The sequence below is a fragment of the Erythrolamprus reginae genome, chromosome 7, assembly GCF_031021105.1.
Source record: "Erythrolamprus reginae isolate rEryReg1 chromosome 7, rEryReg1.hap1, whole genome shotgun sequence".
Taxonomy (NCBI): domain Eukaryota; kingdom Metazoa; phylum Chordata; class Lepidosauria; order Squamata; family Dipsadidae; genus Erythrolamprus; species Erythrolamprus reginae.
The window spans coordinates 76,664,803-76,736,891 of record NC_091956.1 but is presented as its reverse complement, the minus strand read 5'-3'; the positions used below and the strand labels follow the sequence as shown (position 1 = coordinate 76,736,891).

At 37.4% G+C, this 72,089-nt stretch overlaps 1 protein-coding gene across 1 annotated transcript; it reads right to left on the bottom strand.

Moving 5' to 3' along the window:
- Positions 1-27,062: 27,062 nt before the first annotated feature.
- COL25A1 (collagen type XXV alpha 1 chain) lies at positions 27,063-58,964 on the bottom strand. Its single transcript, XM_070758157.1, has 13 exons — positions 58,914-58,964; positions 54,238-54,282; positions 52,498-52,575; positions 45,737-45,781; positions 44,939-44,983; positions 44,582-44,662; positions 39,649-39,711; positions 38,591-38,641; positions 37,240-37,266; positions 33,568-33,603; positions 31,498-31,551; positions 27,613-27,666; positions 27,063-27,083 (listed from the first exon to the last, which is right to left on the bottom strand). The coding sequence occupies exons 1-13, from the start codon at positions 58,962-58,964 to the stop codon at positions 27,063-27,065; spliced, it is 651 nt and encodes a 216-aa protein (XP_070614258.1).
- Between the last annotated feature and the right edge of the window lie 13,125 nt (positions 58,965-72,089).

Here is a 72,089-nt window from a genome sequence, read left to right as displayed (position 1 = left end):
GAATACTTTGTTCTGTAAAAAGTTGAATGTGCTGACAACAGCATGTGAAATTGATTGTCAATCAGTGTTGCTTCTTAAATGGATAGTTTGATTTCACAAAGTTTGATTTACTTGGAGTTATATTGTGTTATTTAAGTGTTCCCTTTATTTTTTTTTTTAACAGTGTATATTGTTTCAGGATATAAAAATAAAAATAGGGAAAAAAATTTGCAAGTTTAAAAATGAAAGAAAAAAATGCAATTTAAACTCTAATATATTAGCACAAATGACTAATTTGAAGGAGCTTTGCAAGAATAGAAAACATTTTAGCACCAAACTAATTCTTAAATATCAACATAAAGGCACTACAAAGTCTTCAGAAAACAACTACACAACCAGACTAAGCACATTTTTGTTTTTAACAGGCATTTTTGTGGAACCAGGCACCATTGTGTTATCTTCTACTTCTCTTCAAAATCTAACTAGTCAAATTATCATGTAGCTTTATCACAATTATATCAATATAATGGGACTGATTTTAACAATAGAAATAAGAATTAGTCCATGAATAGCCTGAAACAGCAAGTGTTTTTTTAAAAAAATATCAGCAAACATTTTTAATGATTGCTATAGGCTGGAAAATTATATCTGTTATAAGACAAATTGCTGCTTCTGTTAATTTATCGCTACATGCTCATCTTTTCAGTTCATATATTGTTAATTTCCGTACAGAATAGATTCTTTTCCGTCAACCTGCACACACAGATTAATAAACCTTTGAAAATGTACAAATTCATTCTAAATGTAGTGATTGATATCCTATCATAAACTCAACTGAAAAATAAACTAACAAACCACAACAGAAACCAAGATCATAGGCCATAGGGTAAAGCCACATGTTTGATATTTCCATGTAACCCAACTATTTTTCTTCCTCATATTGTATTCATAGAGCTAGCATTACTAACTTTACAAACAAAAAGAAAGGTAATGCTTAATAAGAATATAAGGAATACTCATAGTCCCAGGTATTTTATTTTATATGTAAACTCCTATGAATAGGAGGAAAAGAACTTTAAAAATACTTTGTAAATAACACACTTGAACACTTAAGTTTATTTTTACTGGGGTCACTCGATCTTCAATGACCCTCATAAACAATCTGTTGGGAATGTACAACCCAATGTTTGGGTGTTATGCTTACATATGAGTAATATCTGATCACATCTAAGATTAAATGATTTATGGTTTGAGAAGATAGATTAATAAATAGCTTACATTATAGAGAAATACATAAAATATTGTAGGAAAAGGAGTAGCAGAGTCAAAAGAGGAATTAGCTTATAGTTTCTATATATCCACAAATAGATTTAGTCCAATCCCTCTTGAATTCAGTTGACTCTGATCTAATGACAAACTAATGCTAACCATTAGGTGAAAAGATTTCTGTGCAATAGGAATGAGTAGTAATAAATCAGTTTAATTGGACCTTAATGCATGGTCCTGATCTTACACATCTGACAAAGATTTAAGGAAGCCTATGGATGGAATTCAAACATTATCCATCAACCAGAAAAAATTGAGAGAATTGTTTCTCTCACTAGTATAGCTGTACAGATAGAATTATTTTTCCTGGATAATTGGAGGAGTCCTCAGAGTAGATCTAGGAAAATGTTTGAGGAGGAGATATTATATGCAAAAAAGAGAAAAGGATTGCTATCTTACAGAAGGAATATCTGCATTACATGAAGAAAATATATGTTAATATATCCTGAAATACATGTATTTGTGTATGTGTACACAATTATACATGCATACACAGACTAATTTTTCCTATTTTTGCACTTCAAACATTTTAATTCTACCTTTCCATGCAGACGGGACAAGTATTGATAAAAATATAATAAAACTACAAGAAAATATTCATTAAAAGCAGGCATTCATTCCTCTGAATTTCCTGAGCACTAAAACTTTTTTTAAATCTCTGCTATTGAAAGGTTATCACTGACACAGTGAAAAACTTGCTCAAATGCTCAAATGAAAGCTTCAATATTGAGAAAACAATCCCAAAAAGCAACAGAAAATTATATATATATATATATAGTATCATTATATCATATGTGGCCACCCATCTCCTCCAGTGGATTATGGGCAGTGCACAAAAGGTCTGTAAACAAAAAAATTAAATTAAAAAAGAAAATAAGGAATATACTAAGAGTATAAAATAGTAGGGAGATTTAACTAATATTTGGTACGGTGATAAATATAATTCCATTTTCAAGCTGATAAAAATGACAGCAATGGATGTTTATTTGTTAATCTAATTTTAAAATATTCCATTGACTTTTTAAAAAACTATGTGGAATTTCTTATTTGGTCAGACCTTTAAAAAGTTACAGAACATTTGTTAAATGTAATGACCATATGTACAATAACGGTATTTTCCCATCCCCAGGCAAAATAATTAGCCATGTTAATTAGCTTCTTAGAATGCCTACAAACATACATTTGAATATAACCTTAAATATAAACATATTAATAGAACAGTTCAAAACAAAGACATGAAACATATTTAAAAATAATAATAAGATGAAAGTAGCAATATATTTGAGATACGAAGTAGCCTATACTGTAGCTCCTACCAATTCCATATTATTTGGGTCCTGGAACCCCAACAGTGATGTACAATATTTTTTTTAAAAAATGAATAGGTGAACAAGTTAAAAAAGAATCTTTACTTTGGAGAAGTCCTTATATATACCTTAAAAAAATGCTGGAAAAAAATTTAAACACAAATATGTTCTTCAAAACCTGAATGTCTCTAAGCCCAAACAGCAAAGAAGGCTATTTGCTTTAACCATTGATCAATATAATTAAATATATTCTCCAAGCCCGTACACCATATGCCATTGCACAGGAATTTCTAAAATCCATGAAAACCATGAACCATGAAAAGAACCATGAAAAGAGGAAAGCATTTTATAGTGACTTTTGTCAAAGCACTTCCTCTATCACCTTTGAAAATGCAACATGTGAAGCACACGTTGTAGCAGTCTTTGAAGAGTACATTGTCCAACAGTTGATGCTAAGACCTATCATTGAATGTTCCATTTGATGTCTCTGCAACTCTTACTCATCTTACTCATAAAGCATGATCTTCATCTTCTTTCATTCTCTCGGTAAAACTATCCGACATATGCGGAAATCCATGCTTCTTGACTGTGAGCAATGCAAGCAAACAGAGGCTGATGAACAGGTATCATCCTTCTTTTTTCGCAAAGATGGTTTCATAACCCAGAAGACCGAAGGCCATCCATCGTCAGAAGGAACTGAAGTTCCTTCCAAATTCAAGAGCTTTGTGTTAATCTCCTCGCATCATTTTTTTGCAATAAGCCATGGCGTGACTCCCTTGAGATGACAGAAAGAACAATTCAATGTGTCAAGTGACGTTGGCAGCAAGCAGCCATTGTTAGCATATGACAGCAAGCAACCACTGCAGCACAACAAGCTGTTTTAGCACACAAATCATGCTTTTGCTCAAGCAAGTTTGGGGGGATCGAGCAGCGATAGAGTTTATGAGGGCGAACGTGGCAACAGAATCATTATATTCCAACGGCAATCTATTATCAAGTTCATTTGGTGGTCACAAATTAATGTAACCTAATTTATGGCACTTCTTCTCCACGCTTGTCCACAAGCCAAATAAAACAAGACTGCAACCAAAAAAGAAAAATTTAAAGTAATAAAAATATCTCAAAATGTAAAAAAAGGAAAACTACAGAAAAAAATTCAAATGTCTATGAACGATCACTCTATTGGGATTAGCTCTGTAGACAGAATATTTGGATTCTGTACATTTATTGCACCGTTTATATTTGCCAGGTTGCAGCCATATATATATACATGACTACTACAAACAAATAGAAGCAGTGCTATGTAAACATATTTCAAACTTGTAAAACCAATGCTTCCATTTTCAATTATAAATACTGGAGGTGATGTATTATATACACAACTTCATGCTTGCAAAGTTAGATTCATCACTGCAAAGAAACAAAGAAAAACATTTTAGCAATATTAGTAGTATTGTTCAAAGATATGTTTCAGCTGTATAAATAATACTAAGCTAGGTAAAGAAATATATAAGTGGAGTTCTTCCCAAAGAGAAAAGTACTCTCAGTTTATAGCAGTTATAGGAGGGAGAGTGTTGTTTTTTCCTCTCCCTTCTTCCTGTGGCAGTATTGAAAACAGGTTAGTAGTATTCCTGTCCTTGTTCTAGGGCGAACACAGCGAGACCTGAGCTGCCTTCCTTCTATAAATACTGGTGGCTGGGTGTGGTTTGATGGCTCAGCAATTGCCTGCTGTGTAGAAACTTCCTGGTGAGTCAGTGGGGTAACACCTGGGGTCGTTGATGTAACTGAGGTATGCTGATTAGTTAATGGTTGTAGATTAAGCGTGATATCCTGAGTAGTTGGAGCTTGCAGGCTACTTGATTGTTTTGCAATGTGTGTTCTGAGTCTGGTTTCAGTTTCTATAGCTGGGATACGTTTGAGGGCTGGTTTCCAGATGTCTGGTAGGCAGGAGGTATCATCCCGCTTGTTCATATTTTGGGGATGTTTTTCTATCTCGATGGCTTCCATGATTATTCTTTTGCTGTAGTGTTCTGTTTTGGAAATTAATTTGGTATTGTCAACTACTACTCAGGATATCACGCCTAATCTACAACCATTAACTAATCAGCATACCTTAGTTACATCAACGACCCCAGGTGTTACCCCACTGACTCACCAGGAAGTTTCTACACAGCAGGCAATTGCTGAGCCATCAAACCACACCCAGCCACCAGTATTTATGGAAGGAAGGCAGCTCCGCTCTCGCTGTGTTCGCCCTAGAACAAGGACAGAAACACCAGCCTGAAGATGACGAGTGGGACCTCATCGAAACGTCGCAGAAATTTCCAAATCCTACACAGGAAGAAACCCGAATATACCAAGACCATCATATATATATATATATGATTGAGAGATTAAAATGATAAGCATAAAAGTATTTGAATGATCTCACCTTTTGCCAGCAACCAGGCATTGGTAACCCATCTGGCCCCTGTTTGAATAAGAAAAATCAAAGTATACTGTTAAGTTTGATAATACACTGCACCGATGCTAACATCATTTCATGCCTCAATTGTACTTAGGAAAATGAGCAAAATCCAAACAATATAACAGATGTAGTACATGGCAATTTTTGAAATTCTTATGTATATAATCATATATTCCCCATGCTTGCAGAAGAACAATTAACTGCAACCATACGACTGTACAAATAGCTGAAGTCAATTCAGAGGAACACCATACATTAACGAATGCCTTATTCCATGCAAACATATTTATGGCTTTGATCCATATGTAATAGTGATAATGGATAACAGTTTATAATCCCAAGCATGTTATAGATCTTTTGGTTTTGAGCAGGATTAGTTGGTCCTTCTCAAGAAAATTAAATAGACTAGGAAAAATATAAAATAACCAAAACAACCTTCTATAAGCAAGCATCGTTTCTGTCTGGAATTAATTTCCCAAAATAATATAATTTAGTTATACTCAATCAGGCTGGCACATTTTTAATATGCAATGTTTGAAATTAAAAGTATATGAAGGAAAACCAAATAAATATAACTTCTCAGAAATTTGAAACGGTGGTGTCCATAACTGATGCTAATATTATTAAGCTAATAAAGAAGCACTAGACTATTGCATCTGGTTAACTTGATTGTACTTACAATTATAAAGTAAATGTTTAGGTTCTTATAAATCATCCAAAATCATCCACTTACTACTTGGGATACAAATTCTACTTCAGCTAGTTGGAAAGAATTATTTTGTCTCTTTGTTATTTGAACAATACTGGATATTGCTAATAAGGCAGAGTAACTTAATTTTAAGTTGCTATCGGTTAAATCTATGGTATCTATCTTTGACTAAATTCAGAAATTTTGTTCAAATAAGTTTTGTTCTATTGTCTTAACTTTATTCTGACTGAAAATAGAAATAATTTATTCCTATTAACCTCAGATCAATTATATCACGTTGAGTCAACATAGTCTATTTGTGCAATATTGCAAACAATGGCATATCTTTGTTCTGAAGGATAACAGACAAAATATTATTCCAATTATAAGATACTGAAATATGTTAACAGGGACTATTAAATCTCAGAATCTGAATTCTGATAATTGTGTATTTCTCATTGGGAAGGTTGTAGGATTGGTAGGATCACTACTTGGATATATGGAGAGGCTTTATGTTACAGTATTTGCTTGAAAATTATAAGAAAATGAAACATATTTGCAATGTCTAGTAAAACTTGAATGTTAGGATAAATTTTTCCTCCTTAATTTATAATTTGAATAAAGAGAGACAGTTTGGAGTAGTGGTTATGGCATCAGGTTAGAAACTAGGAGAGCTGTGAATTCTAGTGCTGCCTTAGACACAAAGTCAAATGTATGACCTTAAACTAGTTATACTACTGTGTTTCCCCGAAAATAAGACACTGTCTTATATTAATTTTTGCTCCAAAAGTTGTGCTATGTCTTATTTTCAGGGGGTGCCTTATATTTCTCAAATAAGACAAATTCACAGGCAGAAAAGCTGACAACATAGAAACATAGAAACATAGAAGACTGACGGCAGAAAAAGACCCCATGGTCCATCTAGTCTGCCCAAAGAAAGTGTAGTACAGTATACTCCTGCTATTGCAGCTTCCGGCCACCAGAGGAACTACAGTCTATGCAGTGTAGTGGAGACTGTAATGGCGGTGGGACAGCAGCAGACTGTGTCTGCTGTATTGGATGGTACAAAGCGATGGAAGGGGCCAACAGGGGACGCCACATTATTACGGTACCACTATGAACAGCTTTGAATGGTACCGTATGTTTTTCCACCGTCCCGTATGTAAACTTGACTACGCCTTATTTTCGGGGGGTGCCTTATATTAGCAAATTCTGCAAAACCTCTGACATGCCTTACTTTCGGGGTACGTCTTATTTTCGGGGAAACAGGGTAGTTTACATACATAAGATGTGCACCAAGACAAATTACTTGTGGGTCCAATCACACTTGGCCAATAAAGTATTCTATTCTATTCTATTCTATTCTATTCTTACTTTTTCTTAGCCCTAAGAAGGAGGCAATCACTTCTAAAAAAACTTTTGCAACAATCCTGCAGGGGCCTCTCCAGGCAATCTCAAAAAGTTGTACATGACTGAGTAGAAGTGTTAAAAAAAAACCTTGAATAAACACCCAAAAAAACCCAGCTAAGCAAAAAGTTGTTAACAGGTGTCTTACAGAATAGTTTTCATTGATTTCCAGACAGAACCAATACTGTTCATTCAAATATTCTTTAAAGAATTATGAAGGCATGCTTTATTTATTTGCAATCAAATATAAAACAATAGGTTATCGTTAAACAATGACAAACAAAATAAAACATGGACTTTATACTTAAAGACTTTCCTGACAATTTAGATTATAGATATGCTTTTTTTAAAAAATCCACTAAACCTTTCCATTCATTTTTAGAGAATCGTGCTTAGACTATACACACAGTATTAAAACATGCAGATCAAATATATCTACCCTTTAAAATGTTTTTGGCATTTTCTAGAAATGTGTAGATGATGATTTTTTTAAAAAAAGAAACATATTTTCATAACATTGAAAGGTTTGCCAGATTGGTACAAGGGAAAGGGATCAACAAGTAGAATTTTAGTATAGGTAGGTGCTTGAATTCATGCTAACGAAGAGTAGGGGACTGTTGTATGTATTGTGGGAAATTAAGATCCAAAGGAAAGACTGTTATGCTGGAAACATTTAAGAAACAGACAATAAGTGCTTTGGGCTGCAGGCCATTAATTCCTTATGAAGGTTTTATAAAGCTTATTTTGAAGTGAACATAACATTGCAGTATGTAGTAGGCGTGACCATGGGAATAGCAGACAGGGAAATCTATTCAAGGACATTTCCCTATCAAAATAACCTACATACCGTGTTTCCCCGAAAATAAGACACTGTCTTATATTAATTTTTGCTCCAAAAGTTGTGCTACGTCTTATTTTCGGGGGGTGCCTCATATTTCTCAAATAAGACAAATTCACAGGCAGAAAAGCTGACACCCCCAAAGAAAGTGTACCGTACGGTACACTGATTACGGTACGGTACCTGTAAGTATGGCACACACACACAAAAACGACGGCACTTATATGGTACAACAGTATACTCCTGCTATTGCAGCTTCCGGCCACCAGAGGAACTACAGTCTACGCACTGTAGTGGAGACTGTAATGGCGGTGAGGCAGCAGCAGACTGTGTCTGCTGTACTGGACGTTACAAAGCGATGGAAGGGGCCAGCAGGGGATGCCACATTATTACGGTACCGCTATGAACAGCTTTGAATGGTACCGTATGTTTTTCCACCGTACCGTATGTAAACTTGACTACGCCTTATTTTTTGGGGGTGCCTTATATTAACAAATTCTGCAAAACCTCTGACATGCCTTACTTTCGGGGTATGTCTTATTTTCGGGGAAACAGGATAGCTATATAATTCTATGTAATAATATTTATAACCTAATCTTAACTACCCCATAACTAATCCAGAAATCGCAGAACAAAAAGCTAAACTGGGCATTCCAGTTAAACTGCTTAATGTAATGCATTAAATAATTCCCCTCCATTACTGTAGGTAAATTCTGCACTCTTTGGAACTGTTTGCATTGATCATTAAGCACACAGTGAGTTCGACTCCCTGTCATCTATCTACTGGATAAGGAGAAGGTCAAGCATGGAGATTTGCTAACTGCAGATAGTACCTGCCACTTGTTCACTCACTCCTCTTTAGTTTCCTTGCCCAAAAGCAAACGGCAAACCAAATTCTCAATGTCCTCATTTGCTTAATGAGAACAAACGATAGTCAAAGCAAATAAATAGAATATCAGAAATAGGAAGCCCAGAGGTTGTCAAAGGATTAGTGTGTGGACATTTAGGGTTCTTTGACAAGGTTGGCTGTTCATGCCCACCTTGCAAAAAGTTAATAGGAATAGATATGTAAGCGGTATTATTTTGCTTGAGTCATATACATTGCTCAAAAAAACACAAAGGGAACACTTAAACAACAGACTATAACTCCAAGTAAATCAAACTTCTGTGAAATCAAACTGTCCACTTAGGAAGCAACACTGTTCGACAATCAATTTCACATGCTGTTGTGCAAATGGAATAGTTGTGCAAATGAAATATTCAATGAGAATATTTCATTCATTCAGATCTAGGATGTGTTATTTGAGTGTTCCCTTTATTTATTTATTTTGAGCAGTATATATTCCCAGTGAAGCCATACCCAGAAAAGTATCACTGGTTATACACTTATGTGCTTTGAATGAAAATTATCTCTTCTTTTCTTAGGCAAATAAACTATGGAGACTTTGTTGGTTCCTGGCGTTGGTTATTGGTTTGCAGAAATTTCATTACATAATCAGTGCTAGTAACTTTATGGTTTGCTCCCTGTTTATATACAATAGCTTATCCTATCACCGATGGTGGGAGTTAAGAATAAACCCCACATTCACGGGCATGGTGATGTTACCTAGTTGGATAATGAAATGTCTGCAAGCAAGGAGCCCAAAGAGCTCCATAGTTTAACCCTTAGTAGTGTTTCCCCACCTTGGCATCTTGACGAGATCTGGACTTCAACTCCCAGAATTCCCCAGCCAGCATCCGCTGGCTGGGAATTCTGGGAGTTGAAGTCCAGACCTCTTCAAGTTGCCAAGGTTGGGAAACACTGCCTTAGTAAGTTCTCTTCTATTGGAAGCATATACTTTATTATTGCAGTGAAAGAACATGCAAATATACTTATGCTTCAAAATCATAAAACCCATTGATGAGTGAGATCAGATGAAATTCATACACTTATGGCAAGTGTTAAGTCATGGGATACTATGAATCTACTCTGTATCAGCAAAGAGGGCATTTTCATTAATATTAAGTATGGCAGAACATGTTTTATTGGTGATGGGAAGGATGGGAAGATCTTACATAAAATAGCATTTCACTGCAGATGTTGGAGTAAAGTAACTTCAGAACCACTGTGGAATGTAAATATGACTCGCCAGTATTATTGTTGTGTTCGCGCCTGGGCCAGCTGTTGCCCCCACATATGTGAGAGATGCGTCACAGAGTGATTGTGAAAGCCTGGCTGACAGCCAGGAAAACGTGGCAGACAGTCCACTGGAACTGGCAGACAGCCCAGGGGATTTAGCAGGCAGCCCGTCGGATAGCCTCTCTTCTTTGGATTCAGATGCTGACCAGATAATCAATATGCGTAGCCGTAGAGCAATGCAACGTAGGGCTCAATTAAGGGATTATCAACCGTGATTATGATGTCACCTGTGTTTGGATGTGGTCCACAGAATGAGGGCTGGGTGTGGTTCCCATAATGAGGGCTACAGTTACAAAAGGGAACAGAGGCAGAGGCAAACTGTGGATGTTTATCTGTGTGGTTTGTGGTTCCTGCTTTGAAGCCTCTGCTCCGTGCCTTTGGAGTTCAACTCAGCATTGTCAGGCAAGTGGGAGTTGAAAACTCTGCTGCTCTCGTGCCTCGAGAATTCAGAGAACTCCTGGAATGTTTCTGCTACGTGAATTTTGTATTTGTTTGCTTTTTCATGAACTTTGTACCTAGCTGAATTTTCACCTCGAACTGTGTTTTACTCCTGAAAATAAGGACAGTTCTCTTTAGCCTTTTCTTTTCTGTTTAATACAACTTTTTGCTGATTAGCAATGCACGTGTGTGTCTGACCTTCTTTCCTGGACCATTAATTATCGCCTGAGCCCGGTCAGGCAGAACAATTATACTGCTGAGGTTGAGAGGTGGAGTGATTTCTGGATACTGTTATCATCATCAAGGCAGGCCACTTTTGATCATGCACATGCATGTATGGGCACATATAATGCAAAGTCTGGTTACTGTGATCTTTACATTGGAAACAGCGGATTAGAAATATAGGAATCACATGCAGGGTTGGAAGGAAAGAGCAATACTGTACCAATTGGCAAGGGGCATCCAGCCCATCCAGCCCAGGTTGGCCTGGCTCCCCTTTTTCCCCCTTAATTCCACGGAATCCCTGTTTGTAAAGATTAACTTGCAACGTTACTAAGAAATGTCTTTTTACATCAACTTTGCTGGAACAAGGAAATAGGAAAAAAAAAAAGAGGAGCAAGCTGACCAGAAGAGGAGCACAGAAAAATGTGGGTCCTTCCCTTCTTAGATTTGTAGATGAACACATGATCTGTACGGCAAACGTGAAATCGCACAGGGGCCATTGCATCACAAATTATGGGAGACTCTTCCCATTGGTTACAATTTGAAAAATTTCAAATGATATATTTTACACATGGAAACGGGCCAGATCGTGATTATGTTTATAATCTTATGATCTTTAAAGACTTAAGTGCATTAAGTCTTTAAATGAATAACAACTTTGCTCAAACCGTAGCTTGCTCCTCTCTGCATTATGACATCTTGCTATATTATCTACTGTAAGAGGAGACATTTCCAAGAGAGTGAGTGAGACATACCAATGGACAAGGTGCATCTAATCCAGGGGCACCCTGTTCTCCTTTCTCCCCTTTGGGACCCTTTTTGCCTTTCTTTCCCTTTTCCCCCTGTGGACACAATGGTTTGGATAAAACACATGTTTTATTCTTTTTTCAGGGAAGCAAAACGATCTGTTTTTTAAAAAAGTTTTTTTTAAATTAGCCAATGGAGGGTTGAAAGGACACTTACCCCTGCGTTCTAATTTGCAGGATGCATTAGGTAGAAAAATAAGTTATTTTTCATGATCAGCAGCATTAACTGCATCAGTTTGGTTATACAGTAGTACCTCGTGATATGAACCCCTCATCATATGAACTTTTCGAGATACAAACCTGGGGTTCGAAAAAATTTTGCCTCTTCTTACGAACTTTTTTCGCCTTACGAACCCGCTGCCTGAACGCCGAACCCGGAAGTTCGGCAAAAGTTTGGGATCGGCGTTCGGGTTTGGGAGGCCGCCGAGAAGTGCCGCCGCCTGGTTGTCTCCTTTGCAGAAGAGCCATGGAGCTGTCGGCTGGTGGGGAATCCCAATAGGGAATTCCATGGGCGGAGCTTTGACGTCACGGAGACGTCCTTCCTGGCCGGCCGAAATGTGGACTCCAGGAAGGATGTCTTCGTGACATCAAAGCTCCGCTCATGGAATTCCCTATTGGAATTCCCCACCTCCGTTTGAGCCTCCTGACCGGCCGACAGCTCCGCGGCTCTTCTGCAAAGGTGACAGCCGACGGCGCTTCTTGGCGGCCTCCCGAACCTGAACGCTGAACCCGAACTTTTACCGAACTTCTGGGTTCAGCGTTTGGGAGAACGCCGAGAAGCCCCCCGGCTGTTTCGGAAGGTAACAGCCGGGCGGCGGTGCTTCTCAGCGGCCTCCCGAACCCGAGCTTTTGCTGAACGTCCGGGTTCGGCATTTGGGAGAACACTGAGAAGCGCCCGGCTGTTTCAAAAGGTGACAGCCGAGTGGCGGCACCCAGCGGAGCACCGTTTTTGTGATTTTTTTTTGCTTGCATACATTAATTGATTTTACATTGTTTCCTATGGGAAACATTGTTTTGTCTTCCGAACTTTTCGCCTTACGAACCTCCTCCCGGAACCAATTAAGTTCGTAAGACGAGGTATCACTGTATTGCTCTTCTGCGTTAATGCAATAACGATAGGCACTTTGAATCCTCCCAGGAGATTCCTAGAGAGGCCTCACAGAGGCTTCTCCCTGCCTTTTCTGGTTACAGTTTTGGAGGCTCAGGTTTGTAAGTGGAAAATGGTTCTTGAGAAGAGGCAAAAAAAAATCTTGAATATCCGGTTCTTATCTAGAAAAGTTCGTTAAGTAGAGGCATTTGTAGGTAGAGGTACCACTGTATTCTGATGCACTTCCACATTAGAGCTCTATATTCTGATGTACATTTATTGGCATCCTTCCTGGATTAAAATGTCCCTAAATTAGAAGCTTTTTTTGTGTCTGAAAATAGGCATTATTTCAAAGAAAGTATGCAATGTTTAGTTTGTGACTTAACTTGAGATATTTCTGTAGATAGATTTCATTACACAAATGCAATACTTGGAGACAAGAACAGCTACCAGAGAAAAAATGATTTTATCAGAAGGCAATGGAAGACACCTTTGACAACTAATTTAGAACTGTTTTCACACCTGATCAGTTACAATGGTAAATGAGTTTCAGACTCACAGTCCTTAACAAAACCAAAAGTGACTCTATTTAAACACACAGGCAGACATAAATTAAGAATATTAATATAATGGAGATGCAACAGAATGACAGTTAGTATCACAGAACTAAGGAATGATTGTCAAGGTCTAAGCTGAAGGAAGGATTTAATTTGCAAGGAAAAGGGTAAAAAAGACCAGATGAATTTTAAGGAAACAAGGTAAGAGGAGAAGGGAGAAATGTGCCTCTAAAAAGGGAGAGAGGATTAGGATGGTGTATAAGGAATAGACAGTCACTCATTTTCATATAAAAAATATGCATCCATTTACAGCAGAAAATAAATATTTAGAACAATTGCATTGTAAATATGTAATATTTAACACTTCAATGCCTAAAGCAGTGCATTCTTAAAGTCACTCAATGAACCCCCCCCCCTCCAAAATTACTTACTTTAACCTCACTTTAAAAGTAACATATCCAATTATTGTGATAACATATATTTAAAAAGTGAAATTGCACAAAACACACATTGTACTATGGCATAAGACAAAACATCGAATGAGTGTCAAACACAGTTTCATGGAGAGATATACTGTATTATATCCTACAGCTAATATTTATTTATCAGTTTCAGCCAAAATATGATGAACTTTAAAATGGTGAGGGGAGTTCTTAGTAGTAACTTAAAATTAATTTAATATTGGATTTGTCTTGTATTGCTGTGAGCCGCCCCGAGTCTGCGGAGAGGGGCGGCATACAAATCTGATTAAACTTAAACTTAAACTTAACTGAACAGTTGAAGATTTAACTCAGAAACCAATAATTAACTATGAAACACTGCATTTCCATTTAGGTTAGATCTACTTGACAGACTTTATCTTTAATATCGATAATTTGTTCTATTTTTTTTTAATATATAATTTTATTGATTTTTTTTTTAGAAATTTTTACAAAAAACATAAAACATAAAAGTGAATACCATCACCAAACAGAAAATTAAGAAAACCCTTCACCAAGGAAGATTCAATTCTATATCCTTCATTTACTTCTTTTCTGGGTTACATTATTTATTCTTTATAGAGTGATTTAATTTTATTTTTAACGTTTGCATCGCTTACTGATATTGTTAATATATAATTTTTAACCTTTTCCCACCGCCTCATTGTTTCTGCTAATTTATCTTCATTGTAGTTGTGTAATCTAATTTCCATAACTTCATAGTGAATGTGGTCCACCATGTACTTACTCCAATTTTTCATCGTCCATTTGTTAGCATCTTTCCACCCAAGCACTATATTTGCTTGGGCGCTTTCTATTGCTGCAGTTTTAATTTCTTCGTATTCTTTTACCTCACTATTTTTTATTAATAATGCTGCTTCCTTAGTTATTTCCCAGTTACTTCCCGTAATTTTATTCACTTCCACTTGTATTTGCTTCCAAAATTTTTGGACTTTGCTGCATTCCCAAAACATATGCATAAATACTCCTTTTTCCTTACATCCATGCCAACAGTTTCCTTTTATCATCGCTTGAAAGCGTGCTAATTGTACTGGTGTATAATACCATTTGTGTAAAATTTTTCTTCTCATCTCTCTTATTCTTGTATTTTTAATTCTTTTTATATTTTCAATTATGCCTTCCATATCCCATTCATCAATTTCTAGCTCGTCCTGCCAATATCTCGTCAATTCCTTTATTACTTGCTCCTCTGCTTGTAATAATTCCCTATATATATTACTTGTTCTACATTAAAATCATTTCTCCAAATATGAGTTAGGAATAGGACTAACTCTGAGCCCAGGGAAAAATCAGACAAAATAGTGCTTTGTTAGCCACTTTAAGCTGGAAGGTAAATAAAGATCCATTTTACAGTACATAGAAACAAAAGTTTTCATAAAAGGAAAATAAACAAACCCTGACTATAGATTCTGATCAAACCATGAATCAGAAGAGTCAACAAAAATGGATTAAAATGACTTGAGAGAACCATAGATGGAAAATAAATTGGGCCTTTGAATGTTGCTTAATGCAAAAATATGGCTTCCCTTGCTTTTCGAATTTGACAGGGAATAATTATGTGGAACATATTTAGGGAATATTTGTGTGGAACATATCCGGGTCTTTGGAGAAGAGTGGTATGTATACAAGCCTAATTACGTAATTAATAATAATAATTATAATGGTGCTTGGCACGCTGGGCGCAGTGCCAAAGGATCTCAGTGGACGTTTGAAAACCATCGGAATTGACAAAATCTCCATCTCTCAATTGCAAAAAGCCGCTATACTGGGATCTGCACACATAATTCGCCGCTACATCACGCAGTCCTAGGTGCTTGGGAAGCGCCCGACTGATGATGAAATACGAAATCCAGCATAGTGATCTTGTTTGCTGTGTGGAACTGACATAATAATAATAATAATAATAATAATAATAATAATAATAATAATAATAATAATAATTTATTGATAAAAGATTTTGAATTAATGTTTAGAAGTTTTAAATAGTATACTAAATTACCATATTAATAAATTTTAAGAGAATTTAAACATTCATTCCCTATTTGCATCTAGAACATCTAGGAGAATTTATTTCATTTCAAAGAAATTTCAATTTTGCACTGACTCCAGAAGACAAATTTTGCCCGGACTGAGCCAGTCCAGCCTTCTTTTACAATGAACTCACTCAGCAAATAAGCGATGCCTGAGAAAAACAAACACCAGGCAATGATACAATATTATTCTTTCAGGTTTAATATCCTAGTTCTCTAAACTCTGCTAGCTGTTCTTTGAACATGTAAGAATATACCGTATTTTTCAGAGTATAAGACGCACCTTAGTTTTTTATTTTTGCAGGGGAGGAATCTGCCTATTAGGTATTCATCTGGCTAGCGTCCTTAGTCTGGTCAGCTTCAGCCCATTATTTTATGCCCTGGTTAGAGCTTTAAAAAATGTTATTTGGAGAGAGTAAAATGAAAGAGCCTGCAAGCCAGTAAGAGCTGGGAACATTGTTAGCACCTGGAAGGAAACTGATTTGGAACAAGTAGAGCAATGAAAAAAGCCTGCAATGACTTAGGGCTGGAAAAACATTCTCCAGAGAGAGTAACAATGAAAAAGCCTGCAAGATAAGAGTTGGGATGATCGTTAGCACCTAGCTCCGAGTCCTCGGAGAGGGACGGCATAGAAATCTAATAAATAATAATAATAATAATAATAATAATAATAATAATAATAATAATAGTTAGGGCTGGGAAAAAAGCTTCAAAGAGTATAAGACACACCCAAATTTCCAGCCTTTTTTAGGGACGAACAAGATGTGTCTTATACTTGGAAAAATATGGTAGTTTTGCTTTCAAAACAATATTTTGCTATTCTATGGACTCCATCTTATTTTTCTCATGCTGATTTCGGAGCTCTATCGCTGAATCAAGTGACTCTGCGGTTATGATCACATAATATGCTTACTGACATTTAAGTTAAAATTCTGGCTGTCTAAATTGCCTTAATATTCGCACATTATATAGAATTGATAATTAACCCCACAGGTAGGAAGCAGACCATAGACTGGGGTTTAGTGTCTAATTTAGCGCTTTCCAAAACTGGGTAAATTACCCCAAATTGGATAAAAGTGCTTTCCTTTCCTTGGGTAATGACTGATGAGGCCATTACCCAATCATGACAGAGATATTTAAATAAGGGCTTTCAGATAAGCAGTAACAAGGACATTTTTAATAAGCGGTTTTGGGTAATGAATGAAAAAGTTTGAAAAGCACTGGTCGAATCTGTGACACAGCACAAGTAAAGTGTGAATAGCCTATTAGTTATTATTAAAAAAGTATCTTCTTTTCATTCACTTCTTGTTCAGCTCTAAATGTAGTACGTTTGATAGAGTTATAGAGTCTGCAACTATGTTTACGATCTCCCATGGAATCATACATTTGCATAGCAAAGTAAATTGGAAGAAACTCACAAAATAGCTTGGGGGGGGAATGGAACTTACCATTACAGTGTTCCCTCGATTTTCGCGGGTTCGAACTTCGCGAAAAGTCTATACCACGGTTTTTCAAAAATATTAATTAAAAAATACTTTGCGGGTTTTTTCCCTATACAGTACCACGGTTTTTCCCGCCCGATAACGTCATATGTCATCACCAAACTTTCATCCGACTTTAATAAATATTTTTTTAATAAACTTTAATAAATAAATATGGTGAGTAATGATCTAAATGGTTGCTAAGGGAATGGGAAATTGCACTTTAGGGGTTTAAAGTGTTAAGGGAAGGCTTGTGATACTGTTCATAGCCAAAAATAGTGTATTTACTTCCGCATCTCTACTTCGCGGAAATTCGACTTACGCGGATGGTCTTGGAACGCATCCCCCGCAAAAATCGTGGGAACACTGTATTATTAAAATTTACCACACTTAATTTGTTTCTCCTTTATTCCTTTTTATTCCTAAACAATGCTACACTTTGGAAACATTACTGCTTTGTCCTAAACCAGTTTGGCAAGCACAATTGAAAAAGATTGAACAGGTACATTTCCAAGCTAAGTTTAGACCAAATAGAGTTTCTAGAACAGAGTTACTCAAGCTTGGCAACTTTAAGACTTGTGGACTTCAACTCCTATATGGGAGTTGAAGTCCACAAGTCTTAAAGTTGCCAAGTTTTGGGGAACCTGGTCTAGCAAGTGACAGTTTAGTTTTTACACTCAGACGTAGTTTAATCACTGATAATCACCAAGTGTGCCTTCCATCCCCTGTCCAATTGTCTCTCCTTTATCTTTTCTTCCTTTCAAATATGTTCACCCATAGTTTTATATCTTTTCTTCTATTCTTTTCTTTACTTATATTATTACATATCTTTCTCTTCAATGTGTATTATGTATTGGACAAAATAAATAAATAAATAAAATAAATAAATAAATATGCTATACTTCACTGTTACAGAAGGTGGTGCTACAGCCCTGTTATATTCCATCCATTCTGTTAATTATAAATAGGTCCAGGGAAATGATTTCACCAACATGTTCAACAGGGAAAACATGAAAACTTTGGAAAATGAATTAAAGGAGGGAATAAGCCTAAATAGTTTATTCAATACGAAGCTCATCAGGCTATTTCAAAACAGTGATCTCCCAATTTTTGTTTCATTTTCTGTCCAACCCCAATGAAATAGAGTGTTCCCTCGATTTTCGCGGGTTCGAACTTCGCGAATAACCTATACCACGGTTTTTCAAAAAATATTAATTAAAAAATACTTCGTGGTTTTTTTCCCTATACCACGGTTTTTCCCACCCGATGACGTCATATGTCATTGCCAAACTAATAATTTTTGCAAATAAATAACAAAAAAAATAATTATTGTTAATAAATAATTATGCATCAGGATCACTAAGTGTCTTATTCAATGGTGAGTACCGGTAATAATGGTAAGTAAATGGTTGTTAACGGAATGGGAAATGGTAATTTAGGTGTTTAAAGTGTTAAGGGATGGCTTGTGATACTGTCCATAGCCAAAAATGGTATATTTACTTCCGCATCTCTACTTCGCGGAAATCCGACTTTAGAACTGCCCCCACCCTCCCTGTCTTTCGTAAACTACTCAAGACTCACTTATGCCGCCAGGCATGGGGGAGTTAAGATATTCCTTCCCCCTAGGCCCTTACAAGTTATGCATTGTATGTTTGTGTGTATGTTTGGTTTTATAATAAGGGTTTTTAGTTGTTTTATTAATTGGATTGTTACATGCTGTTTTTATCATTGTTGTTAGCCGCCCCGAGTCTACGGAGAGGGGCAGTATACAAATCCAATAAATAAATAAATAAATAAAATAAATGCATGGGTTGGATATGTGCATGTATTTCAGAACTTGCAGACTGCATATCCTAGTAAAAATTCAGTGATTCTATGTGAGGAGAATCCAATGACAAGTGTATTGAAGCTGTCTCACCAGGACTAAGTGCTTTAATTAAATGTTTAGCTATCACTTGCAGTAGGCATCCGATGCAATTATCTTTCTCGGAATTAGTCCAAAGTGCTCCTAGCTTAGTTTCCATCTTCTCAGCAATAAAGCCAGGTGCTTACAAAGTATAAATACAGAGCCCGTTTAATTGAAGTTTGTAGCCCTACCAGTATATCGATTTACAAAAGCGGTTACTCTGGCCCGGAGTCTCCTGTCCTATTGCTACTCCAATGTCTCTTGCCAGTAACTAGAGTATAAACAAACACAGACTGCAGGGAGTCTTGGAGGGGAAAAAAACCCCCCTTTCTCCCATTATGGAATATGCTGATCTTTTTAGATGTGGGTGGAAGCTTGGTTTCACATTCTGACAAATGACTTTGTCTAGCAAAGCAGTGATATGCCTTTCGGCACGGAAGGCAGAAAGTCAAGTTTAACAGGACAAATTGTAAGTCTCCGGGACCGAGCCACTGACTAAGCTAAGTAACCAAACAAGTTAATAGCGTTGAGGTCACCTTTTCTCCCCTTTCTCCCACATCACCCTTTTCTCCACGTGGACCGGGGAATCCCTATAAAAAATGAACAAAAATATCTCTATTGGCTTCTGTATATTGATACGTGGGTTTATTATTATTATTTTTACTGTAGAGCTGTATGAGATACAGTAGTCCCTCGCTCTATCGCGCTTCACCTGCCGCGGCTTCACTTCATCGCGGGTTTTGAAGTCAGCTTCATTTGAATGATTTTACCACACAAACAAGCGCTAGAATCCCCCAGCGGGACTCCCAAATGATAAGCGGGGCGGGGACTGAGCTCCGGCGGAGGCCCGTCCCCTCGTTCAATCCCCCTCGCCAGTGCCGAAAGGAAAAAAAAGAAAGGAACGCGACGCGGCGGGGATTTCCAGACTGGGCTCGAGGGCGGAAGAGGAAGTGCTCGAGGGCGGAAGAGAGAGAGAGAGAAAAAAAGAAACAGCCGGGGCAGCTCACCAGGAACTTTACAGCCGGGGCAAGGCAAAAAACACAACATTTGGCTGAACTTCTGCAAAGAACAGAGTAAGTAGTAGTGGGGGGGGAAGGTTAGCCGGCCGTTGCTCGCCTCCAGGCATCCGGAGCTGGTGGGAAGGAGGATAAATTCCCCATCGCGGATTTCACCTGTCGCGGCAAGGTCTGGAACGTAACTCCCGCGATAGGTGAGGGACTACTGTACTCCCCATCCCACCCCCCAGCAGCCCAACTCCCAAGAATACTGCATCGAGGAGTTTGAAACTAAAAAAGAATTGATAGAAAATTACCATCGTTTTCCCTTCATGCAAATTAGTGCTGGCAATGTTCAAGGACAAATGCTTCATAGAGGTTTAGTGGCACTGAACAAATGGGCAACAGCATTCTAATTAGCTTTTCTCCGTTCCAAAGAATTTGCACAAACTGGAACATCTAACCACAGCTTCTGATTTAATTCTGATAAGATGTAGCTCAATTGCAGTCAGCAAGTGCAATCCAGGATTCTGTAGCAACCTTGAAACACTAGTTCCTTGTAGAAATAACTTCCCATGATGTTTTCGCTGTTTTTAGAATGCAGTGGCATGCTTTTTTTAATTTTTAATGTGTGGTTTAGGATAACGTGATTGAAACAACCCAAATTTTGGAAGAACTGTTGCTTCAAACAGGAGTTGTCTTGTCGGGTTGTTTTGATATAGCTGCATTTTCAAGCACTACTGACTGCATTTGTAAGGTTTGGTGCACTTAGTATTATGCTTATAACAATGCATAATTGTATGAACATTTGTCATTCTGTGGTCATTTATCCGTGCTCTAGTTAGCATCAATTGCTGCAAAACCATTAGGGGTATTATTTATGGTGGTATTATTATTATTATTCTCTCTAGTGTTATTATAAGACAAACGGCAGTACAGTGTTGAGTATAATCTCTGCATGATTGTCGTGCATGGGAAATGGGATAATTTTTAACATGCTGTAAGCATGCGACTATTAACTAGAAACAAATGTTTACCTACCACACAGACAAATAGGTGATCAATAATTACTTACATCAAGGCCAGGTTCACCATCTTTGCCCTATTAAATAACCATAATACTTTTGTTAAGCTTTCAGGCTCTTATAAAACTTGAGCGGGGTTAAATATTTGCCTGGATTATTCAGATATGTGCTGTGTACAAAACACAATTTTAAATCCAAAGCTGATTTAAGAACAAGCTCTTTGAATGAAAAAGAATCACATATAGTGCATTTGCTCTTTTTATATTGAATACTCTCTTAAACATGAGAAAATATTTAGGTATTACTTAGGATCATTATTGTTATTGTTAACTATTCTTTTGTCAAAGCAAAATAGCCTGAAATAATTACTTATGATATACTTCGGCAAACAATTTGTTAGTTTAGACAACACGTTAAGCAAAACATGAAAATAAAATCTTCCAAAGTCTTATTCCAAGTTCTGATGGAGCACAAATAAGGAAGATAATGGAAATACCTCCGGAACCGCCTTCTACCGCACGAATCCCAGCGGCTGATAAGGTCCCACAGAGTTGGCCTTCTCCTGGTCCCGTAGACCAAACAATGTCATTTGACGGGCCCCAGGGGAAGAGCCTTCGCTGTGGTGGCCCCAGCCCTCTGGAATCAACTCCCCCTGGAGATTAAAACGGCCCCCACCCTCCTTGTCTTTCGCAAATTATTCAAGACCCACCTATATTGCCAGGCATGGGGAAACTGAGACACCTCCCCCAGGCTTTTATATTTCAGGTTTGGTATGTATGTGTTGTATGGTCTTAATTGCTGGGGTTTTATATATCTTTTTCTTTTAATATTAGATTTGTTCACTGTTATATTGTTTTTATTATTGTTGTGAGCCGCCTCGAGTCTTCGGAGAGGGGCGGCATACAAATCTAATAAATTATTATTATTATTATTATTATTATTATTATTATTATTAAATCCATGGCATTGATTATATTCAATGACCAATTAATATCAAGCAATTTAAATGTCAGGGAATGCAATATATGCATGTTGATTATTACATTAGAACTCCTACTCAAGTTACTTTGCAAGAATTGAAGGCAAGCAGGCTTACCCGCTGCCAAATTTGCTGATGGAGCCGTAAGCATGGGCTCTGTCACATGGTCTTAAACCAGGAAGAGAGGCGATCTCGCGTGAAAGCACGAGATCGGCCTCTGAACAGCTGATAGACCCATAGCAAACTGCGCAGGCGTAACCATGGAGGTGGGGCAAGGCGAGGCGGTGTTGGGGATTTAAAGGCCGCCCCGTCTGAGGATCGCTCTCTTCACTGGATTGTTGATGGCAATGGGTTTGGATGAGACAAAATGTCATTTCAGTAGAATCTGTCTTATTGCTCCTTAGGATACTGGTGCTCTTTAGAATTGAAGGCATCTGCTAATAATCATACCACATGGGAAATGTGAACACTGTGAAATCTCTGAACATGTCTACTATTGGGTCAAGTCATTTTAGTAGCAATAGAACCACTGCAAGAAAGCTCAGAAGTATCTAAAACAATGTTAATTATGTACAAATCAAGGCCCTCTAATTTTGTATAAATTGGGAATCTGCTAGAACCTTTTCTCAATAGCAAATGTACAAAAGCTTATATCTTTTAATAACATTTATTAATCAGAAAAGGTGCTATCTGATTCTGATTTTTTTTCCCCACCAGAGACTAACACAACACTCTTCCTGTAATGTCTAGTTTTCTGGAGAATATGAACTGAGGAAGCTGATTATGAATCTGATCACTCCACCCCATGTCCAGTCAACATCTCCACCCCGTGTCCAGTCAACAAAGCAGTGGAAGTGATGTGCGGGTGCCTGGAGGCTGTTGGGGCCTGGATGGGTGTCAACAAACTCAAACTCAATCCAGACAAGACGGAGTGGCTGTGGGTCTTGTCTCCCAAGAACAATTCTATCTGTCCATCCATTACCCTGGGGGGGGGGAGAATTACTGACCCCCTCAGAGAGGGTCTGCAACTTGGGCGTCCTCCTCAATCCACAGCTCACATTAGAGAAACATCTTTCAGCTGTGGCGAGGGGGGCATTTGCCCAGGTTCGCCTGGTGCGCCAGTTGCGGCCCTATTTGGACCGGGAGTCACTGCTCACAGTCACTCATGCCATCATCACCTCGAGGCTCGACTACTGTAATGCTCTCTACATGGGGCTACCTTTGAAAAGTGTTTGGAAACTTCAGATCGTGCAGAATGCAGCTGCGAGAGCAATTAAGGGCTTCTTTAAGTATGCCCATATCACTCCAACACTCCGCAGTCTGCATCGGCAGATCAGTTTCCGGTCACAATTCACAGTGTTGGTTATGACCTATAAAGCCCTTCATGGCACCGGACCAGAATATCTCCGGGACCGCCTTCTGCCACACGAATCCCAGCGACCGGTTTGGTCCCACAGAGTTGGCCTTCTCTGGGTCCCATCGACTAAACAATGTCGTCTGGCGGGACCCAGGGGAAGAGCCTTCTCTGTGGCGGCTCCGACCCTCTGGAACCAGCTCCCCCCCGAGATTAGGATTGCCCCCACCCTCCTTGCCTTTCTCAAACTCCTTAAAACCCACCTTTGCCGTCAGGCATGGGGGAACTGAAACATCTCCCCCTTTATTTATTTATTTATTTATTTATTATTTGGATTTGTATGCCGCCACTCTCCGAAGACTCGGGGCGGCCCTTGCCCATGTTGTTCTGGTGTTAGATTGATTGTGTGCTTGTTTTTTAATATTCTGGGGTTGTTTTTTATGAATTTTTTTAGCTTAACATTGTAATTGGATTGGTGGGTATTGGATTTGTTATTATGTATTGTTTTTACCTTGTTGTGAGCCGCCCCGAGTTTGCGGAGAGGGGCGGCATATATATCCAATAAATCTAATCTAATCTAATCACTTTTATTCAGTTGTATCTTCCCATCTTGTAGGATCTGTTAGGGTGGACGTTTTCTGAGTATCCCGAATTAAACAATAGTTAGCAGGAACGAATATTTATCTATATGACACAGTCATACAGAGATAGAGAATGCTCAAAAATTGGGAATTATCCTTCATGACTATTTTCAATAAATATTTTTGCTGAAATGTTTCTACTGAAGTAGTCACCTGAATTGCTGAAAAATACTATGAAGTCACAAAGCAAGCTGGCGGAAGAACAGATGTTTCCATTGTCATTGCAATGGAGTGTGATTTGAAATCTGAGACAGATGTTTCCAGAGCACTGCCAGCAGTCTGAATCTTAATCTGAGTGGCTAAAATGCTTGGCAGCAGGTTTTCAGACAAATCTATTTGCCTCAATTGGCTGCGTGCTTTACCAAGGAATTACGGTCATTCTTCAGCTTAGTCAATTCTTCCGTAACACATAGTGATTCTCAGTAACTGATGCACAAGACACCACTTCTGTATGCCATGTTTGGGGTCCTTTTGAATGAACACAGAACTTAGTTGACAGATGCTGTCAATGGATATGGACTTATTTCACGCTCTTCCATTTGCAAAACATTTTCTGATATTAAATAAAGCTCTTTAATATGATGGATGGATGGAAGAATGGATGGATGGATGGATGGATGGATAGATAGATAGATAGATAGATTAGATAGATAGATAGATAGATAGATAGGATAGATAGATAGATAGATAGATTAGATAGATAGATAGATAGATAGATAGATAGATAGATAGATAGATAGGATAGATAGATAGGATAGATACCTAGATAGGATAGATAGAGAGAGAGAGAGAGAGAGGGATGGATAGATAGATAGATAGATAGATAGATAGATAGATAGATAGATAGATAGATAGATAAATAGATAGATAGTGTTGTGGCCCATTCGCATCCTGCGCAACTACCAATGGATCCAGAGGACCCCAAAGCAGTGGTGGCGTGGTACAAGTGGCCTGTGTTCCTGGTAACTGAGCCTGAGAGTGAAGAGGACGTGGTATCAGGAGATGAGAAACCAGGGTCTTCTGCACCTCCTGAGATAAGTGACTCAGGAGAACAGGAGGAGCCTCTTCTTGACGCTAGGACTCGCAGGGCCTACAGGAGGCAGGAATGGCTATTCTTGAGGCTTACGTGTGAGTAGCACTTCTGGCTACGCTCTCAGACTATTTAAGGCAGAGTCATACAATGCTTTGGTGCAAGGACAACACCATTTCATTCCAGACTCTTGCTGCATCTTTTGGCTCTAGCTTGTGATTTTAAAAGAACCATATTCTTGTCTGCATTAATTAGCTCTGAGCTTCCAGCCAACCTCTGTAAGTCTATGATAAGGAACTCTGTTATAATCTAGTAATTACTGTTGTAATTACCTGTTCTTGGAACTCTGGCCAGCTGTTAAGACATTATTAGCAGTGTGGTGAAGACTTTATTCAATTTTACTTACTTTTAGAAGAGACTCAAAACTGCTAAGACTTTTATTAATATTAAACATTTAATACTTCAGATCGTGCAGAATGCAGCTGCGAGAGCAATCATGGGCTTCCCAAGATATGCCCATGTCACACCAACACTCTGCAGTCTGCATTGGTTGCCGATCAATTTCCGGGCACAATTCAAAGTGTTGGTTATGACCTATAAAGCCCTTCATGGCATCGGACCAGAATACCTCCGGGACCGCCTTCTGCCGCACGAATCCCAGCGACCGGTTGGGTCCCACAGAGTTGGCCTTCTCTGGGTCCCGTCGACTAAACAATGTTGTTGGGCGGGACCCAGGAGAAGAGCCTTATCTGTGGCGGACCCAACCCTCTGGAACCAGCTCCCCCCGGAGATTAGAACTGCCCCTACCCTTCTTGCCTTTCGTAAAGTTCTTAAGACCCATCTCTGCCGCCAGGCATGGGGAAACTGACACATCTCCCCCGGAGCCTATACAGTTTATACATGGAATGTTTGTGTGTTTGTTTGCTTTTAATAATGGGTTTTTTAGTGTTTTTTAAATTATTAGATTTGTTCTTACATTGTTCTTGTTATTGTTGTGAGCCGCCCCGAGTCTACGGAGAGGGGCGGCATACAAAAGTAATAAATAAAAATAAATAAATAAAATACGAAATCCAGTGGTATGCATCTTATTTGAACAGACAGGCAGACAGGCAGATAGGTAAATAGAAAGAGAGAGAGAGAGAGAGAGAGAGAGAGAGAGAGAGAGAGAGAGAGAGAGAATAAAGAAATAAAGAAATAAATAAAGAAAGAAAGAAAGAAAGAAAGAAACCTGATAGAGGAATGTGTTATTTATTCTAATCTGATACTGTCTACCCATATATATATTTAAAAATAATATGTGTTAAATAAATTTATACAATTATTTTTTATATATCACAGTTTTCACATCTAAATTTTTTATAATTTTTGGCTTAGGTGTTCTTTGTGTAGTTTTTGTCTGTCCATCACTCCCTTTCAGGTGTGTTTATACATAAATAGTTTCATTTGCAGTTTGAATAAGTGATATCGTGCATGACAAAAAAGAATTAAGTACATTTCAATCTTTAAAACCTCCCACAAACATAATCAGTTTCAAATATTCTAATGTTTTCAAATAAACAACATCAAATTCAGATTATATGTATAAATATGATTCTTTAGTATTCAACTTATAGAAAAATATTTCTAAGTCAAAACATTTATCCTAAAATTACACTGATATGGAGATGTCTCCTCATTTTATACCTATCTACATATAAATATACCTCTTATAAAATATACATCAAACAAAATTTAATATCTGCACATTATTAATACCTGCAATGCTAGCAAAGCTTAACAATTGTTTCCAATATATTGCAATAGTCAAGGCAGTCAATCTTTTATGACCAAAGATAATTTGCCTAAGACATTTAATGAAACAATAACATAAAAGACAATAACATAATTGCGTAACATTTTTAAAAAACTACAAAAACAACTCTTATCAAATTTGCTGCAAATGCAAATTAAAACATAACAACATAAAATGGTTTGCATAATTAAGACCTGATTGCTCTTTCCTCCAGAGAGATGTGTAAGGTTTTTTTAAAAAAAAAAAATCTAATATTTTATTGACACAAATTCATACCAGTATAATTTGGTGCCTAAGGACACCTTCACAAAAGTATAAACATGGCAGAAGCAATACAAAAGAGTTGATATTCAACATTGCCTTTTCTCATTTTGTTTATGTCAAACCTACTTTATTATTTTTTCAAAGTGCACTAAGAGGATGAATATGTGTAAACCTGAAATAAGAAGATAGTCTCACGAGCCATGACATGCTATTTAAACTAATTGCATTTCTTTCTGATGAACAGTTATTAAATGTACCAAGATTTAATGAAAGGTTTTACAAATATTGCACGTCTGAAAAATCATATAACTTACAGGCAAACCATATGGTCCTCTGGGCCCAGGATCTCCTGCAATTCCTTTTTCACCCTAAAATATAATTATATAAAGCATAAAACGTATCAGGAAAGACTTAATGAACTCAATCTGTATAGTCTGGAGGACAGAAGGAAAAGGGGGGACATGATCGAAACATTTAAATATGTTAAAGGGTTAAATAAGGTCCAGGAGGGAAGTGTTTTTAATAGGAAAGTGAACACAAGAACAAGGGGACACAATCTGAAGTTAATTGGGAGAAAACAACATAGAAACATAGAAGTCTGACGGCAGAAAAAGACCTCATGGTCCATCTAGTCTGCCCTTATACTATTTTCTGTATTTTATCTTAGGATGGATATATGTTTATCCCAGGCATGTTTAAATTCAGTTACTGTGGATTTATCTACCACGTCTGCTGGAAGTTTGTTCCAAGGATCTACTACTCTTTCAGTAAAATAATATTTTCTCATGTTGCTTTTGATCTTTCCCCCAACTAACTTCAGATTGTGTCCCCTTGTCCTTGTGTTCACTTTCCTATTAAAAACACTTCCCTCCTGGACCTTATTTAACCCTTTAATATATTTAAATGTTTTGATCATGTCCCCCCTTTTCCTTCTGTCCTCCAGACTATACAGATTGAGTTCATGAAGTCTTTCCTGATACGTTTTATGCTTAAGACCTTCCACTATTCTTGTAACCCTCTTTGGACCCGTTCAATTTTGTCAATATCTTTTTGTAGGTGAGGTCTCCAGAACTGAACACAGTATTCCAAATGTGGTCTCACCAGCATTCTATATAGCGGGATCATAATCTCCCTCTTCCTGCTTGTTATACCTCTAGCTATGCAGCCATGAGAAAATATTATTTTACTGAAAGAGTAGTAGATCCTTGGAACAAACTTCCAGCAGACGTGGTTGGTAAATCCACAGTAACTGAATTTAAACATGCCTGGGATAAACATACATATCCATTGTAAGATAAAATACGGGAAATAGTATAAGGGCAGACTAGATGGACTATGAGGTCTTTTTCTGCCATCAGTCTTCTATGTTTCTAATATCAATGCTGCTCATACATAGCAAAGACATTTTATTATGCGATATGCTTCACTTATTTCAACCCTTCACGAAAGCTACATGTTTGTTTTCAGGACAAGCCTTTGGCAGCTCCACGAAACATTTAAGATTTTCTTTGGAAGAAGAAATCATTTATTGTATTTTAAGACAAGGTTATAAGTTATTAAAATGGTTTACACTTGTGATAAAGGGGAAGTCATTTGTCTATATATTTGTTTTCTTTTTTCTTTACAATATTCTTATTTTTGCTTTCTGTTCTAAATCTATATTTTTCTTCCCTGCACCTATTTTTCTTTCCCCCCCTTTTAGTTTTTTTTTAATATTGTGGCTGTAATTTTTAATAAAATTGCTATTAAAAAGAAGCCTTAGCTAAGTCAAGATGAGAAATAGCGATAGGTCTATGCTAACTTCCTGTTATTCGTCTCTAAAGGCAAAAAGCTGCTTTTGTATGATTTTGTATGAATATCATAAAAACCTCAAATATTTACATTATTCATAATGTGTTTTCTTAGCATACTACTCTTGCTGATGAGGGAGCTCAAAATGACAATAAATTTTTCTCCGTTGAAGCAAAAAAAAAATGTAGCCTTGAATTATGAAGCAAATAAAACAGTTTCCTATTATCATCTTTGAAGACCGTCTGGTGCTTTTGCATTTGTGTAAGAATTATAATATTGTTGTGGTTAGCTCTGGCCCAGCTCCTGCCCCAAGGAATGTGGAGGTGGATGTGGGGGAAACATCCACATGCCACAGGCCTGTTTTGCTCCTGATAGAGTCTGCCGACGAAGTCTCCTCTGACCAAGGAAGTGTGAGTGACAGGGAAGAGGGGAATTTGGCAATCAGCCTAGGAGGAGATCAATCATGCCTATCATCCCTGGATTCGGAACAAGAAGTTATGACACATCCACACATGCATAGAGTGATGCATAGGAGACAACAATTGAAGGATTATTACAGGAGATAAATGAGGCCACCTGTGGTTGGGTGGGTCTGTTGTTATTAGTGCTACAGATAAAAGAGCAGCCTGGTGTTTTAGCCTCATGGCAGTTTATCTGATTCATTGTTTCGTCAAGATCGTGGTTTTTGCTGTTCAAGATTGTGTGTGGACTTTCTGGACTTTAGAATTGGACTCAATTTCCCAGTTATTGGGTGAGCAATGGGATTGCATTTAACCTGTGCCTTGCATGTACCAGAAAATCCCTTTGACATTTAAAAAGGGAGCTGTTTCTGTTTTTCTGTTTATAAAAACTTTTGGATTTTCCTTCTATCGTGTGGTGTGTGTCTTCCTGGACTAATTACCCTGTAATTACGTAAGGTTGAGACACGCCGGAAGAACAAATATTAGGTGGAATGTAGATTTTTGTAACCATCATGATTATGATAATCATCTCTGTATGTCTTGATAGGTTGTGAAAACTCCGTGCTTATTTATTGCTTTATTGCTGGAAGTATTAGGTAACCCTAAAGTATGGGAAAATTCAGTAATCAGATTAAGTGTTTTGTATGAACGTAACAACTGCATATTTCAATAAGTAATTTGAACAGAATACAAAAATATACAATATTATTAAGATATATTTGAATATAATAATAATAATAACAACAACAGAGTTGGAAGGGACCTTGGAGGTCTTCTAGTCCAACCCCCTGCTTAGGCAGGAAATCCTACACTACTTCAGATGTCTTCTTAAAAACTTCCAGTGTTCACAACTTCTGGAGGCCAGCTATTCCACTGATAAATTGTTCTAACTGTCAGGAAATTTCTCCTTAGTTCTAAATTGCTTCTCTCCTTGTTCAGCTTCCACCCATTGCTTCTTGTTCTACCCTCAGGTGCTTTGAAGACTAGGCTGACTCCTTTATGGCAACTCCTGTGATATTGGAACACTGCTATCATGTCTCCCCTGATCCTTCTCCTCATTAAACTAGCCATGCCCAGCTCCTGCAACCATTCTTCATATGTTTTAGTGCCCTAATCATCTTTGTCGTTCTTCTTTGCACTTTTTCTAGGGTATCGTGGCTACTAAAACTGAATGCAGTATTCCAAGTGTGTCCTTACCAAGGCCTTATAAAATGGTATTAACACTTCACATGATCTTGATTCTATCCCTCTGTTAATGCAGTCTAGAACTATGTTGGCTTTTTCTCAGACATGTACCTCCGGAACCGCCTGCTACCGCACGAATCCCAGCGACCAATAAGGTCCGACAGAGTTGGCCTTCTCCGAGTCCCATCGACTAAACAATGTCGTCTGGCGGGCCCCAGGGGAAGAGCCTTCTCTGTGGCGGCCCCGGCCCTCTGGAACCAACTCTCCCCGGAGATTAGAACTGCTCCCACCCTCCTTGTCTTCCGTAAACTACTTAAGACCCACCTATACCGCCAGGCATGGGGGAATTGAGATACTCTTTCCCCTAGGCCTTTACAATTTTATGCATGGTATGTCTGTATGTATGTTTGGTTTTTATAATAATGGGTTTTTAGTATTGGATTATTATTGTATACTGTTTTATTATTGCTGTTAGCCGCCCCGAGTCTCCGGAGAAGGGCGGCATACAAATCCAATTAATAATAATAATAATAATAATAATAATAATAATAATAATAATAATAATTTGTCGTTCTTCTTTGCACTTTTTCTAGGGTCTCAACATCCTGTTTGTATCGTGGCTACCAAAACTGAATGCAGTATTCCAAGTGTGGCCTTACCAAGGCCTTGTAAAGTGGTATTAACACTTCACATGACCTTGATTCTATTCCTCTGTTAATGCAGTCTAGAACTATGTTGGCTTTTTCTCAGACATGTACTTACTCTGTCTCCCTTTGGACCTGCAGGGCCGTGTGGACCAACGGGACCATCCATACCCTAGAAGAGTAATAAAACATGATCTGAAAAAGGTTGGGAATACCTAAATTAAGCTTTATATTGAATGAATCCATACAGAATCAAGCTTGATGTCAACAATTGAGCACATGATTTAGAATGATAGTTTATTTCTTGAGATTCCAAATCTCTTGGTTGCTTTTGCAGACTCAGAAATCCCACTTGTATTCCTTAAAGCTCTGTAGTCCTTCTTTTTATCTCTTGAATGTTTACTTGCTTGTTTAGATTTATGTAAGATTTTAAAATGTAGAGGAATATTTTGCTAGGAAGAGTTAAAAGGTTAAACAAAGGGAGATAATACAAGAGAATCCCATGCTGAATTCACAAAAAAAACTCACAAGGATAGTTGGGACAGGGGACACATTGAAAAAGAGACATTGTCTATTATCAACTAAACTGTTCTATCACTCTCTTGGAAAACAGAGTAATTTATTTTAAATAACAGTAGAGATTCAAGATATAAATGTAATACCTTCCAACTTTATGGATAAACTGCTTATCCCAGGCATTGCAACTTTTAGAGGTGTTTTTTTTGTGTGAAATTATAGGGAGAATATTAACTAAGCAATGTCATGTGGCGGGGCCTAGGGGACAGGCCTTCTCTGTGGCAGCTCCGGCCCTTTGGAATAACCCCTTTCCAGAGATTCGCACAGCCCCCACCCTCCTGGCCTTTTGAAAGGTTTTAAAAACACACCTCTGCCGACAAGCCTGGGGCCGTTGAGCCCTGGCATTCTGCTCCGGCTGATAGTATAAGAGTATGATTGTGATGGGACAAACATGGTTGAGTGGTTTTTAATTACAATGGGTTTGAGATCAGATTTTATGTTTGTGTTTCTTACATCTTGTATTTTGTATTTGCTTTTATCTTGTAAGCCCCGAGTCCCTGTCCTACGGTCTTATTATCCGTTCTATTACTACATTCTAATGTTATGTTTTGTTAATATGTACTATAATGCTATACTTGTTTGACAAATGAATGAATGAATGAATGAATGAATAAATAAAACAATTTTCCAAGATGGGTTTTTTCGTTCTTTAAACCAATCTTCAGTGGTTGGATTAATGTCAATGAAAAAAGAGAAAGGAAGACTTCTTTAAATTGTGAGTCTTACAATTTTATATAGTAGCTTGATGTTATGTTATGTTATGTCATTTGTTATGGACCTGAGCATAGGGGCTATCAGTCTATAACTTAATATATGTAAAAGTTGAATCCAACATTTCCATTTGGGAAAAAATTAGGATATAATATTGATAAGTAATCACTACCAAGGTTGCTCGTCTATCATTATCAAGAACTGCCCTGCTACATAACAGTGTTTGTTTGTTTGTTTGTTCGTTCATTCATTCATTCATTCATTCATTCATAAAATCTATTAGAGAAAGAATACAAGTGAAAATTTAGGAATAGAATATATTAATTAGAGAATAGAAGGATATTATGAGAGTAGTATAAGAAGAATAGAATAGAAGAATAGTAGATGTGATATATGAGATATAGGAGAAACAATAGGACAGGGGACGGGAGGCACGCTAGTGCACTTATGCATGCCCCTTACTGACCTCTTAGGAATCTGGAGAGGTCAACCGTGGACAGTCTAAGGGTAAAATATTGGGGGTTAGGGGATGATACCACGGAGTCCGGTAATGAGTTCCACGCTTCGACAACTTGATTACTAAAGTCGTATTTTTTACAGTCCAATTTGGAGCGGTTAATATTAAGCTTGTATCTGTTGTGTGCTCGTTTGTTGTTGTGGTTGAAGCTGAAGTAGTCGTTGACAGGCAGGACGTTGCAGCATATGATCTTGTGGGAAATACTTAGATCATGTTTAAGGCGTCGTAGTTGTAAGCTTTCTAGACCCAGGATAGTGAGTATATAAATAACCTAGTCAGTTCTATTACAACATAAGCAGGCAACATTGCACGATAAATCAGCTGATGTGTTCATTGGGAGACAATTTGGGAGTGTACAAGGACATGGGAACAGGAAGGACTCACCCGAACTCCTGGCTTTCCATCTAAGCCAGATGCTCCCTGTATAGTTAAACGGACGCGCAGATGACAGGGACGACACGAACAACAAGAACATTAGATTAGTAACTGGGGTGAAAAACATGTACAACTTCTTTTTTATATACAAATTACACAGTGTGCAGGAATAAGTATGACACTACTGCATTAGATAAGTTAAAAATGTATACACAACACAACAAGTTTAAGATTTTACTAGTGGCTATATGACAGCAATTTTATTAGCTAATGGAATTGCTTAGTGAGATAAGAATTAGTCAATGAACATGTTAATGCTACAAAGTTCACTTGTTATAGTGTCTGTTGATCTTTAATAAACCCATTGTTATTTAAAAGTTAGTAAAAGATACTCCAGCAAAACAAAGATATAAGTATATTTTCATAACCAGAACTAAAACACTAAGAAAGCAGTTAAGTATTTCAAAATTTTTAAATATTTTAAAAATTTCACGATAACAGATTTAAAGGCCTAAAATATTTTTAAATATTTCTCCTTTTTTACTGAATGACAATCTGTAATAAATTTCTAGATAAGCTATTTCAATGCTTTTTAGTAATGATGACTTGTAGTCATGATTAGTATAGGAAAAATATTAAAATTAGAGCTATTTTACCAATTATTTCAATAAGTTTAGCCATCATGTCTAAAATATCTGTCAAATTTGCAACCCTCAATTTGGTATTGCTGAGAGCTATATAATCCCTGTGGATATTACAGTATATGAACAAGATCAATGAAGTACTGTCACACACATACCAAGTGAATTAAAGATGTCAGATAGCTTTATTTGGTAGACTTTATGTATAAGGTGGCCCCTGAGAATTTTCACACCTTGATCAAGCAAAGTTATGTATATTTCCATTAATTTTATAGACCACAAGCTCTTGCTGAATTTCTACAATGGAATTTAAAGCACTTGACTTCGGATAAATGCCTCTTCCGAATAGATTTTCTCAGTTATTTTACTTTTGTATGTTTTTCATTTCATTCTGTTCAGGAAGTTAACTTTGCACTGATATGACTTAGTTTGTTTCTGTTTCGGAAATCTTAACACTTCCAGAAAGCAAAATAGGGATTTTTATTGACTACCAATGAATTAGTACTATACAAAGGAGAACAATCCGAAAAAAATGTTAAATCATAGAAGATTTACTTCTACAAGCAATTGAAAAATAACTTTGTAACATAAACTTGTTAATTAGGATACTAACCATAATTGTCTCATAAAATATCTATATTATAATTACAGCCATTCTGCTTAAACAAAAATCTACAGTTAGCATATGGAAAGTCTTTGTGTAGACAATGGTTAATGTTTAAACAAAACATTGGACAACATTTAAGTGATGGCATAATTAATGGTAAGAAAGCCACGTTTTAAATTAATGTTGCCAACTGACAAATAACAATATAAAAGCAACAAATAACAAAACCATATACTATGGGATGATACAAGATTAGACTTGATTAAGAAAAAGACACCACTTCAGCATGAGTTAGCTTTATATTTACTTATTGAGTAAACCAGAGTTTTGGGCTGAAAGTAGAATGAGAAGCTTTTAATCTGCACTGAAATTGAAGTATTTTACTTACTGGGAGACCAAGGGGCCCTCTGTCACCCTTGTGACCTGGTTCACCCTTCAATCCTTTAAGACCATTTAACCCTGGTTCACCCTAAATATAAAAGTATAAATGCTATTTTGTGAAGATGCTGACAGGGATACTCAAGCTGGGACAGGAAAAAAAAAGCCAGTGAAGGATATGAATATAAATCCAGTTGGTTGGTTTTTTAAAAAAAACACAGGTGGTTATGTTTAACAAAATAAATCATTTTGCTGTTAGATTATTAAAAATTTTGTATATAGTCATGCATCCTACTAAAATAGGTGGCATGAACTATCTTTATAAACTTGTATGCTTGAATCATACAATTTGGAATGTTTCTGAATAATTTGGATATGGTTTTGCATTTATTTTGCTCATGGCAAATGTATTCCAAGCCCATTCATAATCTTGCAGGCTTTCAACAAAATTAAACGAAGATAGAAAAATGTGAATGTGATTTGATCAATCAGAATTACAAAGTAATTTTTTCTACATTGCCTTAACTGGCTTTTTTTTTCAGATAGCAAACTAAAATATACATTATTTCATGAAAATATATTCCAAACCTTTAAGCATGCCTGTTATCAGTTAAACAGAGGAAGACTGTGATACATTGGCTTATCCTTTCTAATGACCACAATGTATTATTATTATTATTATTATTATTATTATTATTATTATTATTATTATTATTATTATTATTATTATTTATTAGACTTGCATGCCGCCCTTCTCTATTTTTATAACTATTTTTAGTTACCTCAAAAATAATTATATGCTTACTTACAACCAAAGTTATTAAAATTTGAAATCTAAAATTCTCTGATAAGGGAACTCTTTTGCTCTGAAAAAAAATTCTAGATATTTCTAATTGAATCAACATTTATATATATATATTTTAAAAAACAGGATAATTAACAGTGAATATTCCCAATTTACAAATAATTGATATGTAAAAATAATTCTGCTAAATATAATTTCATGACATTTCTAAAGAGCAACCATGCGTACATTTTTTGTTTAATATATAGCCTTTGAACATAGAATTGCCAGATTCTAAAAAAAACCCCCTAGCATACAATTTATCTTTTCTTTTTTAGTTTGTATATGTGTGTACAGAAACACACACACACATATATGTACATCATATACATACACACACAAACAATACACACACACATGTATGTATGTATGTATGTATGTATGTATGTATGTATGTATGTATGTATATATTTAAAAGCTGTAAAAGCAAGAACTATTTGGAAATCCTTGATTTCATTAAGGAGGAAGAAGAGAACATAGAACCAATGTGAATAAACCATGGCATATTTAATTCTTTTTAAAATAAAGCATTAATTTTTAAATAAAAATTACTTACAAAGTTGCATTCTTTAAAAAAGATTTTGAAATATCACATAAATGCAAATAGCATTAAAGTGTATCAGGGCTTAAGTTATTCTTTTTGAAGTGGCTAAATATTAAACAATGTGTTTGCATGCACATTTGATTCTCATATAAATTATATTTTGAACCGCAAGGGTGGATTTTTTGACTGGTATTAGTAGGAACATGGATTTTTAAATACATAGATATGGGCAAAATAATTCAAAAGGACATATTAATTTAAGAGAAGAAATGAGCTTTATTATACTGAAAGACAATAGTGAAGAATAAAATATATATTTTAAAACTTCAAATACTCATCCTCTGTTTTCTTAAACTTTTCTGTAATGTAGCTCCAAATGTCATAGTTTAAAACTATCACCAGAGAACTAAATATTAATACTGGTTCTCCATAATTAACATTATAGAAAGCTAATTTAGGTTACATAGATGTGGAACAGACACAGGAAATTGCCATAAATCCTTATATATGTTTTGACATTTTATTTTAAGCAGCTGCTTAAAGGTTTACGAATATTTTTAAAAATTCACAGAAAAAAATGAGACAAGGACAACATTTTAAGTGCATGCCTCAACATGATTAATGAGAATGACAGCATAACAACTTGGAAAAATGATTTTAGTTTTACCTTTGGCCCTGGGAGTCCATGAGGCCCCTAAAAATAAATATAAAATAACAACTTAAAGGATACACTTCTATATTATTTCCATATATTCTCTGTGTGTATGCATGTGGACGGGCCCATGTGGACAACTTATGAAGGGATGCTTGAGTAAAACTGCATTAAGTAATAACTCCTCATTATTTAATAAAAGCTAAGCCAAGTCTAACGAATTAAAAACCTCTATCAATTATCAGCTCCAAAATGTTTTCTAAAGATTTTGAAAATACAGTATTCCCTCATTTTTCGTGGGGGATGCGTTCCAAGACCGCCCGCGAAAGTCGAATTTCCGCGAAGTAGAGATGCGGAAGTAAATACACTTTTTTTGGCTATGAACAGTATCACAAACCTTCCCTTAACACTTTAAACCCCTAAATTGTGATTTCCCATTCCCTTAGCAACCACTTAGATTATTACTCACCATATTTATTTATTAAAGTTTATTTTAAAAAAATATTTATTAAAGGCGGACGAATGTTTGGCAGTGACATATGACATTATCAGGCGGGAAAAACCGTGGTATAGGGGGGAAAACTGCAAAGTATTTTTTAATTAATATTTTTGAAAAACCGTGGTATAGACTTTTCGCGAAGTTCGAACCCGTGAAAATCAAGGGAACACTGTATGTGAAAAACAATTATCCGAAGCAGAATCAATAGGATCTTGCTGCTTATATTTATATAGTCAAAAGCATCTTTGCAAAATTACTCCTTTCATATATCTGCCTATATTACAATTTGTTAAAAACATTTGATACCATTTTTTTCTCCCTTTCCTCCAACCTCATCTACTGCTAGGAGCATCTGCAAAGGTTAGGTATTTGTTATGTGAATATCCAGACCAGTGTTAGACAACCTTTTTTCCCTCGGGTGCCGAAAGAGTGTGTGCGCATGCTATTGTACCTGCGTGAGTGCCCACGCCCATAATTGAGTGCCTGGGGAGGCCCTCTGGAGAAGTTTCCCAACTTCTGTTGGGCCCAGTAGGGTCCTGTTTCGTCCTCCCCAGGCTCCAAAGGCTTCCCTAGAGCTGGGAGAGGGTTAAAACGCCCTCCCACATTACCCCGGAAGCTCTCTGGAAGCCAAAAATGCCCTCCCAGAGCCTCTGTGTGAGCCAAAAATCAGCTGGCCAGCACACACATGCACGTTGGAGCTGAGCTAGGGCAACGGCTTGCGTGCCAGCTGATATGGCTGTATGAGCCACCTATAGCACCCGTGCCATAGGTTCACCCTCACTGACCTAGACTTTCAAGGACAGTAAACGCTGATGTATTGCTTTAATCCAAAAACTGCACAATAAATAAATGGCTAAAAATGCTTACCATGGGTCCTGGTGGGCCATGTGGACCTGGGGAACCTGGAGGTCCCACAACCTGTATAAAAAATATGCATATATTTTGGAAAATAAACATATCATTTTAACAGACAGGAAGGAGTTCATTGATCTGCTGGGACCATGCAATTAGCCTTGTATATGCTAGTGGTGGGCTACTCTTTGTTAGAGCATGTGGTTGTTTTTTATTTCATTTCTGCATCACCTTTCCTAAAGCCCAGGGCATTTTGAAAATGAAAATGAAAATCATTAAGCAAAACCTATGTTCCTTGCACCACCACCATGAAGCAAATTGCCCAGGGTCATTAAAGAAGACTCCGTGTGACCACAATTTCTCATTTTTACTCCACCTTTCTCTATTGATTTATGAAGCCCATAAATGGAAAGCATGTTGCTTTTAATGTTTTTATCTGTTTAGTTTCATTATTATAATATGACATTATGTTTTTATTTTAATTTTTGATTGGGAGCTACTCAGAGCTGGTTAAAAAACAGGTGGCTGTTTAAATATTTTAAATAAACGATCAATAATCAATAAATCATGTGATGGTAGGATTATGCCATGGTTGTAAATGCCTGTTCGTTATGAAGCAGCCAGATCTCAACGACATGACAGTGGGAATGATGATAAATGATCATAAATGCAAAAATTGCTTTTTCAGCATGGCCGTAACATCCAATTCAGAGGTGAGTTTCAGATTGCAGCCAGTTCTGGAAAAACCAGTAGCAGAAATTTTCGGTAGTTTGGAGAACTGGTAAACACCACCTCTAACTGTCCCACCCCCATCTAGTCTCTGCCTCTCAAGTCCCAGTTGATCGGAAGGAAATGGGAATTTTACAGTATCCTTCCCCTGCCACACCCACCAAGCCACACCCACCAAGCCACGCCCACCATGCCACGCCCACAGAACTGGTAGTAAAAACAAATTGAAACCCACCATTGTCCCAATGATCACTAAACAGGGCAGTCATTAAGCAACAACTACCTCTAGTTAGAAATCCAAGATTATATTTACAGCAACACTGAAAGAATATAGCAAGACTCACAGAGGGACCTTGAGAACCTGGTAATCCAATATCTCCTTTTTCTCCTTTAATTCCGTTGGCTCCCTAAAAAAAATATTAGAGAATTATCATACATACTGTCATCTTATCAGCGGATGGATTTTCCTACAACAAAACATGACTTATCATGTTGCACCTTACTATTTACCAATAATTATAAGACATAATTTTTTTTCTTATACTTTTATCGAGCCTAATACTCCATGCAGATAAAGTCAGTCCAAAAACACTGTAAGATAATTAGGCTAGCTGAATCTACGCTGGGTACCAGCTTTAGATGTTTCAAGAGTTTGAGTGTAATCGGAAACTTTTTAAGGTGTTCCTAAAGGATTGGATGTTTTGAAAATTACAACTATCATCAGCGTGTAAAACTTTGAATATGTGTACAGTGATACCTCGTCTTACAAGCGCCTCATCATACAAACTTTTCGAGATACAAACCTGGGGTTTAAGATTTTTTTTGCCTCTTCTTACAAACTATTTTCACCTTACAAACCCACCACCGCCGCTGGGATGCCCTGCCTCTGGACTTCCGTTGCCAGCGAAGCACCCGTTTTTGCGCTGCTGGGATTCCCCTGAGGCTCCCCTCCATGGGAAACCCCACCTCTGGACTTCTGTGTTTTTGTGATGCTGCAGGGGAATCCCAGCAGGGGAATCCCAACAGCGCAAAAACGGGTGCTTCGCTGGCAACGGAAGTCCAGAGGTGGGGTTTCCCATGGAGGGGAGCCTCAGTGAAATCGCAGCATCGCAAAAACACAGAGGTCCGGAGGTGGGGTTTCGAGGACTTCGGAGTTTTTGCGATGCTGCGATTTCATTGATGCTTCCTTTGCTGGGAAACCCCACCTCCGGACTTCAGTTGCCAGCGAAGCACTCGTTTTTGCGATGCTGGGATTCCCCTGTTGGGATTCTCCTGCAGCATCACAAAAACACAGAAGTCCAGAGTGGGGTTTCCCATGGAGGGGAGCCTCAGGGGAATCCCAGCAGCACAAAAACGGGCACTTTGGCTGGCAAAAGGGATGAATTTTGGGCTTGCACATATAAATTGCTTTTCCATTGATTCCTATGGGAAACATTGTTTCGTCTTACAAACTTTTCAACTTAAGAACCTTGTCCTGGAACCAATCAAGTTTGTAAGACAAGGTATCACTGTATTTGGCACATCTACAATTGTCATATTGGTGATTAGGCTGACCCTTATATTTTGATGTTCAAAGCAACTCTGATATTCAGAACATGCCATTTAATGCAGGAACTTTGTCAATGAAAGCATCAGGTTGGGGAAATGATTCTACAGTGACCAATAATGTTTGTCCAGAGTCTTAGACTGGGGTCCCTCCCTACCCTTACTACTCTTTGGAGATAGCAGGATCTGAATGTGGAATTATTTGGATGCAATCCTTGCATTCTAGTCTGCTGTATTATCACAAGCTAACTTGTGGAAACTTTAAACACATAATAACAACAACAACAACAACAACAACAACAACAATAATGATTTATTAGATTTGTATGCATCTTTCAGCTGTGGAGACGGGGGGCATTTGCCCAGGTTCGCCTGGTGCACCAGTTGCGGCCCTATCTGGACCGGGACTCACTGCTCACAATCACTCACGCCCTCATCACCTCGAGGCTTGACTACTGTAATGCTCTCTACATGGGGCTACCTTTGAAAAGTGTTCGGAAACTTCAGATCGTGCAGAATGCAGCTGCGAGAGCAATCATGGGCTTCCCAAGGTATGCCCATGTTACACCAACACTCCGCAGTTTGCATTGGTTGCCGATCAATTTCCGGTCACAATTCAAAGTGTTGGTTATGACCTATAAAGCCCTTCATGGCACCGGACCAGATTATCTCTGGGACCGCCTTCTGCCGCACGAATCCCAGCGACCGGTTAGGTCCCACAGAGTTGGCCTTCTCCGGGTCCCGTCGACTAAACAATGTCGTTTGGTGGGACCCAGGAGAAGAGCCTTCTCTGTGGCGGCGCCGACCCTCTGGAACCAGCTCCCCCCGGAGATCAGAACTGCCCCCACCCTCCTTGCCTTTCGTAAAGTTCTTAAGACCCATCTCTGCCGTCAGGCATGGGGGAACTGAGACATCTCCCCCAGGCCTATACAGTTTATACATGGTATGTTTGTGTGTATGCTTGCTTTTAATAATGGGGTTTTTAGTGTTTTTTAAATTATTAGATTTGTTCTTACATTGTCTTTGTTATTGTTGTGAGCCGCTCCGAGTCTACGGAGAGGGGCGGCATACAAATCAAATCAATCAATCAATCAATCAATCAATAAATAAATAAATAAATAAATGCCGCCCGTCTCCAAAGACTCGAAGCGGCTCACAACAATTATAATGTTAAAGAAATTTAGTTGCAAGAAAAATATTACCAGACTAATTCAATTTTTTTTGTTTGAGGTTGAATTGAGTTTAACCTTGAATTGTAGGAGATCACCAAGCTGACCAAGGGAAGGGTTAAATGTGTCATCAGTTTTGAATCCCTTCACACCCGCAACAGATATAAATCCGCCCCAGCTTGAATTCTATTGACTCTTATCTACTGCCAATTTGTTTTCACCATTAGTAGTTCAGATTCTTATAAAGAGTGTTAGCGTGCAATAAATCAATATTCATTTGAACCTCCTTGATTGCGGAGTTCCTGACCTTGATATGAACTTTAAATTTATGAAATTTATCATCACTCTTGTGAGAGCGGTGCACTTGGGAAGAATAATAAGTGCCTCAACAAACCAACAGTTATTTCCTCAGTGGGACTTCTACATGCTGCTTTCATTTTACATCTACAGTAAAGATGCCTGATAATATGGAAATGTTTTCACAGGAATGCTATCTCCTATAATGCAAGAGACCAGGTTAGACTATTAATAATACTAGTGTATGTAAGAAGGAAGAGAGAGAGAGAGAGAAAAAAGGAGAGAAGGAGAGAAAGGGAGGGAGGGTGGGAGAGAGAGGGGGAGAGAAAGGGAGAGAGAGAGAAAGAGAGAGAGAGAGGGGTTTAAATACTTTGTTATATAGTATGTACTGCTTTATCTTATAAACAGTTCATCTCCCACTAAGTGTAATTAACATATTTATTTGCAATTTTGTTAGTTAGCTTTGCCATGTCTTGGAATTTGTTGTGGTTAGCTCTGGCCCAGCTCCTGCCCCAAGGACTGTGGATGTGGGGGAAACATCCACATGCTGCAGGCTTGTTTTGCCCCCCCCCCCGGTGGAATCTGCTGATGAAGGCTCCTCTGACCAAGAAGACATGAGTGACAGGGAGGAGGAGAGTGTGGCAGACAGCTCAGAAGGAGATCAATTATCTAGCTCCTCCTTGGATTCGGAACAAGAGTTAATGATACAGCCACGCATGTGGAGAGCGATGCATAGGCAGCAACAACTGAGAGATTATTATCAAAGAAAATGAGGCCACCTGTGGTTGGGTGGGGCTGTGGTAATTAGTGAGGCTGCTATAAATAGCAGCCTGTGGGTTTGGCCATTGTGGAGGATTATATGATCCTTGTGTTCTGCTTTACTGACTTTGACCTTTTGTGTGCTGATTTTCCCCCACTTTGAAACTAAACCAGAGCAAAGTGTGTTTCACTTTGTGAAAGAAGAAGGACTGTGAATTGCCTCACAGCTGCAAGCTAAGTATCACAGAACTGATAAGGGACTTGTACAAATTACCAGTTTGTTTGGAGACAAGTGCTCTTTGCTATCCCAAGAGGGCTTGGTTTAAGGGAATTTTCATTATAAAGAACATTGTTTCGAATTTTCAAACGTGTGTGTGTCTGAAATTTGTACCTGTGAATTTGTGGGAGGATTCTACCAGAGAGCTCAACAGAACAGAATTAAAACATAATTAATTGATTTACCATTCAAGTAGTTGATTTAAACATTTCCAAAGGAAGATAAATAAAAAAATGATTTATTTCTATATCTTTTTGATTTTTATTTACACACATGTACAACACATGTATGTTCAGCGTATTTATATGTTGAGTGCATTTACACTGCCCATACCCTTGGAATTTTTCCGACAAAAAAATTACTTTTTCTTCTCTTTTTTCAAAGCTTTCTTCAAAGCTGTCATTTCTTTGATTCCACTAATCTAAAATTAATTAAAACTACCACTCTTTTATTGTCCTTCCTTAATGTAAATCTTTTTGCATAGTACCATGTTATAAAATAAAAACAATATGAATGAAGAGAAAAAGATAGTGAGAAATGATGCTATCCAGTGAAGGGCTCCCCATCGCTGGCGCTCCGGGTGCACTCCGCTGTGCTTGCGTCTGGTGTGCGCATGTACGCTGGCATGAAATTTGGCTTTATGCATGTGAAGGAAGTGAAATTTTGCGTGAGGATGCTCGTGTGAGAGAAATTTCACCGATTTTTGACTATTTCTCTGCTTCCGTGCAAAAAAATGCCGAAAATCGGCAAAATCTCTCCCACACAAGTGTCCTTGTGTGAGATTTCACTTCTTGCACATGCACAAAAGCCGAATCTCACGCGAGCGCATGCATGCATGCATCAGAGACACAGAGATGGGTGCATATCTCTATTTTTTCCTACCTGGACAGCGTAGTAGACCATCCATGCTGCAACCCAATACTGATACTATCAAAACAATAATGAGCTGGGGTGGCGCAGCAGGTAGAGTGCAGTACTGCAGGCCACTGAAGCTGACTGTAGATCTGTAAGTCAGCAGTTCAAATCTCATCACCGGCTCAAGGTTGACTCAGCCTTCCATCCTTCCGAGGTGGGTAAAATGAGGACCCGGATTGTGGGGGCAATAGGCTGGCTCTGTTAAAAAGCGCTATTGCTAACATGTTGTAAGCCGCCCTGAGTCTAAGCAGAAGGGCGGCATAAAAATTGAATAAATAAAATAAAATTGAATAAATAAATTTTAAGTAAACTTACTGGCAAACCTGGAAGTCCAATGCCTCCTTTTTCTCCTGGTATTCCAGGGTCACCCAGATCACCTTTTGAACCTTTGAATCCCTGAAATGGCATATTTATAATAATGAATTGTGCATTACACTAACAATGTAAATTAATTTGAACTGTATTAACTTCAGAAGTAGAAAATGTAATTACATTAATAACTGGCAGTATTTTTTTTAAATTCTTTAAGGATAGCGAAAAATGTTCTGCAGCAAAATATTTCTTTCCTCCTCTCTTCCTCCTCCTATCTTTTCCTTTATATTCAATTTTTACTGAACCATTATCATATCATATTCCTTTATCGATATTAATGTGATAAAGATATTCAAATACCTGCTCCCCATCAGCACCAGGTAATCCTGGTGATCCAGCTTCACCCTGCAAAATAAAAAACAGTTCTAACTTAGTTCCACAGTGATATTATTATCTGGAATATAACATAATGCAATTTAATACTAAATAAATAAGTCTGCTTGATCAATGTGCTTTCTCTTTCCTGCTTCTTCCTACAAGGAAGAAATCCAAAGCATATATTTCAACTTTTGAACTTACTAATGTTTGTCATTTAGTTTGAACTAGAAATTCTGATTCACTTCCAAAATAAGCCTTCTTGAAACAAGCCATAATAATAATAATAATAATAATAATAATAATAATAACAACAACAACAACAACAACAACAACAACAACAAAACACACTGGTGGCTTGTGGTGTGGTTTAACAAAGTTTCTCTATCTACTGCTTCACAAAAGACCAGGAATCTGGGATACCATGAAATTCTTTCATAAATAGTATTCCCATGAATAATTTACTATATAATCTTGCTTTACTAAAACTTGGTATTTAAATTATTTTAAAGCATTTCAAGAATAGCATAAGAAAATTAAATGATCATTCAAATTTGTTGTACAAACAGCGGTTATACAATACTTTGTTACCGTTGAACTATTTTTTAAAAAATCATCCTACTATCTTGTAAGATCTTCGAAGCGCACTGTTGTTAGCTATAGTTAGTTATAGTTTATTAGATTTGTATGCCGCCCCTCTTCGCAGACTGGTACAATGCCATTGTTAATTATAAAAAATACATAATGTATTAATAATCACGCAAATACAATTGATATGCTCACCTTTGATCCTGGCAATCCTTGGGGTCCCGTTGGGCCTGGAGGACCCTAAATATAAAATTAATTCACTTCATTGCAGTATATACTACCCATATATTCATCAAACTTTATTTTGCTATGCAAAATAAGCATCACAATAACAAAACAGTCAAGGACTAACAACATAAATGACAATTGATGACCATATACAGATAGATAGACAAAATGTGTTAAATATCAGAATGACAATATTAAACAACAGTGATGAAATCTGACTCTAACAAAACTAATGAGTTTTTGGTAGACAAAGATAGATATGCAATCTGATTGTAGAATAATAGCCAGTTTACTTGATCCCTAAATAGGCATGGCCACTTAAAAGGCTGCCTATACCCAGTTAAAAATATTATATATACTACTTAACATAATGCTTGCAGGAAGAATGAAATAGAATTAATTTTCAAGGCTTCCAAGATTTCTTTTGTATGTCCCTTTTTGAATTATAGCAGGAGAATAAGAAAAGCTGAAGCTTAGCAAGATTTTTAAAATGTACATTAATTTTCATTTATAACTTTGCCAAAGAAATCAAGACAAGGTAAGGATGGGGTTAAATCTGATATAATCTATATTGCAGTTTCTAAGAATTATTAAGAATTTATCAGTTCTATGGAATAAATAAGCAGCTGCCATGATCAAAGGGAAAAAAAAAATAGTGGGGGTATGACAAATCATGCCTGGCTCAGATTAAAACAGCCTTTCTCAACCTTTTGCCCTGGAGGAATCCTTGGAATAATATTCAGGTTTCAGATTACCCATGCATAAAAATCACAAAAAATATGAAACCTATAAAATGCTTTACAACATGTACAACACTAGCAAAGCGACAGGCCAGCCGCTGAATCCCAGCACATAAAAATTCCAATCACTGTGACCACTAGAATTACATGGTATGCAATGTTAAAAAAAAAAATTTATCTTTTGTTCAATCATGATCTCTTGCAGACCTTTTGTGGTGTTTAGGGACTCAGGGAATCCCAGTTGAAAAGATTATAATCTCATTTCAAAGATGACTGGCTCCCTAGTACCAGAAAATTATCCAGAAAGTACTGAGAGAGGAAAAATACAGGACTATTGTCCTCCTTTCTGCATACTTCTAATTTGTAAATTTGTGTAATTGTAAATAAGTCTTGAATAAAACAAATCCATATAGAATTCCATTTAAAAAAGGTTTGGTTATTTGAGTGCCATATAGCAGAAAAAAATATGGTATGTTGGCTGTTAATGGTAAGATCATAACTACTTTCCAAAACCCAGGTATAACTGCAAAATAAATTGCCAAGTCTTTCTTTCTTTCTTTCTTTCTTTCTTTCCTTCCTTCCTCCCTCCCTCCCTTCCTTCCTTCCTTACTTACTTATTAGATTTGTATGCCTCCCTTCTCCAAAGACTCGGGGCGGCTCACAACAGCAATAAAAACAATATAACAGTAGAACAAATCTAATATTAAAAACATATAAAACCCTATCATTACTTAAAAAACCAAGCGGCAACATTCATACCAAACATAAAACAAAGTATAAAAAAGCCTGGGGGAAAGGTGTCTCAACTCCCCCATGCCTGGCGGTATAAGTGAGTCTTACAGGGTTTTAATAGCATCTATTCTAAAAGGTCATCCTTAAAGTTTGTTTTTTTCCTTTTTTTTATTTTTAAAATGTCACACATCTCAATTTCCTGCCCAGAACAGGAATGAGTGGCAACACCAGGGAGCTAAACTCCCCAAAATAGGAAGGACAAGACGAAGATTTAGCTGATGGTGGCCTGATTGCAACAATTAAGATATTTGAAGCAAAGTTGGGGTATGCAGATATTATGATACTTCCAATCTCTGCTGTATTTTAGTCAGAAATGTTCTCTATTTTGCTATACAATAAGCACCAAAGACCAGAAGAATAAGAATTGCCCTTGAGACATTATGCCATACAATTTAATGTAAGTACACAGTAAATTAATAATACAAGCTGTCGTTTAGCTTTTTTCCTTTCAATATTAATTTAGCATTTGATTCTGAGCGCTATACAGCAATGAAATAATAAAGAAATATCTATTTATATAAAAACTTTGATATACAGTGATACCTCGTCTTACAAACGCCTCGGTATACAAACTTTTCGAGATACAAACCCGGGGTTTAAGACTTTTTTGCCTCTTCTTACAAACTATTTTTACCTTACAAACCCACCGCCACCGCTGGGATGCCCTGCCTCTGGACTTCCATTGCCAGCGAAGCACCCATTTTTGCACTGCTGGGATTCCCCTGAGGCTCCCCTCCATGAGAAACCCCACCTCCAGACTTCCGTGTTTTTGTGATGCTGCAGGGGAATCCCAGCAAGGGAATCCCAGCAACGCAAAAACAGGCGCTTCGCCGGCAACGGAAGTCCGGAGGTGGGGTTTCCCAGCAAGGCGAGCCTCAGTGAAATCGCAGCATGGCAAAAACACAGAGGTCCGGAGGTGGGGTTTCAAGGACTTCGGTGTTTTTGCAATGCTGCAATTTCACTGATGCTCCCCGAGGTTTCCCATGGAGGGGAGCCTCAGGTGAATCCCAGCAGCGCAAAAATGGGCGCTTCGGCTGGCAAAAGGGGTGAATTTTGGGCTTGCACGCATTAATCGCTTTTCCATTGATTCCTATGGGAAACATTGTTTCATCTTGCAAACTTTTCACCTTAAGAACCTCGTCCCGGAACCAATTAAGTTTGTAAAACAAGGTATCACTGTATAATAAATGAAATAAAGCAAAAGTTTCATTGAAATACTACTAATACCTAATTATCTTACATGAATTATAAAAACCAAAACCCACTTAAATATTACTATCATCATTATCATCGTCATAACAATAGCCTGCATCTGTTTTGTACAACTCTAGATGTTGTAGATAATACTCACAGTTTCTATTTTATTACAACTCTTTAACGGGAGTTGGACTGAGAGAATCTGAAAGTCATCCAGATGACTTTCATACCTAAGGATCAGAGGTGGGTTCCTATTGGTTAGGACCGGTTCTTTAGAATGGGTAGCGGGAACTACCTGACGCTCACTGAATGGGGAGTGATGGCTGGCTAGCCATGCCCACGAAATAGCTATGACTTATGGCGCTCCATCTTGTTTTTTGCTTCTACACATGTACGGAAGCCAAATTTTCAGCATTGCGCATGCATTAGAACAGTGTTTCCCAACCTTGGCAACTTGAAGATATTTGGACTTCAACTCCCAGAATTCCCCAGCCAGCATTTGCTGGCTGGGGAATTCTGGGAGTTGAAGTCCAAATATTTTCAAGTTGCCAAGGTTGGGAAACACTGCATTAGAACTTACTCCTGATAAGGATGACTTGAATTCATGATTTTTCAGTTTTCTAGTTCAGCACCTTAGTCAGTATACTAAACTTGCTCTGTATTTCCTGAAAATATCATTGTTTATCTATATTTGGCTGACTTTGATGTTAACTTGTTTTACCTGTAAGTTAATGAAATTAGAGGTGAAGAAAGCCAATAGGAAAGTACAAAAATCAAGGCCGAGTGATGTTTTCAATTAGTTACTTTCAATTTTTGTTAATATTATTTCACACATTTTAAATAATACAAACATTCCCATTTAGTCATGATTGATTCTGAATGGAAAAGGAATATTTCAATGGACAGTGGTTGCATTGAAATGTCAAGTGACTCTTCAAAAATTACTTATTATGGCAATTAAATTCATATCAACTGTACTAAATGAAATAAATACAAATTTGAAGCAAACATGTGCTGTATCTTCTAACACAACTAATATAATTTTTTAAAAAACTATTACGTAATTTATAAAAGTAAGTTATAGGAAAAATTAACTTTTTTATATTATTGCATTTTTAAAATTTCCCATGAAAATTGCACAAATGCCACATTTAAATAAACATGGTTAGACAGATTTTACAATGCTAATGAAAACTTGAATCTTTTTTGCTGAAATGGCCATACTGCTGCTATTAATGACCATAAGTACTAAAACTAGAGTCCTCGCTTTCCTCAATGCATCCACCGATACACCTGAGGCAGAAAATAGAGGTGGTGTTAATGCACAGTTAATATCTGATAGAGAAAGAGACATTTATAAATCAGAATAAGTGTAAACATGCAACACCACACATGAAAACAGCTACAAAACAAGGTCATGCAATAGGAATTACCGTGACAGTTAAGGTGGTAATCCTCTGTTGGCAAAATATATTAGCAGAAAATAATGTTACCAGATGTTCAGTTTGAAACAGAACACTTTGCTTGTTTAAGAACAGATTTCACAGGAAAGTTTGAGAGAAGCATCTGTCCAGCTCCCCAAAAATAAAATATTGTCTAAGTACCACTCTTACATCTTTACATCCAAGTATCTACACATACCGGTAACAATCCATGTACTTATTGAAGCATTTAATATGAATTACTTTGTTTGCTTTCAAAAAGAAACAGTTTCCTATTATTATAATGATTTTAAGATCAATTTTTGTAAACTCACAAATAATGGTCTTGAATCTGTGGGATTATAAATCATTAGGTGACTGTAATTATTTATATTTAATCATGTGTGACTTACACTGGATGAAATTAATTTATACAAATAAACTGTACAGTGCTGAAATATATAAAATTATATTTTGGATGAAAATCCTATTTGTATTGATATATTTTATCACAAATAAAAGGATTTATTTTTGAAATGTTTGCTTTTTCAGTATTTTGAAGGTTATTTGAGAATCCAGTAAGGATATTGTTTTTAAAGGTTTATTCCTTCAGTATTTTGATTTCTGTTTATACATTTATCTCATTTTTTGCATGTAGACATTAAACACTTACTACTTTTCAATGATGAAAATTTTCTATTCCGTAAAGATTATGGAATGTAGCATTCATGTAACAAAATCTTGCTATAACTTATAACCTTCATCTTCAGAAAGGAAAGTTAGTGATTGATCTCTATGGTGAGTCTTTTGTTTACTGTGCTAAGCAACAACCACAGGCATCAAAATTAAATTCTATATCGCTTGAAAAGTTCTTTGAAAAAGTCCTTGAGAAGGAATAAGGCTGAATCTTATATTGGCAAAAGTTTGCAAACATATATCTATATAATGGTATGAGACAGTTTTCTGACTATATAGATAGTATAACTAAATTGTAATATTGTTATTTCATATCCAAAATCCCTTCAATTCATGAAGAATCTTTGATTATTCTGAGGGGCTAATAACTTGACTGGACACTTATATATGGAGTATTCTAATCATTTATTATATTTAACATCTGTGCTGAACTGAAATAAATAGTGATTTCAGTTACATCATAGAAACATAGAAACGTAGAAGACTGACGGCAGAAAAAGACCTCATGGTCCATCTAGTCTGCCCTTATACTATTTCCTGTATTTTATCTTACAATGGATATATGTTTATCCCAGGCATGTTTAAATTCAGTTACTGTGGATTTACCAACCACGTCTGCTGGAAGTTTGTTCCAAGGATCTACCACTCTTTCAGTGAAATAATATTTTCTCACGTTGCTTCTGATCTTTCCCACAACTGACTTCAGATTGTGTCCCCTTGTTCTTGTGTTCACTTTCCTATTAAAAACACTTCCCTCCTGAACCTTATTTAACCCTTTAACATATTTAAATGTTTCGATCATGTCCCCCCTTTTAAAGTCATCAAATTGACTTTAAAAAAGAAGACAACTTTGGACATAAATTAATAGCAATATATTTTCAGAAAAGGTTTTCAAGATATGTAATTTGCACAAGACTTTCTTGCCCATTACCTAACTATGGGTAGAGCTAACGATAAGCAACCAGAATAAAATTCTTTGCAACTAATTGTCCCACGTAGCCATTTATCCTGTATTAAAATAACTTCATTTGAAATATACATTTTTGTGAACTATTTTGTTTTTGTTTTTCAACTTCCCAGTTTAGTTTATGGCCCTAGGATTTCTTGGTTATTAATTTTTTTATTTTATTTATTTAATCGGATTTGTATGCCGCCCCTCTCCGAAGACTCGGGGCGGCTCACAGCATATATAGTAGAGATAACAATACAATAAAATCCAATTAATACAATTATTTTTTTTTTAAAAATTCTAAAACATTTTTAAAAACATTCATGAACATTCACCCAATAACTTACGCTAATTTCACACCTAAATACTAAAAAAATCTGACCCTACTTAACTTTTCTTAAATCAATATATGGTTAATTAGCTGCTGTTTCCTTTTAAGGCATTTTGAATGAACTCAGTGCAAATATTTCATATTGAAATATATTCCAATATCTTATTAACCATAAATTGTAAGTAAAGATCTAGAGATGCAGAAGCAATCATTTATTTAATGCTACCATGGAAGAATGCTAACAATTAACATTCCAGATCAGGCATCCCTAATTTGGTACCTTCCCAAAAACTGGGAACTCCCAGCCAATATAGCTAGAAGCAATTCTACCAAGAAAATGTATGTGTTGATGTACATTCGAGGAACAACAAATTAGAGATAATTTGTCCAGATAACAATTGCAGATGGCATTTTCTAAAATTATATGAAGCTGTCTTTTACCCATTAAATCATACTATTTGATGATCAACTTATTTCCAAATTCTGTTATGGTGGAATTAAAACGAGGATCATATACATGCAAAGTTTGTGCTTTATTACTCAGTGATGTTGGTAACGTATGAACAACAGAACCTTATATTTATTGTGTATTGATCACAAACCTGTAATGCTTCATGGATATTCCCATTGAAGTCAATGATTTCTGTGGCACCTAGGTCACCTTTTTCTCCAGGTGGACCCTATTAAAAAAAGCACTGGAAATGTACAAACATGTCACATTTGTCATAAGCTCACATTACAAATTGTGTTAATGAATGCAATAAAAACGTTCGGAAACTTCAGATCGTGCAGAATGCAGCTACGAGAGCAATCATGGGCTTCCCTAGGTATGCCCATGTTACACCAACACTCCGCAGTCTGCATTGGTTGCCGATCAATTTCTGGTCACAATTCAAAGTGTTGGTTATGACCTTTAAAGCCCTTCATGGCATCGGACCAGAATATCTCCGAGACCGCCTTCTGCTGCAAGAATCCCAGCGACCAATTAGGTCCCACAGAGTGGACCTTCTCCGGGTCCCATCAACTAAACAATGTCGGTTGGCTGGCCCCAGGGGAAGAGCCTTCTCTGTGGCGGCACCGTCTCTCTGGAACCAGCTCTCCCCAGAGATTAGAACTGCCCCTACCCTCCTCGCCTTTCGCAAACTCCTTAAAACCCACCGTTGTCGTCAGGCATGGGGGAACTGAGATATCTCCCCCGGGCCTATACAATTTATGTATGGTATGCTTGTGTATATTCTTGCTTTTAATAATGGTTTTTTTTAATATTTTAAATTGTAAATTATTAGATTTGTTATAAACTGTTTTTATTGTATTGTGAGCCGCCCCGAGTCTACGGAGAGGGGCGGCATACAAATCTAATAAATAATAATAATAATAATAATAATAATAATAATAATAATAATAATAATAATAATTTTCCTAGGTTCATTTTGCAAGTATAACTAATTACAGAACACATTGTTCCCCTAGTATATGTAAACATTAATACAGTATATATCTTGCCCACCTATTTCCTGATTTAGAGTTAAGGAAAGTTTCTCAGAGATTGGAGAAATTTTTCATTTCTCCCAGTCTTTGCACAATGTCTTCAAACACATTTTTTGACAACTGATTTCATTTTTGTTGATATAGGGTGCGTTCCAAAAGTAATGCAATTGAATTTCCTGTGCCGCTCCTATTGGTCGGAGTGGGACTGAAGAACTTGGAGTAGGTGGGGGAGATGCTAAGCTTTGCTACGAAACCGCTCTCAGTGCTTTCCAACCTGTGGAAGCGGCAGGACGTCAGTTATTGTAAACTTCTGCGCGCCGACCACATCACGAAAAAAATGGAATCGACGATCAAGCAATGTTACATGATTAAGTTACATGATTAAGTTACGTCATCACTGGTGATGAAACCTGGGTTTTTGAATACGACCCAGAAACAAAACGCCAAAGCTCTGAGAGGCACTAACATTGAGAAACACTGATATATTTATTTATTTATTTATTTGTTAAATTTGTATGCCGCCCATCTCCGTAGACTCGGGGCGGCTCACAGCAATAGTAGAACACAATGTAAAATACAAATCTAATATTTAAAAACTAAAAAATCCATAATTAAAAAACATACACACAACATACTGTACACAAATGATATAGGCCTGGGGAAGATGTCTCAATTTCCCCATGCCTGATGGCAGAGGTGGGTCTTAAGAAGTTTACGAAAGGCAAGGAGGGTGGGGGCAATCCTAATATTATATATTATTATATATCATATAATCAAACCTGAAAATAATGATTGTATCCCTTTGCCTCAAGGGAGTCATTTTTGTATACTGTCAATTATTTCAACTCACTTACCCTTGGTCCCATTGCTCCCAAATCACCGTTATTTCCTGGATCACCCTAGGGGGGAAAAGAATAAGCATCAATATTTTAAGTTTGCTATTATAGTAGAAAACTAAAGTCACCAATTCCTCCACAGAATTTTGAAGTGAGTGTCACCATTATCTTCATTCTTTACAAGATAAAAGCGCTGAGAAAAGGCTGGGAATATGTCCCTGCAACAGCCTAATCAATAAAGAATGCACAGTAATAATTTAGCTATTGCTTAAAAAACCAAAAAGCCTCTTACTCCCTCACTCCTTCTTAACAAAAGAGGGGCGTAGCGTCCCCTGTTGTCAATAAATTTTGAACACATTTGATCATTGTGTAGTAATTACAAGAGATGGTATGAGGAGATAACTCTCTTGTTATCAACATGACATCTTTCTTGCCTATCAATTCTCAATGAAGCTCTCTGAAGATTGCATGAGTGTAATATTGTGGGTCGCTGTTTCCTTCAAGAATTGAAGAAAATGATGGTTGCTGAGCAGATATTTTATAACTGGGGATGATTGGGAAAGAAAGAAATAGGGTTTTTTAGGCTAAGAAACGTGGGAAGGAAGATGTTGCTTTTATAAAAGTCAAGGATATGATTCTAAACCTCCTCCTTTAAAATGGAATACAGTGTTCCCTCGATTTTCGCGGGGCATGAGTTCTGGAACCGCCCGCGAAAGTCGAATTTCCACGAAGTAGAGATGCGGAAGTAAATACACTATTTTTGGCCATGAACAGTATCACAAGCCTTCCCTTAACACTTTAAACCCCTAAATTGCAATTTTCCATTCCCTTAGCAACCATTTAGATTATTACTCACCATGTTTATTTATTAAAATTTATTTAAAAAAAATTTATTAAAGTTTGGCGATGACGTATGACGTCATCGTGCGGGAAAAACCATGGTATAGGGAAAGTATTTTTTAATTAATATTTTTGAAACATAGAAACATAGAAGACTGACGGCAGAAAAAGACCTCATGGTCCATCTAGTCTGCCCTTATACTATTTTCTGTATTTTATCTTACAATGGATATATGTTTATCCCAGGCATGTTTAAATTCAGTTACTGTGGATTTACCAACCACGTCTGCTGGAAGTTTGTTCCCAGGATCTACTACTCTTTCAGTAAAATAATATTTTCTCATGTTGCCTTTGATCTTTCCCCCAACTAACTTCAGATTGTGTCCCCTTGTTCTTGTGTTCACTTTCCTATTAAAAACACTTCCCTCCTGAACCTTATTTAACCCTTTAACATATTTAAATGTTTCGATCATGTCCCCCCTTTTCCTTCTGTCCTCCAGACTATACAGATTGAGTTCATTAAGTCTTTCCTGATACGTTTTATATTTAAGACCTTCCACCATTCTTGTAGCCCGTCTTTGGACCCGTTCAATTTTGTCAATATCTTTTTGTAGGTGAGGTCTCCAGAACTGAACACAATACTCCAAATGTGGTCTCACCAGCGCTCTATATAAGGGGATCACAATCTCCCTCTTTCTGCTTGTTATACCTCTAGCTATGCAGCCAAGCACCCTACTTGCTTTTCCTACCGCCCGACCACACTGCTCACCCATTTTGAGACTGTCAGAAATCACTACCCCTCAATCCTTCTCTTCTGAAGTTTTTGCTAACACAGAACTGCCAACGCAATACTCAGATTGAGGATTCCTTTTCCCCAAGTGCATTATTTTACATTTGGAAACATTAAAAACATGAAAAACCATGGTATAGTCATTTCGCAAAGTTCGAACCCGCGAAAATCGAGGGACCACTATACTTGAGAGAAGCAAAATTGAAAATGAAGAAAGAAAGAAATCTGTCCTGTGTTCTGTCCTGAGAATCAAGACAGAAGGAATTTTCACTGGGAAGTTGGCTGACAACCCTGGATATAAGTAGGTGATTGTGCTAATTAAGACACACTAGAAATAATTTTATTCCCAGCAGCAGGCAAAGGAATCATTTCCCCCACCTTTGTGGTATAAACACATTTCAAATACCTAAAGAGAACTTCAGGCAAGTTATGTGTCAGCATTTTAAATAAGTAACACAACAAATTTTGAACACATTTGATGTGTTCAAACAGATCGTGCAGAACGCAGCCACAAGAGCCATTGTGGGGCTTCCAAGATTCGCCCATGTTTCCTCAACACTCCTTGGCTTGCATTGACTGCAGATCAGTTTCCAGTCACAATTCAAAGTGTTGGTTATGATCTTTAAAGCCCTACATGGCAATGGACCAGATTACCTCCGGAACCGCCTGCTACCGCACGAATCCCAGCGACCGATAAGGTCCCACAGAGTTGGCCTTCTCCAGGTCCCGTCGACTAAACAATGTCGTTTGGCGGGCCCCAGGGGAAGAGCTTTCTATGTGGCGGCCCCGGCCCTCTGGAACCAACTCCCCCGGATATTAGAACTTCCCCCACCCTCCCTGTCTTTCATAAACTACTCAAGACTCATTTATACTGCCAGGCTTGGGGGAGTTGAGATATTCCTTCCCCCTAGGCCATTACAAGTCATGCATGGTATGTTTGTGTGTATGTTTGGTTTTATAGTAGGAGTTTTTAGTTGCTTTTATTATTGGATTGTACATGTTGTGTTTATTATTGTTGTTAGCCACCCCGAGTCTGCGGAGAGGGGCGGCATACAAATCCAATAAATTATTATTAATTAATTAATTAATAAAGTGTAATAGCAAAAAATAGTTCAGTATTTTGCATTTGTACAGACACTCCTATCTCCAAAGGCCCTGACTTCAATAGACATAAAAGATGAAGATAAATTACTCTGCTATAGGATGCAATTCAAAAAGAAAAAGAAAGAGTACTATAAGGCAGTAATTTTCAACCTTTTTTGAGCTGCGACACATTTTTTACATATACAAAATCATGGGGCACATTGAGCGGGGGAGGGGAGTGGGGGGCTAAACAAAGTTTGGACAAAAAAATTCTCTCTCTCTCTCTCTTCCTCCCTTTCGCTCTATTTCTCTCCCTCCTTCTCTCTCTTCCTTCCTCTCTCTCTCCATCCCTCTTTCTTCCTTCCTCTCTTTTTTGCTCTATCTCTCCCTCCTTCCCTGCCTTTCTTTCTCTCTCTCTCTCTTGCTTTCTTTCTCTCTCTCTGTTGTTTTCTTTCTCTCTCTCTCTTTCTTTCTCTCTCTCTCTCTTTCTTTCTGAGCTTCGCGGCACACCTGACCATGTCTCGCGGCACACTAGTGTGCCCCGGCACACTGGTTGAAAAACACTGCTATAAGGTATCCAAAGTTTCTCAGAATCTTAAGTATTTTCCCAACACAAATGTTAATCATAATTGACTGGGTTGGGCAGACCATAATCTTATACACCATGGAATTTCTTCTTATACTTTACTTGGAATTTACAGCCAAAATGTTGGTTTCAAGTTTCTTCAGTCAGGACAAAGCAAGAGTCAAGGTCTCCATAAAAGGAAATCTAAACTATTTCCAAGAGAATATAGCTGACAATCATAAGAGGAAAATTTGATTTATGATGAATGTTTTTTTCTTAACTGTGTTATTAAACAATGGTTGTTGTGTTGGAGATCATTTCAGAATAAAAAAAATCCGACTTGTATAAGTATAAACCACATTTAAAAGATTTCCAACTACTGTACATTGGAAAAGAAGGGTCATATTAATCTTATTTTATAATAGTGTGGATAATAATTATTCTGGTGAAAATCAGATATAAGTCTCTCTTTCAATCAAGATAAATTACTTGATCAGAAGGAAGGAAGGAAGGAAGGAAGGAAGGAAGGAAGGAAGGAAGGAAGGAAGGAAATAGAGAAGAGCAACAAAGATGATAAGAGATCTGGAGGCTAAACCTTATTAGCTACAGTTGTAGGAATTGAGTTTTGCAATGCATTATCCATGGAGATAAATTCAAAGATTACCTCAAAATATTACTAATTGACCAGATATATAATTGTTAAAAAATAAGCATTTTGCATCTGTTTTAGAAAAATGCCAACAGCCAGTTACGTATTTCCAAGCACAATGGAAACCTGGAGGTTTATTCCCACATTTGAAATTCAAACAATTAGAGAAAGCTGTCCTTTATCTAATAGCACCAGAAGCATCTTTTTTGGGGAACAGAATCCTGGCTTCCTGAAAGAAATTGCCTCAGAATTATCAGAAATTGCCTCAGGTCAAAAAAAAAAAAGATTCAATTACAGTATTCATACTTTTAACATTTTCATTTTTCATTCGGAGCATGCTCTGCCTCTAACTGCTAGCCTTAATGTCTAATGTCAAATAGTATGTAATGTCTTATTTAATTTTAGTGTGAACCTAAATACTGCACTAAAATGTGGTACTAATCAACGAATTGGGAGGAAAAAGCGAGAACCTTATATAGCAAAGAATTTAGAAAGAACAGAAAGGGGGGTATTAACTGGGGATTGAAAATTTTTACTAAGAAAAGTTAAGGGCTATAAACTTCATCTTTCCAGTTACTGAAAATAGTTTTACAACTTTTTAAATGGTTAGTATTTGAACACTCCACTAAAAGAAACAAATAAATGACATGTGCTTATCATAACAATAGCCCATCCACATATAGATTTGACCAAAAATGGCAGCAAAGACATAACTGTGTTGGTTTAGTGCATTTAACCAATGAAACCAGATGTTGCTAATAACTGACCTTTGACCCTTTAGGGCCTCTAGTTCCAGATTCACCTGACCTCCCCTGCATGTTGGAACACAGACAAAATGAAGTCGAGACAGAAAAAGTAAGAAGAGAAATATGAAGAATTAGTTTTGTCTACAGGAAGTAAATATGTAGTGGAAACTGAGCATATTAAAACAGTTGCTATTATAAAGTTATGCTATAGAGATATATAAGATAGTTAAGGAATCATACATATTATGATTATTTAACACAAGAGGATTAGTAGAAGAAAATCTAAATGTGTTTTGTACATGTTCCAGGGAATATTATTTCCTCAACTCCTCACTTACTATGATTTGATTTGATTTGATTTGATTGCTTATTTGTACCCTGAGTCATTCCCACCTTGCATCTCAGATTTTGATGAAATTTGGCACATCATTTCTTTATGATATAAAACTATGCTGTGCAAACTTTTAGTTCAAAAGACTAAAAATTGGTAGTTCAAGTATGTTGTGGTTCAGCCTGAGGCTGCTCAGGGACCGGCTGTGTTTCTGCTGGCTCCATGCCCGGAGGAGGATGACAGCGAAGGGGAGGGGGCTGAACAGTAGGACGGGGGAGAGGAAAGTCAGGAATGGGATGAAGGAAAACAGCATGAGAGCCCCGGGGGGGGGGCCTCTCCCCAGCCAGTAGCTTGGAGTCATTAGGTGATGAAGCTCAAGCCGTCATTGACATGCGACAGAGACGTTCAGATCAGAGAAAGGAGCAATTAAAGAAGTATTATCAGCACTGAATTAGGAACAGCTGGGCTTGGGTGTGGTCCTCCTTATAGCAGGGTTTAAAAGGCAGGCAAGCTCTTGAAGCCATGTGGAGTGTTATCAATTGGAGTTACGGTGTCCTGCTTTGTTCTCGGCGTCTCTGTTCCTGGCTTGTGGCCCAGAGGTTTGGAAGACCCGTGGGAGGTGTAGTTCTGCTATCTACAGCCTCGTATTGGCAGCAAGAATCCTGTATTGCTGCATGGACTTTTGCCTTCGTGGATATATCTGAAGATACAGCATTTTCCTCTTTGTAAGGACATTTTCTGTTACCTGTGTTTTTTCTTGAATTTTATAAACTGCCTTTGCCTTTTATCAGTGTGTCTGGCTTCTCTTTTTGGGTTGGTATTGGCTTCCGGAGTGACCCAGACAGAACAAAGTAAAGGGTTGCAAAATGCTGAGTCAGCAAAAATGGCATTTTGGGTCAACTTCCAGAAGCTGTAAATGTGGCAGTTTCAGTAGTATGCTGGAGATATTTGGAGAACCTGCATACCTTGTAAGGCTTTATAAACTGGCAAAACCCCATGTACCTAGTCCTCTTACTTTTGAATTTACAGCAATCTTCAGACTGCTGTAGTTTCAAAACTATTTGGCCTTTCAGGTTGATTTTTGGCAGGTGTACTCAGTACACAGCTGCAACGAGGACTTCCAATTTGTAGCACTTTCCTTCAAGTTGTTAGAAAAATATAAGAGTTCAAAGTTGGTATTTAACGGGTTTTTGCCAAATTTTGGCTATCTTTGACTCAGCATTTTGCAACCCTTTACTTATTCTCCTAAAACTCCCAATTTTTAGTCTTTTGAACTAAAATTTTGTACACCATAGTTTTATTTCATATTGGAATGACTCCCCTATGACTATCATTAAGTGTTGTACCTTATGATTCTTGATGAATGTATCTTTTTTTAATGTACACTGAGAGCATATGCACAAAAACAAATTCCTTGTGTGTCCAATAACACTTGGCCAATAAAGAATTCTATTCTATTCTATTTGATTCTATTCTATTCTATGTGAAAATGTCATATATACAATTTGTAAGCTGAAAATATTTGTTTGATTCAATCATTTTCCTTCCTGCTTTAGAAATGAGAATTCATCTCTGGCAACTTCCAGACCAATACTTTAGTGCTATTTCTTATCACTAAATTATGTTCTTAAACAAAAGGGACTTTCTTCAAGATCATGCAAAAGATTTAATAAAAACCAATAGAATTTCTGAATGTACTGGAATCAAGAAGCTTATATACAGAGTTACGTGCAATTATAGAAACAAATGTCAAAAATAGTAGAAATCAAGTAAAAGGACACTATGAAGTATTTTGTAAAATGTTTAATTCTACTCCATGGAATCATATTTGAAAAATCTCCTTTTTCTGTTCCTATTCCCTTTAAAATTAAATTAGTCCTTCAATCTGATTTTCCTGGGGAAAATCTGGGGAGAATGCATTGAAGCACACAGAATTTGACACCTAGTCAAAAGCATTTGGCTTGATGGGGTCAAAGGGAGCAAATGCTGAAAACAACGTTGTGTTGTTACAATGCAAGCTCTGTTCCTTATGTTCACAGGTTGTGTGACATCATATTCATGTATAAAACGAGAACAACTCGTATCATTGTGATAAAAGGAGAAAATTCTGTAGAAAGTCCTGTACCTATTACATCCCTGTACCTTGCCTTTACTTTGGCTAACCTTAACAACACAGGTTTTAAATTGTTAATGAAAATTTATAAAATCAATTGAGTTGCACTGCAAAATCTAATTTAAAGATCCTTCTTCCTTCCTTCCTTCTTTCCTCCTTCCCTCTGGGACCACTCCTTCCTCTTCCTTTCCTTTCCCTTCCTTTCTCTTTCCTAACTTTCCTTTCCTGTCTGTCTGCCTGTCTTAGAGGTCAGGATTCCAACTGATGCCCTAATTAAATCATGAGCTTCAAGCCAAGGTTCAAAAGAAATCCAAGTATTTATTAAGAACTTCATGTCCAGGTTCTCCACATCGGCAAAAAGAATCCGAACCTCGTATACAAACTAAATAAACAAAATCTGACAAACAACCCCCATGCAGTAAAAGACCTTGGAATACTAATATCAAATGACCTAAGTGCCAAAGCCCACTGCAACAATATCGCCAAAAAGGCTTCTAAAATTGTCAACCTGATCCTACGTAGCTTCTGCTCCGGCAGTCTCACACTACTCACCAGAGCTTACAAAACTTTCGCCAGACCTATCCTCGAATACAGCTCGCCTGTCTGGAACCCACACCGAATTTCGGACTTCAACACCCTAGAAAATGTCCAATGATGCTTCACCAGAAAAGCCCTTCACTCCACCACTCGAAACAGAATACCGTATGAAAATAGACTTACAATCCTGAGTCTAGAAAGCTTAGAACTACGACGCCTTAAACATGATCTAAGTATTGCACACAAGATCATATGCTGCAACATCCTGCCTGTCAACAACTACTTCAGCTTCAACCGCAATAACACAAGAGCATGCAACAGGTTCAAACTTAATATCAACCGCTCCAAATTTGACTGTAAAAAATATGACTTTAGCAATCGAGTTGTTGAAGCATGGAACTCATTACCAGACTCCGTGGTGTCAACCCCCAACCCCCAACATTTTTCCCTTAGACTTTCCATGGTTGACTTCTCCAGATTCCTTAGAGGTCAGTAAGTGCACTAGTGTGCCTTCCATCCCCTGTCCAATGTTCTCTCCTATATTTTATATATCTTTTCTCCCATCCATATATCCTTCCTCTACTCTTCATTGATGTATTCTATTCTCATAACTCTTCTTCTATCACTTCCCTGATACAGTATTTACTACTACACGTTTTTATTCTCCTTAACTTTCAATTTTTATTGGACAAAATAAATAAATAAAATAAATAAGTGAAGCCATCTCTGACCTCTGACCCTGTTTCCCCCTCCCTCCCTAAGGTGTGTCATCAGTCATGTTTCCCAACAAAGCATATTTTGCGGGTTGTAGAGGCCCTTCCTCCAGCCACTGTGGGTATCCGTAGAGATGGCCTTGGCATAGAGATGGCTGGAAATGTTCATTTGTTTTTATTGAAGTGCAATTTCCTCACTGCAGCTGTGAGGCTGGGTTCCCCATCCCCCTGCTTATGCCAATTTGAGATCAGGTCAGGAATGCTTCGCGAATTGACATCAGACACAATTACAGTATTGAAAATTCTACTTTAAATGACGAAATCTGTTTAAAGTTGCCTCTATGGCCACTCTACCCATATAGAAACATAGAAACATAGAAGACTGACGGCAGAAAAAGACCTCATGGTCCATCTAGTCTGCCCTTATACTATTTCCTGTATTTTATGTTACAATGGTTATATGTTTATCCCAGGCATGTTTAAATTCAGTTACTGTGGATTTACCAACCATGTCTTCTGGAAGTTTGTTCCAAGGATCTACTACTCTTTCAGTAAAATAATATTTTCTCACGTTGCTTTTGATCTTTCCCCCAACTAACTTCAGATTGTGTCCCCTTGTTCTTGGGTTCACTTTCCTATTAAAAACACTTCCCTCCTGGACCTTATTTAACCCTTTAACATATTTAAATGTTTCGATCATGTCCCCCCTTTTCCTTCTGTCCTCCAGACTATACAGATTGAGTTCATTAAGTCTTTCCTGATACGTTTTATGCTTAAGACCTTCCACCATTTTTGTAGCCCATCTTTGGACCCGTTCAATTTTGTCAATATTTTTTTGTAGGTGAGGTCTCCAGAACTGAACACAGTACTCCAAATGTAGTCTCACCAGCGCTCTATATAAGGGTATCACAATCTCCCTCTTCCTGCTTGTTATACCTCTAGCTATGCAGCCAAGCATCCTACTTGCTTTTCCTTTTATATAGAATAGGATAGACTTCTTTATTGGCAAGGTGTGATTGGACACACAAAGAATTTGTCTTTGGTGCATAAGCTCTCAGTGTTCATAAAAGCAAATATACATTCGTCAGAAATCATGAGGTACAATACTTAATGTTTGTCATAGGTGTCAAATAAGCAATCAGGAAACAATCAATATTAATACATTTTTTTAAGGATACAAGCAACAAGTTACAGTCATACAGTCAAAAGTGGGAGGAGATGGTTGATAGGAATGATGAGAAAAGATTAGTAGTAATAGTAGTGCAGACTTAGTAAATAGTTTGACAGTGTTGAGGAAATTATTTGTTTAGCAGAGTGATGGCATTTGGGGGAAAAAAATCAGAATTTTGTTTACTTTTATTGTATTTGTTATGCCTAAAGCACTTTAATCCCTATTAAGTATGACTATATAAATAATTATAGTGGTAATTTTTACTTATTAATATGAAACTTCTCCATTTGTTTAATCAACTTTGACTGGACTATGCATTTAAATCATTTGGAATACATGTGTTCAATCCCAATGAAATCGATTTTTCTGGTCCTATTTAATGTCCCGAAACAAAGGAAGAAAGGAATGTCTTTAAAGAAAATGCTAAACACAGAGTTCTTAAAGGCACATTCAATATTTCAAAGTGAAACCAAACTGACCTTTGGCCCGGCCACTCCAGGCTCACCTCGTTCACCTTTCCCAGGAGGTCCTATTTCTCCTCTTTCACCCTGTTAAAAATCATAGCAGATACACACAGAAGCATCATAGAACATCAGTAACATTCAGTATTGATAAGAGTTGCTGTTGAAACTTCAAAGAGAAGTAATATCAAAGAGTATGTCAAGTTGCCCATTGATCCATACATACATTAGTACCAAACTTTTTATTTATTTATTTTATTTAATTTATTTATTTATTTTGTCCGATACACAATGAGGGTTTTAGTGGGTATATATCTATATACACATAGTAAAATACATGATGAAGGTTATAGAGGAGATACTCATAGTAAAATATATCTAAGAAATAATAGAAAAGAAGATACAGTAATAGAACATATCAATGAAAGAATAGAAGAAGAGATATAGGAATAGAAGAAAGGCATAGGAGATATAGGAGAGCAATAGGACAGGGGATGGAAGGCACTCTAGTGCACTTGTACTCGCCCCTTACTGACCTCTTAGGAATCTGGAGAGGTCAACCGTAGATAATCTAAGGGTAAAGTGTTGGGGGTTTGGGGATGACACTATGGAGTCCGGTAATGATCCACAGCTCACATTAGAACAACACCTTTCAGCTGTGGCGAGGGGGGCGTTTGCCCAGGTTCGCCTGGTGCACCAGTTGCGGCCCTATCTGGACCGGGACTCATTGCTCACAGTCACTCATGACCTCATCACCTCGAGGTTTGACTACTGTAATGCTCTCTACATGGGGCTACCTTTGAGAAGTGTTCGGAAACTTCAGATCGTGCAAAATGCAGCTGCGAGAGCAGTCATGGGCCTACCTAGGTATGCCCATGTTTCACCATCACTCCGCAGTCTGCATTGGCTGCCGATCAATTTCCGGTCACAATTCAAAGTGTTGGTTATGACCTTTAAAGCCCTTCATGGCATCGGACCAGAATATCTCCGAGACCGCCTCCTGCCGCACGAATCCCAGCGACCGATTAGGTCCCACAGAGTGGGCCTTCTCCGGGTCCCGTCAACTAAACAATGTCAGTTGGCGGGCCCCAGGGGAAGAGCCTTCTCTGTGGCGGCACCGGCCCTCTGGAACCAACTCCCCCCGGAGATTAGAACTGCCCCTACTCTTCCTGCCTTCCGTAAACTCCTTAAAACCCACCTTTGCCGTCAGGCATGGGGGAACTGAAACATCTCCCCCTGGGCACGTTTAATTTATGCATGGTATGTCTGTGTGTGTGTCTGTTAGCATATGGGGTTTTTAAATATTTAAATATTTTAAATTTGTCTGATTGCTTATGATTTGTTTCTACATGTTGTGAGCCGCCCCGAGTCTTCGGAGAGGGGCGGCATACAAATCTAAGTAATAAAATAAAATAAATAAATAAAATAAATGAGTTCCACGCTTCGACAACTCGGTTACTGAAGTCATATTTTTTACAGTCACGTTTGGAGCGGTTAATATTAAGTTTAAATCTGTTGTGTGCTCTTGTGTTGTTGTGGTTGAAGCTGAAGTAGTCGCCGACAGGCAGGACGTTGCAGCGTATGATCTTGTGGGCAATACGTAGATCTTGTTTAAGGCATCTTAGTTCTAAACTTTCTAGGCCCAGGATTGAAAGTCTAGTCTCATAGGGTATTCTATTTCGAGTGGAGGAGTGAAGGGCTCTTCTGGTGAAGTATCTTTGGACATTTTCAAGGGTGTTAATGTCTGAGATGCGATATGGGTTCCAAACAGATGAGCTGTATTCGAGGATGGGTCTGGCAAAAGTTTTGTAAGCTCTGGTAAGTAGTGTGAGATTGCCAGAGCAGAAGCTACGTAGGATTACGTTTACAACTCTTGAAGCCTTCTTGGCTATGTTGTTGCAGTGGGCTTTGGCACTTAAATCTTTTGTTATTAGTATACCAAGGTCTTTAACCGAGTGGGGATTATCTGTGATAATTTGATTATTCAGTTCGTATTTGGAGTTCAGATTCTTCTTCCCAATGTGTAGGACAGACGTGAGTGTAAAATAGATTACAATACCATCGCAAAAGCTTTTCCCACCCTTTTGATTTGCCCAAAGTAAATAGACCCTGAACACTATGGATAAAATAGGAACAATTACAGGTGTGAAAAAGAGGCAAAACAGATAATGTTTCCCATATTTAATTGTCCATTTATTGGTTTCATTTTTAGGTGTTGATGGCTCAAATCGGTTTCACAGAATAAAAACAGCTTTAGGCAATGCTGACCCTCTTTTTTTTTTTTTAAAGAATGAGATGAAGTCTCAGCTGTATAATTAAGAATGTATGTAAAATAATCACGGTTGCATCATTTCCTGTAAAGTTGATAGCAGTTTAACTTAATTAATTAATTGTACACACATTACACATTTTGTAATGGGTTGAGTTGTGATCTCAGTCTGATAAACTTTCCCTTTAGTCAGACTTGAATGGCTGTGGAGGGAAATGTCTTATTCTAACAATTAGGCTCCCACTGATCTGATGTAGAGCAAATTGTGCGTAAGAAGGGAAAAATGTAAATCATACCTTTGTCCCCGGCAATCCTGGCAATCCAGGTTCTCCCTGTGGACCTAGGAAACCCGGTTCACCCTTTTAATAAATGAGCATATTAAAACTTTGTTAATTTAACTGTGAACAATTATAGAAAACATGGAATTTTCTTGCAGTTACGTTTTCCCCAGTCACGTTTCTACCTGTAACCCAATAGCTACAGACAGCTACAATTAATCATACTGGATTTCCATCAGCAAGGAATTCTTCAGGAAAACCCCCACCGAAATTGAGAAAAGCAAGTGAACTAGAAGCTTTTTGTAGCACAAGACTTTATGAAGTGAAAACCAGCTTTACACACACACATTGAGTCTGTCATCTGCACCTCTATAACTGTCTGGTTTGGTGCTGCAACCCAACAGGACCGACACAGACTTCAGAGGAGAATCAGAACTGCAGAAAAAACAATTGCTGCCAACCTGCCTTCCATTGAGGACCTATATACTGCACGAGTCAAAAAGAGGGCGGGGAAAATATTTACTGACCCCTCACATCCTGGACACAAATTGTTTCAACTCCTACCCTCAAAACGTCGCTACAGAGCACAGCACACCAAGACAACTAGACACAAGAACAGTTTTTTCCCGAACGCCCTCACTCTACTAAACAAATAATTCCCTCAACACTGTCAGACTTTCTACTAAATCTGCACTTCTATTCTACTAGTTTTTCTCATCATTCCTATCACCCATTTCCTCCCATGTTGACTGTATGACAGTAACTTGTTGCTTATATCCTAAGATTTTTATTAATATTGCTTCTTCGTTGCTTATTTGACCCCTATGACAATCATTAAGTGCTGTACCACATGATTCTTGACAAATGTATATTTTATTTTATGTACGCTGAGAGCATCTGCACCAAGACAAATTCCTTGTGTGTCCAATCCCACTTGGCCAATAAAATTCTATTCTATTCTATGTGTATATGCTTACATAACATGTATGTGTGTTACACATACATACACACAGACAGACAGACAGACAGAGAGACAGACAGACACGTACATACAAGCATACATATATACCATACTGTGAAAAACGGAAAAATAACCTATTGTACTACCAGAGTCCATAGGTCTCAGAAGGATAGCAGGCCCTAAAAAAACTACATTAACCAAGATAGAAAGATTTCAAAGTGTATCAGGACTATTTGTAACCCTGCTGAGCTGTTGCTGTGAAATATGATTTTGCAAAGTACGTAATTTTGAGATATACTTGGAATCAGAACGTTGAAACGTTGAAACTGTGAAAAGGAGGCCTTCTAGTTTATGCAGGAAACCCTACATTACTTCAGACAGATGGTTCCCCAACATCTTTTTAAAAATTTCCAGTGTTGGAGCATTTACAACTTCTGGAGGCAAGCTGTTCCACTGATGAAATGTTCTAACTGTCAGAAAGTTTCTCCTTAGTTCTAAGTTGCTTCTCTCGTTGTTCAGCTTATCTATCTATCTATCTATCTATCTATCTATCTATCTATCTATCTATCTTTCTATCTATATCTCTCTATCTTTCTATCTATCTATCTCTCTATCTCTCTATCTTTCTATCTATCTATCTATCTATCTATCTTTCTCTCTCTCTCTCTATCTATCTATCTTTCTATCTATCTCTATCTTTCTATCTATCTATCTATCTATATTTCTATCTTTCTCTCTCTCTCTCTCTCTCTCTATCTTTCTATCTCTATCTATCTATCTATCTATCTATCTATCTATCTATCTATCTATCTATCTATCTATCTATCTATCTATCTATCTATTAGATTTGTATTCCGCCCCTCTCCGTAGACTAACAGCAATAGTAAAACAACATATAACAAATCTAATATTTAAAATAATTTAAAAGACCCTAATTTAAAAACCAAACATACACACAAAACTACCATGCATAAATTGTATAGGCCTAGGGGGAAGGGAATATCTCAGTTCCCCCATGCCTGACGACAGAGGTAGGTTTTAAGGAGCTTATGAAAGGCGAGGAGGGTAGGGGCAATTCTGATCTCAGCTTCCACCCATTGCTTCTTGTTCTACCCTCAGGTGCTTTGGAGAATAGCTTGACTCCTTCTTCTTTGTGGCAATCCCTGAGATATCGAAATACTGCTATCATGTCTCCCCTGGTCCCTCTCCTCATCAAACTTGGAGAGGGGTGGCATATAAATCCAAATAATAAACAAACAACAAACAAACTAGCCATGCCCAGTTCCTGCAACCATTCTTCATATGTTTTAGCCTCTAGTCCCCTAATCATCTTTGTCGCTCTTCTCTGCACTTTTTCTAGAGTCTCAACATCCTTTATGCATTGTGGTGACCAAAACTTAATGCAGTATTCCAAGTGTGGCCTTACCAAGGCCTTGTAAGATGGTATTAACACTTCACGTGATCTTGATTCGATCCCTCTGTTTATGCAACCTATAACTGTGTTGGCTTGTTTGGCAGCTGCTGCACACTGCTGGCTCATATTTAAATGGTTGTCCACTAGGACTCCAAGATCCCTCTCACAGTTACTACTGATTATCTACGAGACCGCCTTCTGCCGCACGAATCCCAGCCACCGGTTAGGTCCCACAGAGTTGGTCTTCTCCGGGTCCCATCGACTAAACAATGCCATCTGGTGGGACCCAGGGGGAGAGCCTTCTCTGTGGCGGCCCCGACCCTCTGGAATCAGCTCCCCCCGGAGATTAGGATTGCCCCCACCCTCCTTGCCTTTCGTAAACTCCTCAAAACCCATCTTTGTCGTCAAGCTTGGGGGAACTGAGACATCTTCCCCTTGCCTATGTAGTTTCTGTGCACAACATGACTGTATGTATGGGGTTTTTTTGTTTTTTTTTAATTGGGGTTTTTAAGATTTTTTTTATATGTATAATTGCTATTTTAGATTTTAATTATTAGATTTGTCTCTATGTACCGTTTTTATCACTGTTGTGAGCCGCCCCGAGTCTACGGAGAGGGGCGGCATACAAATCTAATAAATGCAAATACAAATATACAAATGTACCACATACTGTATACTGATATGTATAATATCAGTAATGTGTTCAGCAATGTACCACATATATATGATATGTGGTATATACATATACCACATATCATGGATCTACCCATTAGGTTGACTCATTCTGTAAACTTAATCAAACGTCGCACTATTTGGAACAGCTGCTGTGAATCAGAAAGTTAAGGTCTACATTTTTTTCAAACTATCCCATCCAAATTATAATTTAATTATAAAAAAATGACAGTGGATAAATATAATTTCAAAGCTTATTGATATTTTACTATAGCAGCTATGGAAACGATTTTTCAGAACTTCAACATGTAACATTGAGTTGGCCATTCTGTCTACTGTCTGACTTTGGTTGTTCTTTGAAAAAGAACACTACAAGTCTGTTACATTCTTTTTCACAAAATAAAAAAACATATTCTAAAAAAAAAAGGGTTGCTTTTTCAGTTGCATGCCGGCATCAGGTACTTCACTGAGAAAACAGAAAGTAAATGAGATTCTATCTAGACTAGTGTTCTTAATGGCGTGTGAAGGCAAATAAACAAGTAATTCCATTTCAATAAGGCATTTGCCTGCAATGCAGCAGCAAATAAAAAACAAAGAGATATTCAATCTGATTTGATAAGTGCCTTTATGGACTCAGAGGCCATGGTGCCTTAATCTTCAAAAGCCAAGAATGCAGGCAGGTGCATTTTTATATTTCTTTACCGAGTAATTGTAGAAACATAGAAACAAATAGAAGTCTGACGGCAGAAAAAGACCTCATGGTCCATCTAGTCTGCCCTTATACTATTTTCTGTATATTATCTTAGAATGGATATATGTTTATCCCAGGCATGTTTAAATTCAGTTACTGTGGATTTATCTACCACGTCTGCTGGAAGTTTGTTCCAAGGATCTACTACTCTTTCAGTAAAATAATATATTGTATGATTTTTTTTTCAAAGAAGTCACCCTTTTCTCAGGCAAATGTGGTGAAGATGTTCTTCAAATGTCCTACTGATTCAGTTTTTAATAGAGAATGTCTATGAAGTTCACAAATTAATTATTATCTCTGCTTTTCTTCTCAAAGAAACCAATGATTTCCCCACTTTTCAGATTAGCAAAAGGCAGATGGATCAATATTCAATTATTATTCAACTTTCATGATAAAATAGATACTTCTAATTGAGCTGGTTTGGTCTATTGATTAAAACACCAGACCAGGAGAACATAAATTTGTGTTGATTTCTACTACTATTTTAGCCATGGAAATCAACTGGGCCAATTGCTCCTCTTAGTCTTAGGAAGAAGGCAAACACAAATCATTTCTAAAAAATATTGGTTGGAAATCTACAGAAACATGTCCATGTTCTTGCCACGTGTAATGCCTATCTCAAAAACAAACCTAAACAACTCAAGATAGAATATGTATTGGTGCAGAGTAAATTGTATGGCATATTTACCAGGATAAATATATTTAATGAATTGGGGCACCGTCTCATCTGTTGTTCTCTTTGTTGGGAGCTGAGCAGGGTCCTTAGGGAGTTGAGTGGCATATAAATCAAACAGGAAAGCAAGCAAACAAACCAATGTTTCTCAGTCTTAGAAACTTCTAAGATGGATGGATTGCAACTCCTAGAATCTCCTGACCAGCACCGGTATAAACAGTATATGTATATTTACCTTAATTCCAGGTAACCCAGGAAGTCCCGGAAGTCCAGGTTCACCCTGCAAAGATATTGCATTGCAACAGACTATTACATGATTTTAATAGAAGGAAAATGTTGCAAAAATTATCTATCTATCTATCTATCTATCTATCTATCTATCTATCTATCTATCTATCTATCTATCCAATACACAATGAGAGTTTTAGTGGGTGCGTGAAATTTCTGGCGACGTTTCGACGAGGTCTCACTCGTCATCTTCAGGCTGGTGTTTCTGTCCTTGTTCTCAGGCGCCTGAGAACAAGGACAGAAACACCAGCCTGAAGATGACGAGTGAGACCTCGTCGAAACGTCGCCAGAAATTTCCAAATCCTAAACGGGAAGAAACCCGAATATACCAAGACCGTCATATATATATACATACATACATACATACACACACACACATACATACATAGTAAAATGCATGATGAAGGTTATAGAGGAGATACTCATAGTAAAATATATCTATGAAAGAATAGAAAAGAAGATATAGTAATAGAACATATCAATGAAAGAATAGAAGAAGAGATATAGGAATAGAAGAAAGGTATGGGAGATATAGGAGAGCAATAGGACAGGGGACGGAAGGCAC

Excerpts from the sequence above, each read along its gene's own strand:
- COL25A1 (XM_070758157.1), bottom strand. The coding sequence starts at position 58,964 with ATGCAGGGGAGGTCAGGTGAATCTGGAACTAGAGGCCCTAAAGGGTCA. Across the intron at positions 33,604-37,239 it reads ATGGACTCCCAGGGCCAAAG|GGAGCATCTGGCTTAGATGG; the intron begins GTAAAACTAAAA and ends TTAACTATACAG. Across the intron at positions 27,084-27,612 it reads GAGGACCATATGGTTTGCCT|GCAAATTATCTTTGGTCATA; the intron begins GTAAGTTATATG and ends TAAATGTCTTAG.